We start from the raw sequence: 60,948 nt of genomic DNA on the forward strand, positions 1-60,948 counted from the left end.
TTTTCACTAGTCCTGCGGCACTGAGCCCATAACCTGTTGAAATTTGAACTTAAAGGAAATATCTTAGGAAAAACACGTTTATCAAAACGTAACTTTTTTAATTAACTAACTGTCAATCTGACATTCTTACACCTACTTAGTATATTTAATATATCAAACAAATTAGGGAAAATGTAAACGTGAATCATTGATTTCAACAATTTGCATGACTAATAAACTTTAGTTGAAAGGTTTTTTTACATATCCGAATTGTTCATTTCACATTACCCTTCAATTATACAGTCCCAACAAAATATTACAAATGCTAATGTATTGAATATTTTTAGGAATACTACAGAAAGTCGCATATCCATTTTTATTTATTTATTAAGAGATAACTCAATTTACATAAAATGTTTCTAAAAATAAATTTGAATAACTAGGTTACTTGAAACTACTCATATCGATACCTATTTATCGAATTAAATTATTGCTTGACTAATGAATCATCAAAAAATAATGAGAATTCAATTGGAAATATTTCACTTATGAAATTTATTCATTTTGAAAATATATTCGGCAAATTATACGACTATTTTAAAATAATTAAAATGTGATAGAGAAGTATCATCAGTGTGCCCTGAAAAAAAATATATAGAATTTCAGAATACATGTCCAAATATTTCTGAGGAATTTTTCCAATATTGTGTAAAGGTACCTTAGATTTGAAGACAATGTATCTTTGGCACAATTCTTGTGAAATGCCAAATAAAACAGATAATGTCACATATGAAAGATCACATTTCAATTTTGTTAAATCAAAACAATACACTGCTTGATTGTTAAACGATCTGATCTTTGATCACTGTAAATAGATTGTACTGCTTCTACTATTGTATCTTATAGTTTCATATTATTGAGACCAGTAAAACTGTTCAAAGCACTATCTGTTATCAGATCACACAAAGAAGATACTTCAGGAGTATTCACTTGCACTTCGGAATCCTTGAAAGTTTTAGGCCCATTATAATCAGGCTGACCCTGAAGAAGCTGTAATAGACCTTGTGCAGCTTCGATTTCATCTTGGGAAGTAGATTGTAGAGCAGGTTCGATTTCTTCACAAGAGCATTCTTCAGCAATAAGTTTTTCTTTGTTGATATTTCTTTGATTCAATCTTTCAGATCTAATACTAGAACATTTAGGTTCTTCCTTTGTGGTAGTGAATCCAACAGGAAGATTTCTGGAAGGCACAGCAGTCTTTTTCAAACATTCTTTCTGTATAGAACTGGAATCTGTAAACGATTATGTATTATTATTCTTATGATCCCCATAAATATAATCTAAAATTTCATGTGCTATCAGTGCTTACCTCGATAATAATAATCATCATCGATAAAATTCAGGGAACATACTTTCATATTTCATGTCACTGGTTTATCGATTTTGAATTTCAGTTGCCAAGCTTTTTGTCGATCCATCAGCCTTTTACTCCCCAATTTCCCCTCCATCCAAACAACCAGTTTGAGGGAAAGCATGGAACTTGATATTTGACCTTTTTTTTTCCAGGAAGAACACTGAGGAACTGAACAATAGCGATTCGAACGACTCATAACTATTGAAATGATTCAAAAAATATATAAATATTTGTAGAATATCACACAAAAACAAAGCAGAATGCTAGAACCTCAGAGGAATGACTACCTCTGAGGCAAACCATGTCAACATTTCTAGTTACTCTGATTGTCACCAGGTAGCGTAGCGCTTATCTTGATTCGCCTATAGGTGTTGTGAAGGATGGAAGTAGAAAGGCAGAAAATGCGAATTTACTAAGGGAATGGAGCGTTTTAAATTTTTTTTGGAGAAATTGATGAGTTTTTCGCATTAGTTGATTATTGAAATAGCTAAATTGCTATGGGAATAAAGCGTTTTTAATTTTTTAATGAGAAATATTAAGTAAGGCCGCACCTACATTAGGTCCGCATTTCTCCCGATCCGATCCGATCCGACGTTGTCCGATGGTCGGACGACGTCGGAAGAAAAACAAACACCTTTATCTTAATGTTAGTGCCTACAATTGACCATATTCACCGTCGCCATATTGTTGTGCGACAATACCAACTACCCAGTGTTCCCAACGGAGAAATATTGAGTTCGCTAGAAAAATACCACTAATATCAAAAATACTATCAGCCATAGAGATTATTCTTTCACTGACTATTTCCAAAAATGGAGCGAAGCCTTCATTTATAAACTCGGCCACAGTTAATTTGTTCATAAAACCACCTTTCACTAATGTTTTTATTTCCAAAAGGTGAAATTTTTGCGAAATATTGTCCCAAACAAGCCTATCTGGCGTAGCAGCCAGAAAAGGTACAAATAAACTTCACTTATAAAATTCATATTGTGGAATTTTTCTAGTAAACTCAATATTTCTTCGTTGGGAACACTGAGTAGTTGGTATTGTCGCACAACAATATGGCGACGGTGAATATGGTCAATTGAAACGAAGCTTCCGAATTCTCGATTCCCGACGACTCACGACACTATCCGATTTGACGGCCGATCAATCCAGTCCGACGTTTCTAATCCGACCCGTAGTTAGTAAAGTACTAAAGTTAAAACTTGCTGTTAAATATTAATCAAATTTTTAAAAAATGACGGGAAAAATTGATAAGGAGTTGTTAATACAGCTAGCTCCTCTCGATCGATCTAAATGGAATTCATGGACCCATGTCTTTGTACTACGTTTCTTTAGTAGGGCGTTGTTTTCCAGAAAAAACCAGCACAAAAAATCATCATCAGAATCACTCATTTTGTTATCACGTGTTTACTGCAATAGCTTCTAATACAAACTGCAGTAGAACCACAGACTAACTGTAATCTGTGGTAGAACGGTAGGCAGTATACAGCACAGAATACTAAATATATAAGAAGTGCTAACGCCGTGTTAAATCAAGGCAACAATATGGCCGATATTTTGTCCGCCATCATGTAGTGTAATATGGCGGGAAAATTTGAATATGAAGGTATGACAATTCATTGAAATTGTTGGAATATTATTAGTATTTATTTTAGGTTATGTTGTTATAATTTCGAATTAAAACAGAAAAATATCATCGAAAAGTTTTATTTATCAAAGGAAATTTACATATTTGCTTAAAATAATAATTATTTATAAAAATCAATACATGATATACATTATATTGGGAGATTTACACTATACCTGACTGAAAAAAAATACCTATTTATACCTACTTTATGAAATTATATCTGATGAACAACTGAATTGATACATTTCTGAAGCAATATTCAAATTTCTACACATACATGAAAGATAAAAATCTTCAGTTGGTTTATTCTATCTTCCTGCGTTACAGTGCTCATTTCGTAATTCACTTTAATTATCACAGGTCCTCTTTGTTACTTCATTTTCAGCTCATTTGGAGGTTGTAGGTGGATATGAAAAAAAAAAGATTATAAATAGCGATCAATTAGTAGGCAATTCATTTGAATTTGATATGATAATTCTGGATCACGTAGATGGTTATTGTTAGAATCATTAATATTTTCCATACAAGAAACATTTGGGGAAGTTCTACAATCATAGGGCTGATGATTATAAATTTGATACTTCAGTAAATGCCGAGGAACAGAATTTAACTTTAATATAGTTGATTCTGAAGGATTATTATAATCACAAGTAAGGATCTCCGATATATTAGAGCATTGAAATACAATATGAGGAAAAACCCGGTCTTATTTTGTTCTAAATTTATTTTCTCATGGATTAACTGACCTTACCTCACCTGAAACCTAAAACAGAACTTGTAATAAATAAGTGACAATACTTGTAATAAACTTGTAATAAATAAGTGAAATAAAACCACTTTATCTGTTCATTCAAGAATTACAAATACAAACACAATTTATTGTTGGTTATAAAATCATATTGAAAAACTCGAACGCTGATTGGCTTATTATGAGAATAAAATTTTTACATCGTGATATGTATACCGTGTAATTTGAGTGTATGTGACGTCACATCTGTTGCCAATGCTAGCACTAGCGGTTTCACCAGTTAAACCATAGACTTATTATCCTATTTGATACGTCTATGAGTTAAACGGATTACGTCGGGACTAGTGTAGGCAATCATGTCATCGGATACCGATGGACGGATAACTTCGGATCGGGAGAAATGCGGATCTAATGTAGGTCCACCCTTATTCGGGTGGAAATAGAATTGAAATAGCTTGATAATGACCATATTCACCGTCGCCATATTGTTATGCGACAATACCAACTACCCAGTGTTCCCAACGGAGAAATATTGAGTTTACTACAAAATACCGCTAATATCAAAAATACTATCAGCCATAAAGACTATTCTACCACTGACTATTTCCAAAAATGGAGCGAAGCATTCATTTATACACTCGGCCACAATTAATTTGTTCAGAAAACCACCTTTCACTAATCTTTTTATTTCCAAAAGGTGAAATTTTTGCACAATGTTGTCCCAAACAAGCCTATCTGGCGTAGCAGCCAGAAAAGGTGCACATAAACTTCACTTATAAACTTTATATTGTGGAATTTTTCTAGTAAACTCAATATTTCTTCGTTGGGAACACTGGGTAGTTGGTATTGTCGCATATCAATATGGCGACGGTGAATATGGTCAATTGCTATGAGAATAACGCGCTTTTAATTTTTTTTTAGGAAAAGTATTGAGATATTCGGATGAGAATAGTATTGAAATAGCTAAATGAATCACATTTAGGAATTGTATGGTACAGATTTTCATGTTATCTAAATTTTTTTTCAGAAAAAGATGAATTTTATTGAGTGCTACCTGAAAGAAAATATTTTTTAATTTATATTCCAGAGTTTTTAGATAGTTCAGTATATCAATAATATTATATATAATTAAATTTATATTCGATCTAATGTAGCTACAAGTGTAACTGAGCTTTATGAAATTCAAAACACAAAAGAAAATTTATGAAATTTTATATCTTTTATCTTCAGAAAAAATAGCCGAAATATTTTTAGGAATAGACTGAGGAAATGAAATAGTGAGTGTTATTGGGAATAAAAGTGCCATATTTTTCCTATCAAAGGACAAATTCAGCCTTACGTTCCAAAAGTATACATCTTCCTCTATACTCTAACGGTTTGAAAAAGTACTGCAAATGTTATGCATGGGTTTATTATATTAACTTTTATCATCAAATAGGCAAGCACATATGGAAAAAAAACATATGATAAATATCAATATAAAAAAATTATGATTAACATCCGACGAAGAGATTCGAATCAGGGCTTTGAAACTGGAATAACATGGTCAAAAATTCATAACTCCGTATTTATGAATGGCAAGAATTTGCTGTATAGTATTCATTATCACTTTAGTAACACATGCAGTGGCGTACCCAAGGGGGGAATAAGGGGGATATATCCCCCCCAGAAGGAATATCCATTATATGTAACAACCTTATATATCACAATCTTATTATGAGTAAGCAAAATTCTTTGGAAAATTTCTTCAAAAAAAGGAAAAATTGAATTTTTTTTTCTTTATCCCCCCCCAAGGCTTATGTCTGGGTGCGCAACTGATGAACACATGTTCTCAATATCATAATTGTATGGCTCTTTCCTTCAAAACTTTGGTTCCATATTGGGAATGACATAATAGTCCTCTGTTTTGAAGTGATTACTACATATTACGGTTATGGCAGAAGGTTTTTTTGTCTTTACTCCATATTTCCATTGCCCATTTAATTCAATTTCTCAGAAACCTGTGAAAATATTCAATAAAATAAACGATAAATCCCTTCTTGTTTTTTTAGCTATGAAATGTCACGTCCAACCCTTTTTTGGATATAACAACACAATTATAAGCTACACTCGAAGCAGAGATACTTAAAATTGTTTGTTAGTACTAAAATAGCCATCAGAACACCAACAAACACTCAGTAAATTGTTTAAAAATCAGTTCTCACCACAAAAAAACACATACAATCAGTTCAGAAAACCAATGTTTTGCCCGAGGTTCTGCCTTTAAACTTCCATCCTTGTCACAATACACTGATATCAATGATCTCTCTCTAACCCCCAGTCCATGTTTATTATAGGTCTATGGTATTACCTACCTCCACTCTAATCAATGTTTAATAATAATTATAATTTTCCCGTGCCTGACTTCAAGTTCCCCAAACTTTCTCTAAAACATAAAAATCATTATTTGCAATTTCATGTCTTTCATTTCTGCTTTTATGGGTACAATAATATTCTCAGCAAATATATATATACTATATGTAGACTGACAATCCCTGCAACAAATCTTGTAGATAACATTACTCAACAATTCTTTTTGAGTTGTACTCTTCAACCTTAAGAAAAGCTTTCTGTTAGTTTTATCAGATCGAAGAGCTATGTCGACACCAAGCGATGAAATAGTTCTTCTGATCTACTCAGATAAACCCTCAACGTAAGTCAGGGCATAAATTTTTTTGTTTTCGATTATTTCGTCTTGAATCCGTTCTAGATTTCTTCTGTGAATAATTTCTTCTATAATCTTGTTGGGATAGTCATTTTTCTGTAAAATAGATTTCATTTGGTTTGAATTATCTTGGTGAAATTCGGGAGATGACAGTTTCAGAGCTCTATTTTTCAAATTGTTGTTTGTTCCAACAACCTGACCTTCAACCCTGTCAAGAAAATAGTTCATCATTAAAAAAGGTCTCAAACCAATAACTTATACGATTCTCAACAAAACATCATATTTAATTTGATCCTACTAAAAGAATTAAAAATAATACTGATAAATCCTGAATTTTATTAGAAATAAGAATTTACTTATATGTATAATGTAGTATTGTTACAGAATGCTACTGCATACTGAATATTATTTTTTTATATTGAATATAAGTAATTTATTCTGTAATATGGATACACCAATGGGATTGTTTTGAAAGAAAAATAATAAACTTGTTACCTAAGTACTTTTTCATATATTGGATCAACATAGCATAAAAAAAGCAAATCACAATGCAGAACCTAATTAATTATCAATAATGTTATTATAAAATTATACGTCAAGTAGGGTAAATGCACTGGTTCTCGACCAGTTAACAGAAACATCGATTTCGAGCACGATTTTTTCACACATAAACTTATCAAATTTTAATGGTGTTGGTGTTCATCGATTCTTTGGCGAGTTTTAAATGATTTGTCATCTAATTTTAAGCGTTCTTTCCGCATTTAACCTTTGAAATGTGAAAACTTATAGAAAATCTCAATAACCTCGGTTCTCGACCACGCCGCAGAGTTCTCGACCATTTTTGTGTTAGTTTTCGACCACTAAGGATAGTGGCCGCTCCACTTAAAAATTTTATAAAAAACTTTAGAGCGAGATGAGTGATTAGTTCTTACTTTCGTACCGTACCATCGACATCACTACCTATCACTCAGATGGGTTTCAGATGAGGTAATCAAGTAAAAAACACTCAGAACGTGAAAAAAAAATTATTTTGCAAAAGTTTCCACTTTCTATAAATATTTCAAAATAACAACTCATACAACATTATTTGGTTATTTTGCTCCTAATATCTATTTAGAAACTAATGAGTAAATAAAATATAAAACACCGACCACCAGTGGTCGAGAATTAAGTACAATCAAATTGGTTCTCGACCGCGAATAAATAAAGGGTAGAAATAAGTGTTTCAACGTTAATTCGGTGGTCGCAAACTAATATTCACAAAGTAGATATATGAATGAATCAAGGTATCGAAAAAAAACGAAAATGATCCAACAGAAATATATCAGTTGAAATGAACAATTATTGAAGTAACATATTGGTTCTCGACCACTTATTTTCCAATACCAGTTCGCGACCGCCGAATATTAAACAAAAAAATATACATTTATTTGCTTTTTGATTGAAATACACTCGAAAATATATCTTATAGTTGATATGGAACAAAATATACACACATAATTCATTTGAAATGAGAAATAATTACTATTTTCTGGTCATATATCACAAAGCACTTTTCTAAGAGAGGACGAGAAAGAACCCTTTTCTATGATAGACGATTATAAACTAATTTTTAGCGCGAAAACTCTGACCTATACCACTACTATGCAAAGTATCTTGGAAGGGTAGAATGGTCGAGAACACATACCGCGAAAATATTTTGCACTACATGATATATTTTTATTATTATTTCATCTCAAATCACGGAATGGTCGAGAACCAGTGCCGGTCGGCTAACCAGTGCATTTACCCTACACTTTTTTAAAAATTATTGTAGGAAAAGATACAAAAATACATAACATAATTCTGTTAAACAAAGTAATCTTCCAATACTGGTGGTTTTACATAAAAAGAAATACTTGATTGACTTCCATTCAAACAGGTACATAAAGTAGACTGATATTTTACATAGTAATGATACTTTGTCAACAAGTTTCTCTAATAGTTCCATCGATAAAACCCCAGTAGTTTGGTATAGCTCCACCCATATTACGAATTGGTAGACTAAAAACGAATCAAGATAATATAATATAATATATAATTTAACTTAAATTCAGCCAATAGCTTACCTATAACTAGAGATGATAACTATTTCTATACAGCCACTTAGGTATGTGCATTCAAATTATCTTAGAAGTATCCATGATTTTCCACAATGAAGTTTGCAGTTATAAAAATAAACTTCGACAATGATTGCGAGACTTGTAGTAAAAATTTTCCAAGTCAACTAGTCGATTTGTTTCAATTGGTTTCGATACATTTTCTACACCCAACTAATATTAAAAATCAATTCCTCAATAATGGTCCCAGCTAAAATTTCTAACGCTATTTGTTCTTTCATTTTCGATTTTGAACTTTTACCAAATGAACTATTTTATTTATCAGAATACAAAATAAAGTACACAAATGGACTGTATCATTGTTTTGATACTTGCAGCGACATCTGTTGTCAAATAGAATAGTTAATGCTTTTGAAGCGCTGCACATAGAATATTCATATATGTCAAATATCTAGAATAAACTGACTGTTTCTAGTTCTATTCCCGATTCAAGGGTAGGCAGCGCCCTCTTCAGCATGCTTTTTCGGCTAAAGGTAAGATATTGTAAACAAAAATATATTGAGTGTTATTTGTGAAGAAAGAAATATGATGGACAAAGAAAATAGTGTATTCCTCAGTTTAACTGAATATTTCCGGTATTTGGAAGCAACTCCAAATAATAGGAATGTGATAGAAGGTGAATTCATTCTAATTTAAGAATAATCGTCCATTATCTAAAAAACAAACATTTTAGGAGAAGCGGTCTTGAATGCCGGTCATGTATTATGTGTGGGAATATAGGTAAAAGTATTAGTATTATGCTTAGAATTGTTCGCCTTAACATCTTGAAAATAATATTAAAAAAAAATATCTTTATATTTCAGCAAAGCAAGCCTCTGACTTGGGGAATTGTAAATATATTATAAAAGAGAATAATAATTATGAACTGAAAAAAAAACATAAATACTTTGCACAGGTGCAGGTGGGAATTGCAATCCTAAATTTAGACATTTTCCACTTTATTATTTATTTTTCAAGCAATAATTCATTCATTGAAATTAAGGTGCCCTTTGATGAAGAATACACATATAATATGTTAACTTCTTTGAAAAAAAAATATATTGAGAAAATGTTACACCATATTTGTAATGAATAATTGAAAAATTAATATATTTTTTGAAATAAAATTCCAGTTATTCTATTTCCACTTATTATTTAAATAACAACTAACCCATACACCGAAAGGTAACAAATGGGATACAGATTATATATATATAAATAACAATTGTTTCGCTACACAGAAGCTTTAGATTTAACATCTATATTGCTACTCGAAATAAAGGCAAAATACAAAAATATTCAGAAATTATCTTCAGAAAAAATGGGGCTGGACAGGTTTACAATCGCACAACATATAATCATTATTTCTTCTATTTTAGGAACCAGGTTCCACGGTAAAACATTACTCAATAGGTGGAAGATAGATCGTAGGTTTCAATACTGCCATTAACACAGTGAGCATGTCATAAAAAATTTCTTTTATACTTTGGGAACTGATGTTTCCAAAGAGTAAAGACAATACAACATAGCTCGTGTCATTCTTTAGTTTTGTATTTACAAAACTAAAGATTTTTTCCCTAATATTGAGGGATGAAACAAAATTTTCTCTTTTTCTTCTTAATACTAAAATTTCAATAGTTTTCAGTATTTCTAAAGAATTCAACCCTGTCAAGCTGTTAAGCTTTTGATTTGTAGTGATATTGTCACAAATTATCCTTATTGATAAAAGCACATAGAGCTTCAGCAGCCAAAAATTCATCAGGCCTGTGAATCATTTCCTGAAATTTCAATATCATCATTTGATTCAACTAGAATATCTCAATACTTTACCTGAGCATGAAGTTCATTTTCATCTTGATTTTGGATCATTACTTCACAGTCAGATTTCAACTGAAAATTTTGTAAATATTAGATTTATTTTCATTTAAAAGGATCATTATATAATTACAATTGGTTGTTGTACAGGATCATATCTAGTTGAATTCCGTCTTTCTTTCTTCTTTATGTTCTTATGAGTACCTGTAGGAAGGTTTATTGTTGGGACTGCATTTCTTTTCAAATTTCGGCGTCTCAAGTTAGTTTTTCTCGGTCTCAAACACAAATCTGCGTGTCTCAGCTCCTTACCTGAATATTGAAAAATATTACTACACATGGAGCTCGATTGATACTGATATTTTTACAACTTACTTTGTATATGAAAATCAGACTCTTCAAAATGCTTTGAACAAACTTTCATGGAAGGTGTTATTTTCTTTCCGCACTTCAAATTTTTCTCCCAAATTTTTCGTACATCAACTTTCTCGACAATACCACTTTTGCTAATTATTTCCAGTTTACAACTGTTATTCTTGGGAAAGCTATGGAATGAAACGGGTTCTCTGTTTGCTCTACTGTTGCATCCATAAACACAACAAAACACTTTTGATTTCGTTATTTTAGGGCAGTAATTACTATCCATAATGTTGAAATAAATATTAGATAAATGATGAAACTCTAAAACACAACTCTTATAACTCCTCGAACACTAAAATATAAAAATTTAACTTGCAGAAATGCACGCCGTCAAAGCTTTCACTCCTACCGTACCTTAAGCCGATATTACAGTTTCTTCCGATAGGAGGCTTGGAGATGAACTTGAATCGCTAATTCTATGAAAGCAGTGTAGTCGCCATTTTTTATGCTTATCAGCGTTGCCAACCGTACGGTAATTACCGTATTTGTACGGTAAATTGATGCCAAATACGGTATACGGTCCGAAGGGGCTACCGTACGCCAAAATACGGTAATTTCGTAATTTCAATTGCGATTTTTTTTTTTGAGCTCATTGTAATAGTGGCTTTTGAAATTGTAATGTATCGATAAAAAGAAGTTTTATTTCTGTGTAATAGCACAACATTCTATGTTCATGTAAAATAACAACCTGTAAAAATCATCTCAATTATAATTTACCGAAAATATCAAATTTGAATCAAAATTTTCAGTCAGATAAGGTAGTACTGCCGTATTTGCATAAAATGATGGAGGAAGCTTATAGAAATTTTCTATTATGCTACATGGAAAGACAATACGTAACAAAAACTGCAATATCTGAAATAGATCCGTCTAACAAAACTTGGTTTTTACCAAAGAAAAATGTTTATGTTGGCATAGATGTAATGAATGAAATTTCTAAGCCCATTATTTCAGAAATGCCTCAGTTATTAGAAATGTTTTTTGAAAGATGCCAGCTTTTCTACTCATGTCTCTGTGTAGAAATTAGAAAACGGTATGATTTCGACAATTTTATTTTGCCAAAATTGCAGATATTTGTGCCTAAAAATGCAGTTTCTTCAGATATACACCAGCAGTTCCCATCATTAGCTCATTTGCTCCAAAATATGACACGTTTTTATGACAGTAGTGAAGGTCAACTAATCGATGAACAGTGGAGGTTGCTGCCAGATTACCGTTTTACTGCTGATGAAGAAAAAAAAATAGACATCAACGAGGACATTGACATATTCTGGGGAAAACTCCAAAAATATACAAATGAAATGGGTGTATTTGAATTCCAGAAATTGTCACAGTTCGTACTGAATATATTATCCCTTCCACACTCAAATGCTGAATGCGAAAGAGTCTTCAGTAAAATAAACTTGGTTAAAACAAAATCAAGAAATAAGTTAATAACTAATACAATCAATGGTTGTTTATTAACGTCTCAGTGTGTGAAAAAAGATGGTAACTGCGTAGATTTTACACCTACTCAGAATATGTATGCAAGAATGAACAAAATTGATATGTATTCTAATTCTTCTAGTTCTAGTATCGAAGTTGATGAAGATGAATTTGTCATAGACGGTTGAAATATAAATTTTTGAAAAGAGGACACATGAATGCAAATCATATTTGTAAGTCTAGTTACTTGAAGTTGTTGAATGAAATTATCAATTCAAATTAGTGTTAAATGCAATAAGATGAAATTGTTTTTCTTTTTTCTAGATGTTACAATGGAATCAGAAGGTTTTACAGAAGCAAGTAGCAGTTCGGCCACCCCCAAACGTAGTGGTAGTAAGCTGAGCCCCTTAACCAACCAGAGAATTGAAAGAATGAAGGCTAAAATCAATTCTTTGAAGTGCAAAATATTTAGGCGTAAAGTTCCCCACTGTTTTTGCAAAGGAAGACCCATCGAGGCTACCAATAGAACAAATATCTCAAGATTGATATGTGAATCAAAACGATACCTTTCCAAAGATGCTCATATTATTTTTGCTAATGAGTTGAAAGCAAACTTAGTTAATAAATTCAACAGAAGATATGATGATGACTTGAAAGAAATGTGCTTGTTAAGCTTGTTAAGTGAATACAAAAAATCAAAAACTAAGAAATCTATGCAATGAATAATGATTCACATTTAAGATTACTTATATATTACTTATTTTTATGTATATATTCTTCTGTACATTTTATTATGTTTATTCAATTGAATTAAAAATTCCACTAATTTGACAAAGCATTTTTTCTTTCTCTCCCTAATCTTTGATTTAGGGCTTAGTTAAATTTTGACAAGTTTAAATTACAATTTGTAGGTTAGGTATGGCCATAGAATAGAAAGAATTGTTTATCTCTTTCTCTATGTACTTCTGTGGTTCTGTGTACGGTAAAAGTGTCCCAAATACGGTAATTTCTCGTCCCTGATACGGTAATCTCAAGATTTTGGGTTGGCAACGCTGATGCTTATTGAATAAAGTTTTCGAACGTTGAATAAACACTTTTACTGAAAGACGATTTCCACTGATTTATATCAAAAACTCCAACAATTTCCTTATGCTATTTCAACGACAGTTCAGATGAATAATTATCCATTTTATTTACTCACATAAAAATATCTTTATTTATTGCATCAAAAAGCAAAAACAAAATTTTTTGAAAAGTATGTTTTTTATTGTTTTATGTAAACAATTTCCTTGAACAATCTTCGAATACAATAATATTTGTTCGGGAAATATTTGTAAATAACATTTAATATTAAATAACATACATCATTATTGATAATTAATTGATTAATGAACAATTCTGTTTATAATAATTAGCGCGTTCGGCAATAGCATCCGAGAGCGGACAGATTTTTTAGTCACGTGACCACAGATTTTACAAATAATCAAGAATTATCTGAAATAAACAAACGGTACAGAGCATCAGCTGTTATGTCAGTTCTTTGATATTTGCATGTGGCGCCTTTCGTGGCGAAATTAAATGAAATCATTGGTAAAACATAATAAATAATCATAATATACGCTTTTACTGTCTTGCCTGCTGAAAAGGTGTTAGAAATTTAAGTTTTTTTAACTATACTAAGAAGTTCTGAGTTGATTTTGTCTTCAATATTGAAAAGGAATTTTGAAGGTATGGACTTTATTATTATTAATTATTTACTGCAAGAAATTCACAAATTCATTGCTATGTAGTTGGTTGACACAATTGATATTATAATAAGAAAAAGTAGCTTTTTTTAACATTTCTGGTTCTTACGAAAGGAGATATCCTGTAATGTTCAGAGAAAATCGTGAGAACCAAGGGACAGAAGTGGATTATTAGTATGAGTTTGGTAAGAATATTTGAGAAATGTTAGCAGATGTCTTTCATCTAAAACTTATTATAGTGCTAATCATTCTTTGAGAGAAATGGCAACCTGAAGTATTCCATAAATATGCAGTGCTCATTTTGTATGAAACGTGAGGAATAATGACCCTGAAAGAACTTTTTTTAACCCAAAGATTTGTACAGGTTGGTTCAATTTAAATTATGTTACTATTCTCATTCTACTTATTTCAGAAGTATAAAAAAATGGATAATTCCACTACAAGAATGAAAAAATAAAAAAGAAAAATAGCCTGATCTAGTAGAAAGTATATACCCAAGGATTAATCACTTCTTCAATCTCCATTTGTAATATGGAGACAAAAATGTTTCAATGGAAGTTTAAGAAGGAAAAAAGGAATTCTCATGTCAAACTGATCCAAGTGATCTGGAAGATGATATCATTTTATTTTCATCAGTAATTTCATAGACCATGGTGCCGAGGGAATGTGTGATTTTAAAATTACTGCCATAGGATATAAATAAGTGATATGTAAAATCAATGCAGTATTTAATAATAATATAATAATGATAATTTATTTTCACACAAGAAATTCATAAAAACATAAATATTCGCCATAAAAATTTTACATGTCTTGTAAAATCAAAAAATCTTGAACTATAAATGAATAATATTAATAGTCATTGTAATAAAAACATAAATATGTATGTTCGTACGAATTATCAAATAATATTGAGAAATACATATGTACAAAAATGATTCCTAAATAAATTTCCTGATTCAAGAAATCGCTCAACCTGTACATTGTATGATCCAATAGCAAATCCTTCACTCTCTTACTGAAAACAACTGGACTCAAATCTAAGCAATAATCTGGAAGTTCAGAGACTCAGAGAAGTTTGGAGTCACAATTTTTCAAATTCATAATTGCCATACTTAATCGGAGTCTAGCATAATGTTTATTTATTCTTTCAAATTAGCTCTCCTTTTTCTCTTCTCAAATATTGGCAATGGTGCTCAGTATTTACAGCAGAAATAGTTTGACCTGAAATTATAAACAATTATAAAAATTATGTCTATCACTTACTAGAAACTTACCAAGCCTGTAAGAATTAACGAACTTAATAGCAATTCAAGGGTAGTTTCCGACATCTGTAACCAAATTTGATTAGCTGCTTTGAATGTAAATATAGAGAAATTCACCAATTAAACCAAAAAAAAATGCTTAGTCGTTTCTACGTTTTTATTAATCACTCTTACCACACACTTAAATTTAAATGGCGCATTGCCCTATACTTACAGGAAGAACAGGGGGCCTTGCCCATTTATGAGTTTGGTTACAGATGTCGTCATGTGCGCTTAAATCGTCAATGGATGACATCAGTTCTCTATGATCTATTTCCTACTCTGTGATTGATATATCTCATTTCCACCATTTTAGAGAAGTATTCCTTTTGCAAGTGAGTGTTGTGAGATCAGGTATGGTTATTTTCTTGTTATTGCCTTCTTCCACAATTTTAGACTTGATTGTGTCGCATTTTGTCTAAGTAAATTATGATACTATTTTTTCATTCATTATTAGATCTATCAATTTTGTAAACCGTTCTCAACCTAATTCGCACACGTGTTCTGTTTTAGCAAAAATGACCAACTCAAAAGGTTATCGTAGAGGAACTAGAGATTTATTCTCCAGGAAATTCAGGAGACATGGAGTTATCCCTCTGTCCACCTATATGAAGGTATACAAAGTTGGCGATATCGTTGACATAAAAGGCAATGGTGCAGTACAAAAAGGTATGCCTCATAAGGCATATCATGGAAGAACAGGACGTGTGTACAACGTAACTCCTCATGCTCTAGGGGTTATAGTCAATAAACGTGTAAGGGGAAGAATAATTCCTAAGAGAATTAACCTTAGGGTTGAACATGTATCGCATTCAAAATGCAGAGTTGATTTCTTGAACAGAGTCAAGACTAATGAGAAGCTAAGGAAAGAAGCTAAAGAGAAGAATGTGAACATCAGTCTGAAAAGGCACCCTCAAAAACCTAGACCAAGCCATATTGTTAGCGGCGAAATTAAACCAGTATGTCTGGCGCCAATACCTTATGAATTCATTGCCTAAACTGAACTTTTAGTGATTAAAAGATAAAAGATTCTCAGTGTTTTTGTGTTCAAACCTTTTTCTTCTCCATTTTTCATGAACTTTTAATAGGATGAAAAATATTAAAATGATCTTATCAGGTAACCATTGATAAATTGTAGGAATCTTTGAATTTTTTGAATGTTAAATTCAAGATAAGTTCACAAAAAATATTTATTTCATTATAAATACCTTCGAAAGTGTCAAAATTTATTTCGGGAACAATCTCGCAGGAATCATGTATCAATTTGATTTTACCATTATATGAAGTTGTAATATTTATGAGAGTTCATTAAGTGTAGTGCTGTTAAGAAAAATGGTATCTCATATGCGCTGATTTCAACACTAGCACACGATATTTGGTACATGAATAGATTATTTTGCTGAATGGAACATAAACTTTAGGTCAGGGTAATAATCAATTGTATCCCTGAAGTATTGAATTAGTTCTAATAGCATTACAAATTCTAAGCTTAGAAGAATCCGAAGGTATTCATGGTTAATATTTAACATCTACTAGATTTGTATCTATTGCTTCTCTAATAAAATGACATCTTATATCAATATGCTTTGATTTGAATTAGTAAATTTTTAAACTTTGATTTTGTTGTATAATATTATATAAATATAATTTCCTTCCAACTCGTATCATAAGATATGTATATTCCCCATTTTTGATCCTTCAATTTCAAACCATTGAAATGAACATAAAAATAGATAGGATAAAGAGATAATCGAAAAAAAAAATATTTATTTGTTGCCAATGTCCTTTGAATTAACAGACATTTCTTGAGATTGATTTTCACCTTTCTAAGTGTTGGCTTAAAAGCTCTGAACCACTCCTGAAGTAAACTTCAGGATTTCGTTTTCACACAAAAGTTTATCTTAAATTTGGTAGTTAGAGCATGTATGTAAATAATGGTTATGCCAACGACAGTTGGATCCCTTTGTTATAACCGTTGGTTGATGAATTCGTTGATTCAATTTTAGCACATTGAATTATTGAAGCATTGCGACTTAAATAATGGATATTTCTCCTGGGGGGATACATCCCTTCCTTGGGTGGGCCACTGGTCCTCGCTATGCTTCTTAAAACAATGCTCTTTGATCATTAAAATATGCTTACTGTTTTTTAGCTTTAATATGATATTGTAGAATTGTTTGTAATCTACTTCTGAAACTTTACATACATTTCTCTTACATAAGCCTAGAGCATTGTTACACCCTGGATCGTCTATGGAGAATCAGAATAATTGTTGGAGCTAAAAGAAATTCATTGTCTAAAAGGAGCTCATTATTCTGAACTGGAGTTTTCACATTGTAGTCAAGATTTCAATAGTCTTTCATAGATGTATTAAATCATTGTTGAAAAAAAAAACAGTAAATGTAACAAGAATTAAAATAATTTATTATTAAAAATCAATAATATATTTACATATATGCAAGGAAAACTACAAATATAATATTTACATCTTCAGTGTCAGATCAATGATCCTCCACTCTCAATATAAAGGCAACATCATTAGTAATTTCTAAGTCGTCAAGTTGAACATATATTTCACCATTCTTTCATTCAAGATTAGTTTCCCCACATTCATTCTGACAACTCATATTTCTTATACAAACTAATCTAGCTGGGTTAGATTAGATAAGTAGAAGTATTCTCAGATCACTTTGATTCTTTCGAAAGAATGGTATTTTCACAAATCTCATAGATTAGTGCGTTTTTTCTCATTTTTTTTCAATAGGATGGTATAAAAATTAAATGCAATTTGTGAATGAAATTCACATCTCAGACAATACTATTTCTTCATTTTTTTCTTCATTAAAGCTTTTCTTCGTTTATGTTCTTGTTCTAATCTTTCTTGTTCAATATCCTCCAATTCACCTATATGACTACTGAATTCTTCTTCTCTCATTTGTTGACAAAATGAAGATTCCATTAAATCCACATCATCATCCATATTAGCGTATTTTGATTTATTGTAACCAAATATCTCTTGAATATATTTTGAGTAATTTTCTTCTTCTTCTGGACCATCATCAATGAAATCGTCCATTTCAGAGTCATATTCATCATCATCATCATCCAATATTCGCCCTGAAAAAAAATTAATTAATTCCATATTTTCATTAATTCTGAAAATGAGGAAATATTTTTCTACGACAGTCTGAAATTAATAAATACTGGCAATACACTCTTGGAAGAAAAAATCAGAGCATTTTTATTTTGCATACATTTCCAACACATTCAGCACCTTACTGAGAGCATACATAGGAGTATTGAAACTCTTCGCAGGTATAGGGAGATTATACTTGATACCCTTATTGCTTTAAAAGTTAATATACAGGGTGGGCAAATTTCGATGTTTTAGCACTACAACTTTTAAACCAGAGGTGATAGACAAAATCTGATACCCACTTCTCAGTCTCTTTTTCTGAGGAACTATCAAGGGTTGTATTCATTTTTGGCCACCTTCTTTTGTTTTCGAGTTATAAGCGAAAATTGGAAAAATGGCGATATCGAAAAACATTTATATCTCCGTTGATATTGATAATAGAGCTCTGAAATTAAAACATTGTTTAGGCCCCTTTTTATTGTAGAATCCAGTGGCGTGCTCATCTTTTAAAACGGGTTTTTTATTACGAAGCTATGACCCTAAGTTATGTTTTTTTAAATGGGAACACTAGATTTCTGTGCTATTTTTTGAAAGCTTAATTTTTCCTGATTTCAAAAATATATAACATCGTATGGTTTGTATCAATATAAATAATGGAAAATGGTCAAAAACTTTTCTCACCTAAGTGTCTCAATATTTATATGGTTTCAAATGTTGATGAGAACAGAAAAATTTAGCATCGTATCATTGCCACAGTCTCCTTCTATTAGTTTCTTCATTTCTATGCTTTTTACTCAATTTCTCACAGAATAATGGACTGCTGTCATAGAGATTCGAGCTTTGACTGCCAAATCATCAATTTATATCATTTGAAATCAAATCAGCGCAACGAGTATCATTGTTCCGAAATCTTGTATATTTTTCTATTTCAAAATGAATTATGGAAGTAACGAAAAGTTCAATATGCTCGAATGTTACATTAGGTGCAATTATAATGAGGATGCAGCATCACAAGAATATTTGAATAGTTTTCCAGAAAGAAGTCGACCGCACAAGTCAATATTTGGACGACTCAAAAACAATTTGATTGAACATGGAAGTTTCACAAAAAAAAAAAAAAAAAATATAATATACATGATGAGGAAAATAGTGTATTAAGTGTAATCGGTACTGTATCCGGAAACCCTAATATTTCGAGTCGTCAAATAGAAGAAGAAACTGGTATAGCTAGAAAGCGAGCTCTGAATATTTGAAAAAAAAATAAATTTCGACCCTATACCTATAGGAAACAACCTCCTCTACTGCCTAGGGATCCTGCCTGCCGATTAGAATATTGCCATTGGTATTTGGAAAAACTAAAAGACGCGTCGTTTTATGAAAAAGTTATATGGTCGGATGAAGTGCACATAAGTAGCGCTGGGATATTCAACAGACACAATGAACATTACTGGTCAGACATTAATTCGCACATTACTTGTTCCTCATCAGGGTAGATTGGGGTTTAATGTTTGGTGTGCTACTTCAAAAAATCGTGTTGACCTATTGCATTTATGATGGAAATTTAAATAGTCAACACTATGAAGAAATAATTGATCAGCACATTGTTGATGGATATTTGGACAATTTACCTCTTATCGAAAGAGGAAATATTTTTTTTCAACAAGATGGTGCCCCGCCTCACAACAGTAGAAATAAAGGTGAATTATTAACAAACAACTTCGGAAATAAATGGATAGGAAACAGAGGGCTCATAAGATGGCCGACTCGTTCACCTGATTTCTCACCAATAGATTTTTTTCCTGGGGACATATCAAGGACAAACTTTATAAAAATAGATATGAAAACATAGATGAACTCAGAGAAAATTTCCTAGTATGCTTGAACACAGTTTCAAATATTCATCTATTGAATTTGGTGCGAAGTATCGAGAAGAGGTGTCGACTGTGCATTGCTGCGGATGGTCAACGATTTGAGCATCTTCTCTAAAAACTTTATACTCGTTCAAAGTTATTACTGCTCAATTGTTATCACTATTAGGTTAAATATTATTTCTTGTTTGTTTCTTTCCTAATTAAATTGTTGATTTTAATCATATATGCGTTTATGTCATATGCTATTTGAAATTGATTGTGCGTATTCATTCTAGAGACCTATAGAAATAATTTTTCAATGCTATTTCAATTCTATCTCGATTGAAACAGTCGATCATGTGGATCTTCTCGTTATTTCCGAAACAATTTTGGAATAAAAAATTTATAAAATATATCTAGATCCGAATTTTGTCGAAATTAATAAAAATCATATAAATAATCAGATTGACGGAAGGATACTGCTCTTGTTATAAGAAACTCTATCTTTCTGTGCTCATCAACATTTGTAACCATAGAAATATTGAGAATCCTAGATGGAAAAAAGTTTTTATCATTTTTTATTGATACAAACCCTACGTTGTTATATATTTTTGAAATCCCGAAAAATTAAGCTTTCAAAAAAAGCACAGAAATCTAGTGTTCCTATTTAAAAAAACATAACTTTGGGTCATAGCTTCGTAATTAAAAACCCTTTTGGAAATACGAGCACGCCACTGGATTCTACGTAAAAAAGTGCCTGTATAATGTTTTAATTTCAGAGCTCTATCATCAATATCAACGGAGATATAAATGTTTTTCGATATCGCCATTTTTCCAATTTTCGCTTATAACTCGAAAACAAAAGAAGGTTACCAAAAATGAATACAACCCTTGATAGTTTCTCAGAAAAAGAGACCGAGAAGTGGGTATCAGATTTCGTCTATCACCTCTGGTTTAAAAGTTGTAGTGCTAAAACATCGAAATTTGCCCACCCTGTACAGGTAAATGAGTGTTATTAAAAATATTCTTTTTTTGTTACTCTTTTTCCAATTATTACTTTTTGTTCTAAAAAAACGTATTTTATTATCAATATTTGCTATCTTCCCATTCAAAGGCACTTAACACCTACAACATTTTTAAGAATATGAAAATGTAAATGTTTGTTTTTTTTTTCCCAGGAGTGTAGTTGAAAAAAATCAACTTACTTTTTTTAATTTGAATTTTATTGGAAGAAGGCCTCCTTATATCTGTTGGTGGAAATTGTTTAGGTCTCAGATCATTAGGTGGAAATTGTTTAGGTCTCAGATCATTAGGTGGAATTTGTTTAGGTCTCAGATCATTAGGTGGGAACTGTTTTGCCTTAAGCATTTCCTTTCGAAGTATTTCTTGATTCCTATTTCCATCTAATGCTTTTTTTTCGTTTGTTATTTTATTGCTTAAGCTGCTATTTTTATTATCCCTTTTAAGATCGTTATTAGATTTACCATTTCTGATACATCCATTTGTATTGCTTTTAGCTACTTTTCCTAACAAACTTTGTGCATTGTTTGATGCTAGTTTTCCTGAATCTTTGGTACTAGAAGCAATACTCTTCGTATCCACTGAAGAGCTTTTTGACAATCCATTTATTTTTCCAGCAGATGGATGTTTAAGACCCCAATCAATCTTTTTTCTAACTTCAGGTTCTGGATTCTTTGGTGAATTCTTATCTGATTTACTAGAACCTTTAGTTAGTGCTGCTGCCAATTTTGACTGAGTAGGTATTTTTTCTGATTTAGGTTTACTTGAATCTTCTTTATGCCCTTTTTCTTTATCATGGCTTGATCCTGAAATTTTATTTTCTTTTTTCCTACTTTGCCATTCCTTCATTTTTTCCATTTCTCTTTGCTGTTTTTTGGTTAAGGGGTTTTCCACTTCTTTTGCTTTTTTTTCAAAAACAACTGGTTCAAATTGTTTTTTTTCAGCTAATTTGAGGAGATCTGAAATTGAGAGATATGATTATATGGGATATAATTTATTTTCTAGGAGAATATCTAAATCTTAATAAACATTAAATAGGAAGTGTCGACACCCTATGCATCTTGGAAATATCAATTAAAAACACTCACCATTGAAATTCATTGGAGGAGGCATTTTGGGCCTAACTTTATCAGTCTTTAATTTTTTAGCCTCAGGTTTCTCCTCAACTATTTTAGAGGAAAGACTATCATCTGGAGAAGAATTCTCTTCCTTATGTTTCCTCTTTCTTTTGTGTGGCATAAGAGCTTCTTCTTTTTCTTTTTCTAAAGCAGCTCGTACTCTATCTTTAGTTGAGTTTAGATTAGTATTGACCTTTTTCTTGTCTGGCAAGAACTTGGATGGTTCTTCTGGCATTTTATTGTATTTGTCCATCATTTTGCTGTAAAATGCAGCCGCTTCTTGAGAAACATATCCGTAATCATCTTCATCTGGTTGTGCAGGCCCTACTAAAGTGATGGCAGTATTGTCAGAGTCTACAGCATCTTGAATAACAGATTGATTTGCTGATTTGGTCCGTTTCAACATCACATTAACACGTTTAACAGCTTTTTTATCCTGAAAAAGTATAATATATAACTTGACAACCAAATAAATGTTCAATTTTGTTATCCCAACTCCTGACAATAAATTTCTGAAGAAAGCTAAATAATAGATAACTTTAGAGAACTAGAACATATCATGGTGCTATACTTGTGCATATACAATAGTACAATACCAAACGAATGGCACAATGCTATTGCAATACTACTCCACAATAAAGGTAGAAAATAACAGACCGATAAGCTTTCTGAGCCACCTCTATAAACTGTTTACAAAAATAACAACAATGAGACTTGAAAAAAACTTGAATCCCTCCTGTTCAACATACTAAATTTGGAACAAACCACCATTCTCAAAGCATAAAAACATTTATTGAAAAGAGCATCGAATACAATAGGCCACTAGTCCTTTCTTTTGTAGACTTTCAGAAGGCATTTGATATGGTGGAGCTGAATGCGGTCCTCAGGAATGCCGGGTTGTTTACTCAAAGCTGATTTACAATACCTACAAAAATGGTGAAACTTCTTGAAAGTACCAAATGTATGAACGAATTAATGTTTGAAAAGGAGGGTGTTTGATCAATTAATGTTGCTGGTCATGACCTACAGAGCTGAAACCTTAACACTAACTGCAGCAAGTGCTAAGAAACTTATGGTAACACAGAGCAAGATGGAAAGGTCCATGCTCGGGGTGTCATTCCAGGATCGTAGAGGTAATGAGAACTTACAATGAAGAATGGATGTCACAGTGTAGTTGTGCAAATAACAAACTCAAGTGGAAGTTGGCTGAACATGTGGCACGAATAACCGATGGGTGATGGACGAAAAGGCTGCTCGAGTGGAAACCGCACTTGGAAAAAAGAAGTAGGGGAAGATCCCCTACACGTTGGACAGATGATCCAAAGAGGTGTGGAGGCAACTAGAATAGGATATAAAGAGCTCAAGACAGAAAGTAATGTGCAGAAATGGGGAGGCTTATGTGCAGTGGACAGAGCTGAATGATGATGATAAATTAACTTTGGAAAGGTAAAAAACAATGAGTATCCAGAATACCAGCAGAGCAATCAGTACTAGACAACTAACAGAGCCAATGGAATGACTACGAAAAATAGAAGTAAAGGCATCAGATATCTCACAATGAAAACCAATATGTACAAATATAAACACTTACCTTTGATCTTAATGCTAATAATTCCTCTTTCTTTCTTTGAGCTTCAATCCGTTTTTGCTTCTCTTCCTCCTCTTTCTTTTCTAGAAATTTTTTTACATTAACAGATATACGAGCTTTATCTCTTTGTTCCTTCTTTGGAGGAGCAAATTTTGTGCTATAATATTTGATTGGCTGAAAATTGAAAAATAATTAAACATATGCAGAAAGCAAGGAAATTTCATTAAACACAAATTGAATATTAGTGGAAATAAGATAAACATAATGTTGAATTCCTCTCATTTTTATGGAGTTCCCATAAAATAAATCTAAATACGATATCAGTTTCAATTATACATACCTCTTTTCGAATATCTTTATTTTTCTGGGCATTGTATAATACTTTCCCAAAATCCATCGTTTTCTAAATCACTAAACTTTCGCAAATGAATGAAATGAGAACACTAGATTCCAACAACCTCAGAAATAAATTCATCAATGAATTTTCTCGACCCAAATAGTGACACTACTAATACTAACACAAGTGACGTTCAACCATAGACCTAATATATAAGGTCTATGCGTTCAACCCTAAAATAATTCAATTGTCAAATGTCAAACTCAAACTAATGGTGGGTTTATGGTGGATTTATGCACCAGTCCTAAGAACTAAGACTAAACCTAAAAACTAAGAATTGAACACTAACAAATCAATGAGGGGGTTTTTGCACGTTTCCTAAGAACTAACACTAGCAGGCCAACTGTTATATTTCTGTGTTGTTAACTAAGGGCTCAGGTAAAATATAAAAGTGCGCGTGCGCCGTATAGAATTTCAATATTAACGAGTATATAAAAAAAGCAGGGCAATTCTTGCCATAGAGTAAGTATATACATACTTGTTCTATGATTCTTGCAGCGGAATGCGGACCACACAGAAATATGTATCTAATAGGGATGTGTGGTTCGTTCAATTTCGACGACCCGGGTCGAACCAGATCAATAGCTCTGACGACCCGGTTCAAAAGACCCGTTCAATTGACCCGTTCAATTGACCCAATGGTTCTTTTCAGCTCACTAGCTCAGATCGAACCATGCACGATTTGCGCATGATTCAAAGATCCGTAGATCTGGTTCTTTCGTTCCTTCTTTTCTTTACCTGGTCAAGTTAAGGTTAAGAATGTTTTTGTTAAGTTAAGATCACCTTTGTATTTGTGGATCGGTATGTTTTCAATAGGATCGAGAATTCGTGATAATGATATATTCGAGACATGATAATAAACATAAAGGAGATAATCCATTATCAAGAAGTTATAAGTTACCGAATTGGCCGAATATAATGAATTGAGTTAATTGAGTTGAGATCTGATCCATGTAATGATTATGAAAAAATTTCATAAACCAATTTATGTCTCGTTCAAATTGAATGATTGCGGACTATTCGAGGTTTTAGCTACTAATAAATCATGAATGTATAGTTTTAACTAAACCTACATTCATGTTTCTGAAAAATTTTTATCGAAAAATAATAAACAATATACATTAACACATTTTCAAGATATCATAATTGGTAATAATCATGAGAGGGAGCCATTACAGACAGTTACTATCTATCATTTTTGTTCAAAACCGGGTGCCCACTGCCGAGCCGATGATTCATCTGCGAAATTGATGTATTTTATTACTACCAGATGTTTCTTTGCGGTCAACCCATCCGAAATAGTCTACCTAGACTAGAATAACGAACCATTCCATGGATCTTTCGATCTTTGGGACCTAAAAGATCCACAGATTGAATGAACTGAACGTGAAAGTTTGACTCATCCGGTATGGATCGGTTCGAACGAACGAATCATTTTCAGCGAGACGACCCGATCGAACCATTCGTTTTGAAGACCCGGGTCTTTTGATCCGTTCGTTCGTGAACGACACATCCCTAGTATCTAACTGCTAAGTACACTTCATACGCCTGCAGCTGATTATGACAATGACAATACAATAAGATAATCGCCAAAGATTATAATCGCAATTGCCATTCGCCCGATTCTCCAGTCCAGAGTCTAGGTTGTAGAAGGAAGTCAAACCAGCTACTAATTTATTATTTTTTTTAAGTCTATCATTCAAGAAGGGGTTATGTAAAAAACTAAGATTTTCCTATGGCTTCACTTAATATGAAAGGTATCGAAGCCGAAGCGAGGGAGTCAGCGAAGAAACATGTTTCAACTATTATAAAGAAACATGGCAAACTTGAGAAGGTAGATCAAATTAGAAGAAAAATTATTCGTCAGAAGGGATCTGTAGAAGCGCAATTAAAATCAACTATTCAGCAACAACTTGATGGAGTTCACGTTGGACTGGAAAAATTGAAGGATGCTCAAGTAGAAGTAGCTGAAATTGATAGAGATTTGTGCAAAATGTCCGAACTCTTCAATAAAATTCCTAAACTGTACCCAAAATTAAGTATGGTTAGGGATGAAAATATGAAACACTCGCAATATGCAACTGCTAGAGAAAATTTAAAGCATATTTTCACTGTACCTGAGAGTGTAGAAAAAACTAAACAGTGGATAAATGAAGGAAAATTATTGCATACTCACCAGTGTTTGAGAGATCTTGAGAATTCTCGTGATGATTTACTTTTTGAGCTGCATAAACTGCCTAATCAATCTCCTCATGATAAATCGATGCTGAAAGCTTATTTTTCCGAAGTTGAGGAGTTATCAATGTTACTTGAAAAACAGTTACGTCTTGTATTATCAAGAACATTAAATACTGTACGTAAAGAACCAACAATTATAGTAACCGCATTGAGAATAATTGAAAGAGAAGAAAAGGCAGATGAAGAAGCATTGAAACAAGAGAAACAATCAGGATTTATAGCTCCTGGTCGCCCTAAGAGATTGAAGAAAATGGCTTTTGAAGTATTAGAACATTCCATTGAAACAAGAATTGAAGGTACTCAAGTTGATGAAAGATCAGATAATAAAAATTGGTTAATTACTCATTTGGAATTGATTCGACAACTTATTCTTGAAGATCTGAGGGTGGTAAAAACTCTTTGTGTTCCATGTTTTCCTCCTAGGTATAATATAATTCAAGAATACATCAGAATGTATCATCATTGTTTATCTGCACATTTACAAGAAATCATTCAAAATGGTCTTGAAGGAAATGAATATGTTACTGTTCTTTCTTGGGTACATAAAACATACTTTTCTGATGAGCTTCTTAGTCATCCAGATTTAATACAGTTCACATCAAAACTTGAGAAAGAAAGTCCTTTGCTTCCAGAAGAAGTTCTAAATCAACTTCAAAATGAATATCTGGCCAATATGGAGAAGAATTATGCTGAATGGATGAAAAATACTTTGAACTCGGAAAAACATGAATGGTTTTCATCTATAGAACCACAAGTATCTCATACGTGTGGAACTGGGCCCATTATAATTTTCCAAATGATTGATCAAAACCTACAAGTGACGAAAACTGTGAGTGATCAACTTACCTTTGAAGCATTAAAATGTGGTATCGATCATGTTGTACATTATGGAGGTTCTTATAAAGATGAAGTACTTGAATTCAAAAATATATACTTCAATGATAGAAAACAAGTACCGTTCTTCACACATCACATGGTCACTATTGTTAATAATTGTCTTCAACTTGCTGATTTGAGTACTCAATTAGAGATGCAATATCTTAAAAGCTTAACACAGATTGAAGAAGAATGTAAGGATATTGCACGAGAAAAATTCAAAAAATTGAGAACAGTGTTTTTAGAACTACGAAATTTGTCAGGCATATATTTATTGGAAGAATTATTTTTTGATTTGGAAAAATATTTCTCTGATTTATTCACTTCAAACTGGCTTGGGTCATCAGTATCTGTAGATACAATTTGTATAACAACAGAAGACTATTTTCAAGATTATAATGGTCTTGCACAGAAAAATTTTGATTATGTTGTTTATCAAGTGAGGAGAAGATATGTTGAAAAATACTTGACTTCCTTCTTGAGTAAAAGAATATCCTTCAAAACTTATCAGGAATGTAATACTGCTGCTCGTCAAGTTTCAAAAGAAGTTGACAGATTAAAGAACTTATTAAATAGTTTATGTACAGATATAAGCGGTACTGACCCATTTGAAGCTATTGCAGTATTGGTTGAAGTTTTGAAAAGTGATGATGACATGTTATCCTTTGAACTCCATAGAGTCGTAGAAAAATATCCTGATATCAGTGATGACCAATTGTTGAGATTGATGCATTTGAGGGGGGATTTAAATTGGTCTGATGTCAAAGATAAAGTGGCACACTTAATTAGGCCTAAGAACTATTTACCTCCAAGCGTATTTAAAGGCTTAGTTTTTTCAAAGGGTGTGAATTTATTTAACAATTGATTCTATAATTTGAATGCACTCAACATTCTTAAGGATAATGTAACATTGTAGGAATGTATAGTATGAGTATCGCAACTTCAACAGTATTTGAAATTTTTCTGTAAATACTACTACTTTCTGAGTACTACAGTCAATAAAAGTTTGAAGGGAAGAATAACCCTAATTGTAATTAACTGAAGTTTTTTGAAATCTTTGAAAATTCGATTAATACCAGATATATTAATTGAACCAAGATGAATATTATAATATTAATTATATTTTTATTGAATAAAAATGTATTCTATTTCTTTTGACTGAATTGTTTTCACTTTCTCATAATTGTTTATTTGAAACTTGAAATGGTAAATGGACCTCTAATCAAAAAGTTGCCGGAGCTTGGTAAAATTTTTATCATTATATTTATTACTGTTTCCACAACATTTGGAGGTGGCAGGGTTTTTCTGTTGATGAAAACTCGTTATTCTCCATCAGTATTATTGCTCTCAAAAATTTTGATGGTGGCAGGATTCATAGAAAAATTTTGATGAATTCATCAACCATGAAATTTTTTGTCTTTTATTACCTATATTCCCTCAGGATTGCTCTCACAAAATTTGGTGATGGAGAACAGAATACATTAATTCTCACCGATCCTTGGCCAATCGAAAGCGATGTGTAACCGAGTATGATCGTGCACAGTCGTGAAACGGTCGGCTCGTTTCTGGCGCGATTTCGACTAGGGTACCGATTCATAAAGATCCCTAGGGAGCTAGGGGAAGGAGCCAAATTTTAGGCTCCGCCCTAATTAAAGTAGGAAGAAGGGGGGATCGACGTTGCCAAATTGAAGGGCGAACTTTGAACTATTTTTCTGTGACATTAACAGAAAAATAAATAATTTCTATTTTTTATGTCTATCTCAATCTAAAATAAATCTAGCACCTATAAATATGGAAAAAACAAATGGATAACAATAACTAAAGCTTTAAATTATATTTTGATAGTAATTCGAGGTCACTTTTACTGTCATACAATAATTCCACCATTGCCAAATGTACATATTACATTGGATCTATTTTTCAATTCAATACATTTATTTCGATTTTCCATAATAAACCATGAGTGATATATATAAACTTACTGTATTTAACATAAGCAGTAAAATGAGCTAATTATAAATTATAATAACACCAATAATCGAATTTTGAAGAGACACCCCACGTGTGCATCTTTGACATTTGTCACAGAGAATGTCGTTTATGTCACAGCGTTGCCAAGTTTGTATCGCAATGAAAACCGCTGGGTCCAAGGCAGCGGATTTGAAGTCAATTTTTTTCGTCTAAGAACCGACAACGTTGTAGGTTGTATCAAAAGTTGCCTATCATAAAATGGTTTTTAATTTATTAGAATATGACGATTGAATCAAAATTTATGTTTAAAATGAAAAATACATCTAAATATCAACAATTGAACAAATTATGGTAATTTTGCATCTATATCGGGGGCTTGAGCAGAGTGGGCGTGGCTCCTTCTCCCTAGCTCCCTAGGGATCTTTATGAATCGGTACCTAGGATAGAAATGATAGAATCCGTCGAGATAAAATATAGGAGTCGACATCACGTGACTTAAAGCGGTACCAGTACGCCATTTTGAATATAGATCTCAGTTAACTTTTGGTTAACGGTTGTTATTCGTCATTTTTCGAAGTCTTCCATCCTTGCATAACTTTCAATATCACTAGACTGAACTGAAACTGTTAGAGTTCACCCTGTGTACTCTTTTTTAAACATGCCTACAACAAATCGATCAGTCCATCTAGCGGCAGCTGGATGAACTAGATTATAGAGGACAATTGGTTCATCTAGCGGTGAATAGACGAACTAGCGTATGAAGGACGATGAGTCCTTCTAGCGGCCTATAGAGGACAATTAGTCCATCTGGTGGTCAAGGAAGGTAAAGGGACGGTTGACGGCCGTTACGTGTTTTTCCATACTAGAGTCGATGACTGAAAGTGGTGGATGTAACTCACGTGTTTTTCGATAAATCTGGTTAAAAAGAAAGTATAGTTAATGGTGTTGAATACGAGATATCTAAGTGAAACAAATGATGATACCTACCGCCTTTACCTAAAATGAAAATATTATATAAACAGTAACACATTTGTTCACTATAGAAGTCTGAAAAGTTTTTATATTTATTGTAAAATCAAATTTGAATAGAGCAAATACACAAACAACTAATACAACAAAACACTCCAATGTCAACATTTATAGTTCTACGTCTGCTCACCTTGGCGCTGCATTCTTTTTTTCAGATACCTATACACCAGGTTTTTTTTTTTAGACATCTTACACTTAGTATTCTGTGTCTTACACGCTCCGCACCGGCATAGAACAAGTATGTAGAATGGAAACCTTTTAGCACCTCAGTTTCTTCTCTATTATACTTACTCTATGCGCACCGGTGTGGATTTTCCGAACGCAAACTAGCGGATTTTTTTTTTGAGATGGCGCGGATTTTTCAGTGAAGTAGCATTGGTAACACTGGACCTAATATCAAATTTGATATTAGTTAATTTCAAATGATTCTTCTAGGTAGGGGAGTGTCCCATCTATGTTATCCGTAATCTGTGCCCCTCTTAGAATATAGATATTATTAATGTTCTAAGGTGCCCCTACCTAAAGTAGAATCATTTGAAATTAACTCCCCCTGGCGTCCGGGACAACAACAAACTCGACAAACGCGGGAAATTTGAAGTGAGTGGTTTTCACTTGTTTTGAATTTATTAACGAAATATTAAGCAATTCAAATGGAGTTTGGTGCTATGATGACCAAAAACCATTTGAATTTTTTTATAAATAACTGGCATTAATATGTTAGGGAAATGATTTCTTGTACTTGTCTCATCGGTACATCCTTGTTCACAACATTTCTTTAGTCTAGGCATTCTGATAAAATAATATATGCATTATTTATTTAATTGAAACTTGTTAGATTGAAGCACTTACCTCGAAATTTGGAAGTATATTTTTTTCTTCAAATGAATTTCTACGCCGTACGAGAATTGTACTTAGTTGAACAACTTCAATGACAAACGTCCATTTTCAGCTTCTAGGTTAGAATAATATTGCAAGTAGGGATGTGTCGTTCACGAACGAACGGATCAAAAGACCCGGGTCTTCAAAACGAATGGTTCGATCGGGTCGTCTCGCTGAAAATGATTCGTTCGTTCGAACCGATCCATACCGGATGAGTCAAACTTTCACGTTCAGTTCATTCAATCTGTGGATCTTTTAGGTCCCAAAGATCGAAAGATCCATGGAATGGTTCGTTATTCTAGTCTAGGTAGACTATTTCGGATGGGTTGACCGCAAAGAAACATCTGGTAGTAATAAAATACATCAATTTCGCAGATGAATCATCGGCTCGGCAGTGGGCACCCGGTTTTGAACAAAAATGATAGATAGTAACTGTCTGTAATGGCTCCCTCTCATGATTATTACCAATTATGATATCTTGAAAATGTGTTAATGTATATTGTTTATTATTTTTCGATAAAAATTTTTCAGAAACATGAATGTAGGTTTAGTTAAAACTATACATTCATGATTTATTAGTAGCTAAAACCTCGAATAGTCCGCAATCATTCAATTTGAACGAGACATAAATTGGTTTATGAAATTTTTTCATAATCATTACATGGATCAGATCTCAACTCAATTAACTCAATTCATTATATTCGGCCAATTCGGTAACTTATAACTTCTTGATAATGGATTATCTCCTTTATGTTTATTATCATGTCTCGAATATATCATTATCACGAATTCTCGATCCTATTGAAAACATACCGATCCACAAATACAAAGGTGATCTTAACTTAACAAAAACATTCTTAACCTTAACTTGACCAGGTAAAGAAAAGAAGGAACGAAAGAACCAGATCTACGGATCTTTGAATCATGCGCAAATCGTGCATGGTTCGATCTGAGCTAGTGAGCTGAAAAGAACCATTGGGTCAATTGAACGGGTCTTTTGAACCGGGTCGTCAGAGCTATTGATCTGGTTCGACCCGGGTCGTCGAAATTGAACGAACCACACATCCCTAATTGCAAGAGCCATAGACCTAATATCCTAACAAAGGTCTATGTATCCTAATGGATATTAGGTCTATGGCAAGAGCAAACCAAACGTAAACAAATGACTAGCAGCGGTTCCAAGCATCCGGGACAAGAACTAAAACTTAATTTCGGGTGGGGGAAGGCGAGTGTTCTATCTATGTTATCCGTAATCTGTGGGCTTAGTACTTAGGTTGTCTATGGTTAGAATATAATAATAAAAAACATAAAATATAATTATTTCCTAAATTTTGCTAAATCGCCCTAAAAATGCCTTTATATGATACTGACAAATCTGCTGTTATTTTAGATATAGGAACAGCCTACACAAAGTATAATTATAAAAGCAATCCATAATTAATAACTGAAATTTATTATTGTTTTTAGATTTGGTCTAACAGGAGAACCCGTTCCAAGAGCAATATTCAGAACTGAAGTGAAATTTAAAGGCAAATTGAGAAATCTTTTTGACTACCAAAACGAAAAAGAATTGTATGATATGTTGGTGGAATTCTTCCAAGAAATTTATTTCAAATATGCTGTAAATAGTCCTAAGGATCGACCAATTGTTATAGTTGAATCACTTTTATGCCCTATTTTATTTAGAGACAATATTGCTAAGGTGTTATTCAGACATTATGGTGTTTCATCTCTACTTCCCTTATCTTCACATTTAGTCAGTGTTTGTACCTTAGCTATTGATACAGCCTTGGTATTAGATGTGGGATATAAAGAAGCCAGTTGTGTACCTATTTGTTTTGGAGTACCTTTGATAAATGCTTGGCAAACATTAGATATTGGGTCTAGTTCAATACATAGGTAAGTATAGCTTACTATCACAAAAAAATCAAACTCAATAATTATGATTCAATCTTATTGCTCTATTTTCAGACATTTGCATACATTAATTACTGAAAAAGATGCTGGAACATCGCTTTTATCCGAATCAGTATTGGAAAATATAAAAGGTGATTTTCACTAATTTCTTTGAATATACAGGGTGAGTCTTTGACTTGTACATATATTTCCTTTACTATTTTTTGGATTTGATTTTTTATTCTCACTTAGTATGGCAGGCATTCTGGTGTGGACCAGACTTTGATGGAATTCTATGTTTGGAAAAGATTCATCACATCAATTAAACATTATATTCAGAAAATCATTTCCTTTTACTCCATTCCATTCGCGGAATTCAACTGAAAATTAAATTTTTTTATGGATTTTCAACAGCCCGTATCTTCTCATCCAAGCCGAATTGGAGGAAATGGTAAAGGAAAAGAGTGTTTCCTTCAACTTCAGCAATCTTCGATTGAAATTACAATATGTACAAGTCAAAGACTAACCCTGTATAGCCTTTCTAGGCTTTCTTTATATCTTTAAAATCCCATGAGATATCTTCTAGTAATCAAATGTTTCCACGGCTCTCCCATGGTTAATGTATTATTAATATTCATTTGATAGGAGTCAACTCACAATTAAGAGGGAATGATACCACGTGTGTTTGTCTGCATTTGTCAAAGTTTACCTATTCAGCTCCCACCAGCCCTTCTGAGAAACCCTCACTTTTCAGGATGAGTAAAACAGTCTCAATCATTCTTCTGATTTTCCATCCTTTCCTACCACATGCAAAAATTCAGATACGTTTAACATCATTTGATTCTTACACATGAGCCAATCAAAACGCACTAAACTGAGGAAAGGTTGTTAGAACATTTGGCAATGCTGCTCTTTCCGAACTCAAGCTCTTGTAGGAATCGACCAGATGTTGTGAAATAAATAACTCGCTTTTTACGACCATAGGCAATAAAACCTATTTTAGGGAGGAATGCGAAATTGTGAGATATATCAGTTAGGATTGACTATTATCAGATTGGTTCGGGTAAAATGAATATGCTAAATTTATTCAGATTCCTTCATTCTTAGGAAAATTTACTTGATTCTAAATCTTATTCAGTGGAATAATTTAAAAAAATCGAAACAGACGTACCGGAACTTTTCACATAAGGCAAAATATTGATTTTGCTCATTTTGGTTATCAAAATGAATCATCAATATGATGGTTATCGAAATATAATATCGGATAAATGATGGAACAAGAGCATGGGAAAGTTATTCGATTTTTTTATTTTCTTATTTTTCCCTAACAAAAATTCTACAGATCAGATTGGGAAAGTTATACATATAATTTATGACCAATTTTCATTTCATTTGAAATGAGAAAATGAAAAAAAAGTTCATGGGTCAATTTTTAGCACCTACTCGAAAAATAGAAATTATTAGGTTCAACTTTATTATTTTTCAATAAACTTTTGAAATAGCTCAAGGAAAGATAAAATTTGAGAATTTTCGTTTTGGAATGTATAGAATTCTAATATCGAATAATAGGTAGAAACCGTTCGTCTGAAGCTTTTCTCGGAAACTATGAGAGCTAGTTGCATGAAATTTGCTACAAAAATCAGTTGATCCTTCATACCAGAATTACGATCCATTTTTTTTGAAGGCTAAAAAAAGGAAAATTCTCAAAAATTTCCATTTTCAGAAATTGACTACGTACAAAAATCAGTTATTATACAGGGTGTTTCAAATTAAGTCGGCACCATTGCTAACTCCGTTATTATTGCTGCTACGATGTCGGTTAAATGGGCAAACTAGTAGCATTTTTAGTGGACTTCTTGATGCCGAAAACAAAAAAAAATTGACAGTCGCGTTTTATTTCATAAAATGATATGTTTTCAATGGAACACCCTATATTTTTTCATGCATTCTCAACAACAAAACTCATTTGACTTTTTTCGTAAAGGTGAAAATAAGACAGTTGTATTAATTATTATTTGTATTAAACGGATTTGATAAAGCGCTATAAAATATCGAGTAAATGGTCAAAAACACCACCTTCTTGTTGAACATATATTTGAGCCCTTCTATTGACACTATTGATTCACAAAATGAATGCGGCTAGCGGAATGGCTTTTAGATGGAAATTATCGTTTTGTCTATTAATATCAAATAGCTTAGTGGTGTCGATTGAGTGGTGCTACATGATGATCACGGGTTTCACGAGTTCACATCCCAGCGCACTTTTTTCTTTTTACTGTCTTATTTTGCTATTATTAACAAAATATTGTCATTTGTATAAGTACAAAAAATGGTTGTTTGGACAATCATGAGGTTTATCCGCCAAAACAAATAAATTTTTTGTACCAGTAAAAGAAATAAATATTTCAAAATAAGTCGCTCATTTTCCACTTTAGGAAGAAAGGTGATTTGAGCTTTGTTGTTGATAATGTTATTACGAATCGAAATGCATAAAAAAATATAGGGTGTTCCATTGAAAAAATATCATTTTATGAAATATTTTGACAACGCGACTGTCAATTTTTTGTTTGTTTTCGGCATCGAGAAGACCACTAAAAATGCTACTAGTTTGCCCATTTAACCGACATCGTAGCATCAATAATAACGCAGTTAGCAATGGTGCCGACTTAATTTGAAACACCCTGTATAACAATATCGCATTGGTTCTCCATGCTCAGGATTACAATCCATTCATTTTGGAGGTCACAAAAGGTCTCAAATTTTTCAAAAATTCACATTTTTAGAAATTGACTACATACAAACATCAGGAGTTATATCGCATTGATTCTCCATACTCAGCATTACGATCCATTAATTTTGAAGGCAAAAAAAAAACTGGAATTTCAAAAATTTCTCATTTTCAGAAATTGACTACATGCAAATATCAGTTGTTATATAGCAATATTGCATTGAATTTTCTTGCTCAGGATTACGATCCATCAGTTTTGAAGGCAAAAAAAGAACTGGAATTTCAAAAAATTCTCATTTTCAGAAATTGACTACATGCAAAAATCAGTTATAAGATCGCAATATCGCATTGATTCTCAATGCTCAGGATTAATATCCATCAATTTTTAAGGCAAAAAAAGTACTCAAATTTCAAAAAATCATCATTTTCAGAAATTGACTATGCAGAATCAATAAAATTAAAAAAAATAATAACATCCTAGTACGAAACTTCAACATTCCTCTATAATTATCTGCAGATTTTTTTGATAATACGCAGTAATGTGATTTTTAGGTGCTAACAAAAATTTTCCTCTGGTATAACAGTCTTTGATATCATTAAGAGAAAAAATATTAGACCCGTAATTTTCTACAACGATTTAGTGTAAATTTGTGGGGTGGGATTTTCAATGAAAAATTATTACCTCTGTATGTACTTGAAGAACGTTTGAATTCAAATACTTACAGACTTTTTATAAACAACATTCATGACTTTCTTGATGATGAACCTTTGAACTTTTCATTTTAGGCACAACATGTCAACAAAAAATGAAGACTACTCAATAGGGTTCTTGACAGGCAAAAAAAATCAGGGCATGCTATGTGAAATCAGAATTTCATGGAGATTATAAGTATGATATAAAAATTAGGTATTTTCATTTAAAAAGTGGTATCGTGCACCACTTTCAGGCCAGCCTGTAGAGTCTATAATTGAAGCTTTTGTGCTGACTACTCTTGATTACGTCAAAATTTGAATAATTCTTCTAGCCAAAAATTTCCAAGAGTTATTGACTGATTGAACACTTTTGTTTCTCCTTGTATATATATAGATGAGTATTTGGATATTTATATTTGTATTATTTGTTTTTAGTCCTTTGCTGCTTCGTAACTAAGAAATCCCGGGCTATCCAGTTGGCACTTCCAAAACCTGACATTAAACTATGCCCCAATGTTAATTATCCCATAGAAGGTTCTGCTACAATTACTATTGAAGGATCTATTCGGGAGAAAGCCTATGAAGTAATGTTCACAGAAGATAATGATCATTTGTGTTTACCAACTATGATTCTTGATGCTCTTATGAATGTTGACCTGCATCTTAGAAGTAAATTGGCTGAGAATATTTTGCTAATTGGTGGTACAACTATGGCTATAGGCTTCAAATCAAGACTCAGAGAAGAATTAGTTGATCGTCTTATGGATGAGAGATATAAAAAACTCAATGTTAAATGTTTCAAATTCCATATGAGTCCTTCAAAAGAGAATTTCACAGCTTGGCTTGGAGGTAATTGAAAGAAATTTAATTGCGAGTACAATAGAACCTAATGGTCAACTTATACTTTTATATTTTAGGATCCATATATGGCTCGACAGACTGGTTGGTAACAAAAGCTTTGTCAAGAGATGATTACCTTGAAAGTAATAAACTTCCCGATTGGTCTGATTTAAGTTACAATTCGAGAAGTTATTGAATTTTTTTTATTTTGTAACCACAGGCAGATAATCAATCATCAGATAATCAATATCTTGTTTTATGATTCATTTGCTCCATTGAAAAATATTCAGACCATTTCAATTTCTGTAAAACTAAAACCAAATTCGTTGTTTTATAATGATATAATATTGTATTGGATATCAGAACAGGATATAATAAATCGGTGAATATTTTTGGGTGGCGACTTCCAACAAAATCAGCAGTAAAACATTGGAGGGACAGGTTATTTTTTGTGTAATTTTTTAATGTTTTGTGCAGTTTAATAAAAAGAAAGTTTAAATATTACAATTAGAAATATCATTTTCCAAGCCTTGATTATGCTGTAATAAAAGGGGCCGTCTAAAATAAATTAAAATATTGTACTTATATATTATTTATTTATCATATGGCATTGAGTTGTCACATCCAGTGGCGATGCCAGCTTTGGAAAACAGGGGTGGCCTTATTTTTTTTAGGGGGACCAAAGTAAAGCAAAATTATAGCTCTGCTAATCTTGTAATTATTTTATCCTTAGTATGTCAAATTTTAGGGGAAGCTCTTATGATAATAATAATAATAATTTTATTTAATCCTTTAAGACACTACATGGTGTATAGGACAGGTCACAATAAGAAAACTAAACAACTAAGGAGTCACATAAATACTCATTTACAGAATAGAAACCTTTTTTTAAGAGGAGGTTCTTGATTTCTTTTTTGAACAATTTTAAATTCAAAGACTTCACAGATGGTGGCAAATGATTGTATAACTTAATACTTCGGTACAATGGAGAGCATTCAAATTTATGGGTCCTACGTTTAGGTAATAGAAAAATTTGCGTATTTCTAGTTACATAATTATGATGACTTGATAATTTCATCCATTTGTCTTCATTTTCCTTTGCGTATAGTAAGCATTTGAAAATGTATATCGAGGGTAGGGTTAAGATTCCATTCCCAATAAAGACTGGCTTACAAGACGCTAACATATTGAGGTTGAATATTGTACGTAATACTCGTTTCTGAGCTACAAAAACTCTGGAGAAGTCAGGGCTACTTCCCCAGAGCAAAATGTTATAAGACAGATGGCTATATACCAGGCTGTAGTATACACTCATTACAGAGGACCTAGGTAAAACATTCCTAATTCTAGCGATTGCAAACACTGAACTGTTTAATTTTTTACATAACACGTCAATATGAGTAGTCCATCTTAAATTTCTGTCCACATGGATTCCAAGAAATTTAGTTGTTTCTGATGTTGTGATAGTGTTATCCCCACATTTCAAACTAAAGGTACTAACTTCATTATTTTTTATAGAGAAGTAAACGCATACAGTTTTATCAACGTTCACCATCAAATTGTTTGAGCGGCACCAGTTTACAAATTCCCACATAATAAATTCACAGGTACTCCGAAGTTCCTCAGGATTCCCGCCAGAAACCACCACAGACGCATCATCAGCAAATAGCGTTATTAAGAAAGAAGCTCATTTTATAGGCAAATCATTTATAAATAATATAAATAAAAGGGGTCCTAGCACGGATCCCTGAGGAACTCCAAGACCAATATCGTGATTTTCAGAATAAGTAGATCCTACTTTAACAGACATAGTTCTCTCATTTAGGTAACTATGCAACCAGTCCAGGAATACGCCCCTAAAGCCCAAATTATAGCACTTTTCGAGTATGAACTCGAAAGAAAGTGTATCAAAAGCCGAAGATAAGTCAAAAAATAGACCTGCCACGGACAGGTTCCTATCCAAACACTCGTAAACGGATTCGAAAAAATTTACAGCAGCTGATTGGGTTGAATGACCGCTCGTCATTTCATTTCATTCTTGTGTAATTATCCATTTTCTTATACTCCTGAAATAAGTAGAATGAGATTGAATAAACGTGGACAATTTAAACTAACCTGTGAAAAAACTTTGAGTTAAATGAAGGGCTCTCAGGATCGTTACTTTTCACGTTTCTCACAAAATGAGCAATTTATATTTTATGGAATTCTATAGGTTGCCATTCTCTTGAAGTATGATCATCATTACAATAATAGTGCATTTGACTGAATAGCTCTTGTTCGGTGCTGGAGCGTTTTAGCACTGCTGTGATTCGACAAAAATTCGAATTAATTCGCACTGGTGCAGCCAGTCGAATACGCTATTAGTTTTAGATGAATAGTACTTGTTAACATTTCTCTAATTCAAATATTGTTATCATACCCTTCTCACACGTTGTATTATTACAATACAAATAGTTCTATAAAATAATAATAAAATTTTACTATTTTTCAAAAAAATGTTTCAAGAAAGAAAGGTAAGATATAAAATCCATATCTTTTATAGAATTATTTGTATTGTAATAAAATTACTTGTGACAACCAACAACAACAGACCTAAATTCGTGAATTTTGGGCAGTAAATGGTAATAATTCATAATTAATTTTCAATATTGTAAATCAGAGGGTAGGGTAAGGTAGTAAAAGCGTTATATTTTACTAACGATTTTATTTCATTTCTCCACGGAGAGCGCCACATACGATACAAATATGTATTAATCTTATTTATATTCAAAGGCGAAATGCAGGTAGCAAACTTCAAGCAGGTTAACTGATATTGGATATTATCAGGATTCGTGATATTATCTCTGGATATTATCATCTTATATCATCAAGCTCCAGAAATAAGTTCCAACATACTATCAAACAATCAAACTAACCACAAAACAAAAAGAATTTTTTGAACTGTCAGTGTCAATTTTGAATGCTTTCGTTGATTTCTACAGAAAACAGAATATCTTTTTATCCATGAATTTCTGATTAAGATATCCCAATCCCATAATCGATTGTTGTTATTCATTTCCCTTAGTTACCTCCTACTTTGGGCGAAATACTGTGTCTTCATTACATCAAAAGGGTATGCTTGAATTGAGAAATGGATATAAGGACGCAAAAATTGGAACAACAGGTAAGTTTCGAGATATTATTTTTTTAATTATTGGTACATTGTGAATCATGTGTTCAGCGCCAGATTATGGAGCAAAAAATGAAGCAAAAAAGAATGACATCAGGCATGATTCAAGCCTCAGATGTTCGACTTCCTTCTGCCAAGTTGAGGACAGCTAGTAGTACTAGGAGAGATCTACACGGTGAGAATTCCGTTTCGAAATTGAAAAGTACTTAGCACTAAGTACCAAGTTATCTACTTCTTATTTCTAGGTTATGATGGACCTCTTCAATACACTATGGTGAAGGAAAATGGGAATCCAGATCAAGTTATGTCAATTATGCATGATATTAATGGTAAAAATATTTCAATGTACCATATATTTTTCTTCATATCATTCATTTTTTAGAAACGCTAGTACAAGATCTACAAAATAAAAATACTAGCGACTTACTAGATATTGAAGATGAGGAATCGTCACCAATTTCAGCGACTGCTCCTTTAAGTAATGGTAATAATTTGTCTGATCCTAGAAGAGATCTAGATCCATTTATAGAAGGACATATTAATATGGTAAGGATGACTTGAGTTAGTGGGCATTGTTCAGAGTAGTCGTATGTAGCTTCTGGTAGCTAAAATAATTTTGGGTATATTTCTCTTTTCTCATTTTCATTTGATTTCTGAATAAGTGTTGAATTTGTGCGAAATAAAATATGGACAAAGAATCTACTCTAGATTCAGGAGAGTGATCACAATCCACCCTTCAAAAAATTTGTCTCAAAATCAGATAATAAGGTAAACAGTGAAACTACAACCTCAAAATCTGTATAAAAACGAGACACAAAATTATAATAGTGTTTGAAAATAATCAACCTAAGAGTAAGATCTTTAATTTGCAATAACCTAATGCTTACTTGAAGTATTTTGGACATATTTTGCATAACCCTTTCGAGACGAACGAACATGATCATGCACTTTATTTCAAACAATTCCTGACACCATCACAAACATACACTAAAGTTATTGAAACCTGAACGTCACGATCGTGCTGGTACCCCTCACGCGAAATGGTTGGAGGGGGATTCTTCAAATTAATTTTTTGGGGAGTGCCTCATTAAGTAATGGAAGACCTTCAGAATTAAAAAATCTTTAAAAAAATTTCAAATCAAGCCTGGGACCGTATGCTTGACAAGTGATCTTTTTGATGTACATGTTTCAGGAACGAAGGGTACACTTGCGAGCGGTTTTCCAAAATGCTATTCTTGACAACCGTTCCTTTCACTAAACATACACATTCAAAAACGTGTACTTCCAAAAGCCGGCATCATTGTAAAATTTCACAGATGAGATGAAATGTCATCAATTTATTTTTATTTTATTTTTATTTATTTACTTTTTTATTCTTGACCTCTAATACAGTACAAGTACTGGTGACAAGGCCTATTTAACAATATACAAAAAATAATTGTAAAATACTGTAACATATTCAAAACAACAACATTAAACTAAACAAAATAAATCTTTCAGGTACAACTTAGGCTTAATATTAAAGTGTTTTTTAGTTCTTATATACTTTATTTCTGGTGGTATCTGGTTAAATGCTTCTATTGCTCGATTATGTTCCGTCAATTCAAATTGAAAAAAAAATTTCGAAGAGAACTTGTTCACTATATATATATATATTCTTTTGAGAAAGAGCAATACAAAATATTAGTTTCAAACAATCAAGCATATGTGTCGATGAATCTCAGTATTAGCAGAGGAAATGTAACGGGGCATCATACATTTCAACGTATGATACAAGAGAACAGATAAAAACCTCAGCAAAAACTCTGTTTTCCCGTATCGGTGTAGTGACTGGTTTGTGTAAACGTTTACAGAATAAGCTGACATAATTTATATTGAAGGACTTCCTCTTCAACCAAAACAAAATTTTCTTTATCCTCTCTTTTCGGTTGACGACTATAATTTCCAATTGGATCCTAAAACAAACAAAAAAAGAAGCAGAAAGGAGCACTAATTATTAGTTTTCATTATATCGATTTGAAGTTAACTACCCATTCTAAAAAAGAATCTGAAACTGAATGAATAGCTTGGAAACCATCATGAAATTTATAAATCGGACAATCATTCACCAAGTGGTCAATGGTCTCTTCTACACCACACTCACATAATATATTTAAACATATCCCAGCAAATTAAAAGAAGAATTCAAATAACTGATAGTCAAAAAAAATTGTCTGAGTTTTTAAAAAATAGCGCGGATCTTCAAAAGGGTAAATTCTTTAATCGATTTACCTACAAAGATGAACAAAGTAAATGGGCAGAAGTTGGTAATATACTTAATGGTGTGCCAGATGCATCTAGGGATTGGAAGAAAGAGAAAAAAGAGAACGAATTTTCCAAAATTGAAGCGAATAGATATTTTTGAAAAAGTATCTATTGGGATACATAAAGAGACTCAATTTTCTTTTCTTTATCAAATATTCATATTACCAGCAGAAATGTTCATGTTGTGCATTTGGTTGATTTACTTGTTATCTACAGAAATTTACATAAATTTCTCATAAAAATGTGTTCATGTTAATTGGAACAAACGAAATAGTAATAATTTATTCGGAATTTATCAGTTACATTTTACATCAAATGATTCATAAATCATTAAATTATATATTGATAAATTGTTTAACAAATTTTCAAATTACACGGCTTGACGATTGCGAATAAATTAATGCATCTCAATCTTCAACTTGCTGCCAATTCCAAATTTATCCCTTGTATGTTCACTTCTACTCGATCTCTACTATCGATGAAGAAGTCATATATTCCCAAATCAAACTGTGATGTGTCATCGTCTTCTGGTTCAGGTACCTTGTATTTTCAATGCAAATATTATGAAGCATTGACAATGTTACTTGCTTTCTCCGAAGTACAATGAAGAACCCTATGCTTGAGTAGACAGCTTCAGAACCCCATTACATCTTTCAGGCTTTTAATTTCTCTCTGTTTTTTGTTGTATAAATATATTGGAGTTCCTTCTATTGGTTCATTTTTCAGAGGTGTCATATCCATGTTCTTTGAGGAACCAGAAACATTCAAACAAATTGTTTCCCATTCGAATCATTGAATGGGTCTCCACGCTGCCTATATCTCCGCTGATCTATTTGTTCCACTTCATCCGATAGATCTATTAATAACAATTTTTCGTCTTACATTATCTCAGAAGAATAAATATGACTTATGATTATATATTTATGGCATTCAGATTGTCAAAATATCAAAACAAATGCCAAAAAGCGCTCGCAGTAAGCATTCGCACCGAGAATGTGTACGTTTGAAAGTTCACGAGTCAAGAATACCAAAACGTGTGACATTTGGAAAGTACGTTTTGAAAGATCACTTGTCGAGAATAGGGTCCCAGAAGGGGATAAGAAAATTCACATTCAGTGAATATTGACTGAATTGGACGAAATGGAATCAGAGTTCAACTTGAGACAATAACAAATGTGAAATACTTAAAAAGGAAACTTGAACATGTAGATCTTGAACAACTTGCTGTTTAAGTTAAAGTTTATCAGGGGAATTGACACATTTGACAAGCAATGTCCAACAATTTTATGTCTGCTTTTCTGAATTAAGTCAGGTTAAAAGAAAATCGAAATGAATTCGTGTTAACCCCCCACATGTTATAATTCCTAACTTCTAGATATAGTAAACACTAGCCTGCTGAGTAGAACCATTCATCTATAGAGTGCTGTAAATGTGTAGGTAATCATATAGAACAGGCATATTTCTTTGATACACTCGGATTACGAAACACACCCTATGCCGATGCGCATCTTCTGAAGAGGGATTTTCAATAGTAAGTGAGCACAACAATGTTTTAGACATCTTATACCTGAGCCAAACATCCATACTAATTTTAGTCAACATCAATCAAAGTAAAAAAAATCAGAGGGATGTTCTACTATTAAAAAAGTGTCATTGATCAAATATTTGGGGGTAGTCATAGATCCGCATATACAATGGTCTGATCATATCATGCATATTAACAAACGCCTCAGAACACTTCTGCACAGTTTTTATTCTTTAAGGAATAATGCTCTACAACTCCCTGGCCGAAACAATCTTGTCTTACTGCATCACGGTATGGGTTGGGGCCTTTAACAACTCACTAAATATTGTACAAACAACACAAAATAGAGTACTAAAAATTACACTGAAAAAGAATAAACGGTTTTCCACCAATATATCAGGAAGCAAATGTATTTAATGTCAAACTATTATACTTCCACCGATGTTTGAGAAGAAGAGAAATTTAACTGGAAAAATTTTAGGATAAACAAGTCTATCAAAAACATGAATACAATCTTTTAAAAAAATATTAACACAAGGAATATTCTTTTTCTTCGGTCCAAAATTTTTCAACATCTTTCCAGTTCATTTGAAGCAGATTCCAAAAATGAAGAAATGCAATACGGATACAAAAAGGTATATTATGAATTATCCAGAGAAATTTTATGTGTGTCACATTCCCGGAGGTTAAATTACTCAATATTATAAATCTGAGAATCAGGTGTTCTTGTTGAATAATTTTGTTTTTTTCTCACATGAATGTCCACACAACTTAAAATTTCTTTGATCGAAACATGGCCAACAGCCTGTTGGCATGATTGCCTGTTGGCTACAGGCAATCATGCCTAGGCTATATTGTGGTGGACCTTGAAATTCATTTTTTTTAACCTGATCATGGACGAAATAATATCAAGAACCGACGAGACCTTCAAAACGAAGAGTGCTAAAAACTACAGAGATGAAAATCCTACGCTCGATATAGCGAACAACATTACTCGACCAAAAAAGGATTCTGCTATATTTGTAATTTTAATGGGACTGGTCTGATGATGCTCGGACGTTACCAAATGAACTAGGAAGTAACAGCCCTCTTTTTATTTGAAAAAAAAGCTACTTTTTTGAAACGCCATGATTTTCCCTTCTGGTAGCCATGCTGTGTTTTAACCAGTAGGTTGGATGTAGTAAAAAATCTATTTTGCGGTTACATTACAGATTAAAAAATCTTTGAGAAGGGAGACAACAGACTGATCGGTCTATAGTTTTCTGTTCTTCTCTGATCACCCTTTTTATAAACTGGTCTAATCTTGGCCAACTTCAAACCATCCGGGAAGAGTCCACACTTCAAGGAATTATTCAGAATATATGTTACAATGTCCACTATGCCTTCTATACTCAATTTCATAATGTTGTTGGGACCTGATCACTACCTGTACTCATCTTGTTTTTTAGGCTTTTAACGATCTTCATCACATCCTCCGGAGTTACAGGGTGTACGAATATGAATGTACTGTTCCTCTTGATTTTATTTGTATAGGGATGTGGTTTCATCGTTGATACCAGGTCTCTGATCGAAGTAATTAAGAAATCCCTGTTGGTCAGCCACAGTCTTAAGATCTCCATCAATTGTTTATCTCTCGTATTTACTGTTCCCCTGATATCCTTTACTATATTGCGGTTCTCTGTTTGTTATCTGATTTGACTAATCTTTTTTGCTGCGTTCTTTCAGCTTCCTATTATACTCCTTCTTGGTTTCTCGATAAGCATTCCTATACATTCCATCAACACTACTAACTGTATAGAGAATATCCAGTCTGTTTTTGCATTCAGCCACCACTGGATCCATTCTTCTCCTTTGCCTACTTCCTAGTGGAGAGGGAAACATCAATTGAAACATGCCAGATACAACTTCATAAACCATTCCCATTGTCCATTAACGTCTCTTTAATCTATTTCCATCCATTCTAAACGTCATAAAGCGTTTAGAAAAGTATCGATGTTTTCTTGATTGAAAATTCTCCTCATTACTTTCTTGATCTCTGTCTTGCCAATGGTAACTGTAAGTTTTTGTGCGGTATGTTCAGAAATTTATTATCACCGTTGTATCAGCCTCATTTGTAAAGAGTACTACCAGTTCTTCTAGTCTGCGTAGGAATGTCTCGAAATCTCCACTTGGGGGTTTGTATACTGCTGATACAATGATCTTTGTCTTGTTAATCCTAAATTCGCAACCTGAAATCTCTACTGAGTTCTCTGTTGCTTCTTTTCTTATTTTCCCTAATAAACCATCTTCTGTGACGCATAGGAATGTAAGTACACTTGTTTTGGGCCTGTAGGAACTCGTTCAATTCATCTACATAATTTCCTACATGAATTTCATTTTCATTCTTCTCTGGTTGTCAAGTTATACTAGTTAGGCACTCTCTGCAAAAAAAAACTGATATCTTCTGACGAGGACTGTCTGAGGCCATATTTCTGGTTTCTGTAATTCATTGATCAACGAGATGTGGGTTGAAACTTTGAAAGCGATACTGCCAGCATCCTCTCTTTTGGGCAACATATTAACTGTGAACTCCCTGTTTGGACATTTTTGGACAAGGAAGTTTTTGATGTTATCTTCCGTTGTCTTTAAGCTCACTCTGCCCACATAAAGCCACGCTTTCTTTTCAGCACTGGTGAAAACTGCATCTGGCGATAGATCAACAAAGTCACTATTTCCTTCTATCGCACTCCTCCTTTGGATTCCCAATGTTGTCCAAATATCTTCTTTAAGTCTTCCTCACGTGCTCTTCGTTTTCAGATGAAACAGTCTGTTTTTCATTTATAACTATTCGTGGAGTTGTATATCCCTGTTTGTTGTTCTTGGAAGTCTCACATTTTTTGATCTCATCAGCGTAGTCTTTAGTTGGAGGTGTTTCGTTGTCATCTTTCTGTTTGGGTTGTGTTTTTTCACCATCATCTTTATCTTTGGAGTGTGCATTTTTGTAGTCATCTAGATCCTTTGATTTTGTCTTCTTACCTTCCATTTCAGGTAATAGACTCTCTCGTAACTGTAATAGTAATCTCCCATAAAATATTCTTTCCAATTTCAACAAATTCTCATCCGAAATTCCACCTTCACATATATATTGTCCATGTTCTTCTCGATGGTTTTTATGGATTGAGGCCTTCTCAAAATGTTGTTCTTCTTTCATCAATTGTATCAAATCTTCATTAAGTTTTTCAATCGCCTCAGATTTGGCTTGTACATCTTCTCTATTTCTTTGATTTTCTTCATCAAGATCCTTTATTTTACCGACAAGGGTCTGAATTGTGATTTTTAGTTTGTTCACCTCATCCCTTAACTGCTTTTCAATCTCCCCGCTGGCATTCAAATCCTCCAGTATACTAGCGACCATATTCTCAGGAGCCTGCAATTTCTCGTGAAGTCCTTTCTCACTCTTTATGCCCTCTTTATCAATGCCTTTATCTTCGCCTGATATTCCGATAGAAAAACTTTTTTTTTTCGAAGGTTTCACTATTTCTTCTAAGAGTTCTTATTTGGTTTTCCCGTTCAATACCCAACAGACTCATTTTATCTATCTGGCCTGACAACTCTTTCACCTTTATCCCGCTCTCCTCTTCAATGTGAAAAATATTATCCTTCGAGTTTTTAATTTTCAGAGTATACTCCTTCAGTTTCCTCACTTGTAAAACTTTCTCTTCTTCTTCACGTTTGTAACTTCTCTAGCATTCTATAGAACATAAACAACTTCCTCCCTCTCCTACTTTAGCTGATTTCTTCCTTTCCAGACAGCTCAGATGAAAATGACCAACAGTGTGACTGTTCTCTTTCTTCTTACAGCATTCATAGGTGTAGTTCATACTCTACCAGTACTTGCCTGTTTGAGGGAAAATATATTTCCCAAAATCTCACTAAACCACCTTCCGAGGAAGTTTGAAATGTAAACCTTGTCAGTGTATGGAACTCTTTGCACATTAATGTCTATGCACCATCTGCTTTGTGATAATAAAAGATGACGGAAAAAAAAAACTTAACAGTTCCGAGATATTCTCGCTATTCACCGTCAAATTTTCCCAGAATTTTGATTGATTCGCTTCTAATTCCGTTCCTCATACATCAGAAAAGTTCTTGAATTCACCCAGTGCCGATTTTCAATCCCGAATTTCCAAGCAATCAACATCAACTCGAACTATCCTGCAGAGCTATATACAAAGATGACCGTCCACGATTATATTCACACTACAATAATAAGATACAAGAAGTTAGAACTTTTGTGAAGACGGAAAGGGATTTTTGCGGACCCATTCTGGTGAAAACCGGAAGACATGAGAAGAGGTGAGGAGTATTGCTCACATGCTTAGCTGTGAGAGCTATTCCTCTGGAAATATCCAACACTCTAAACACGGAATCAGCGATCATTGCTATTTGGCAAATGTCTGCTAGAAGAGGCAAACCGGACACAATTCATTGCGATAATGGAACAAATTTCAGAGGAGCGTCCAAAGAGTTACGAAAGAAGATTCAAGATCCAGGATACATCATTCGTCAAAAATTCACTGTCTTCAAGGAACATTCATTTCATTCCTCTCGACTTGGCTCATATGGGCGGAGCTTGGGAGAGGCTCATAGGATCTTTTAAAAGAGTCATTGGTCACGAATTCTATCAGCAACCACTGAAGGAAGAAATTTTACAGACCCTGTTTGCAGAAGCAGAGCTCTTGGTTGATTCTAAACCTCTGACTAAATTATCAAATGATCCCAATGATCTAGAAGCACTCACGCCAAAACATTTTTTTGCTTGGATCCTCGAATGATAAAGGTCCTCAATTTTCTGAGAATCTAGATGAAAATTGTCAAAGAAGAGGATGGAAGTTATCAAGACAACTATTAACTTTTTTTGGAAACGCTGGATCAAGGAATATTTACCGACACTCACCCGAAGAAGCAAATGGACCAAAAAGCAGAAACCGATTCAACTTGGTGATATTGGCATTTTAATTGATAACAACCGGGCAGCTTTACAAATATTTATCTAGGACCTAATCAAAAGATACGAGTCTTTGACATTGGTTATTGGAACTAGAAGAAAAATAAGGTTTCTAGCAGGGGGAGAAATGTTGAATCTTAATGCATTTCAGTGTTCATTGCCCGGTATTATAATTAGAGAGATGTTTTTTTTTTAATGTCAGAAAAAAGTCAAGTGGAAATATAACTTTTGGACTAAAGTAGGATAGTTTGTTTGATGTTTTATTAGATATTTGAGACTGCTCAACACACAAATGAACAAACCCTGAATATTCTGAAATTGTAATATGTATCAGTAATGAAATTCTTCGCTTGAAGAATTTCTTGTCCGCTGCTTCTTCAATCTACCTCGGCTTTTCAAAGGCTTTCGACCGTGTTCCTTAAAAAGGCCTCATCTCCAAGCTCGATCATTTAGGAGTCAGAGGACATTGATTGCATTGGATTGAAGCTTTTCTTTAGGAAAGGAGTTATTCTCCTAGGGTGTCTAACAGTTTACTTCGCCTAGAGTTGTGACCAGCGGTGTGTCTAAGGGGACAGTTCTGAGTCCTCTCCTATTCTTTGTTTACACTTCCCATTTACCTCGAAGTTTGAGGGGTCACCTTGCTCACAATTTGAGGATGACACGAAGCTTTTTAACAGCCCTATCTCTCGTTATGAACTGCTCCAGGCGGACCTCGATATTCTCTCCGACTGGTCCAAGAATTGGTTGCCTTGAGAAGTGCTTAGTTCATTGGCAAGCAGAACCCAAAGCATCACTTCTTTCTAGATGAACATCAGCTAGCTACAAAAGAGTCTGTTGTAAAGAAGGTAACATTCTCGTCTTTATGATCTTGAAGTATTTCCGTGGTTGTTCTTCCACTGTTTGTAGTAAAGTATACAGGGTGATTGACCGCGATGGCCTATTAGACGTTTATAGAAAACTAACCATAATTTTGTTCTGAAAATTTGCATATTGGGTTTTTGAACAATGATCTTTATCCTTAAAATATTATCAGACCTCTACTACTTTCTTATTTCAAATGGCACACCCAGTATATCATTGCATCCATAGATAGCTTATTTGATGACAATTTCAGCAATATGCCATGACTTGGGTATAAACTCAACGGTTCATGAGTTAATGAGACTTATGAAAAAAAGGGTTGCGACGATGACTCAAATTTTTTTAAATATATATATATATATATATATATATATATACACAATACAATAATGTGGATGCAGAAGGCGGTAATACTGGGAACGGTGAACATAATTCGGAGAGTGCTCTACCCTCACTGACAGATGGGGTTGCTTTTGGCGTCCGCGCCCAGGCAACACTAGATAACACCACAATAAGTGTGAAATAAAAAAAAAAATATATATATATATATATATATATATATATATTTATATTTATATATATATATATATATATATATATATATATATATATATATATATATATATATATATATATATATATATATATATATATATAGAAGGCCGTAATTTTGGGAACGGTCAACATAATACGGCAAGTACTTTTCCCTCATTAACAGATGGGATGGCTCTTGGCAGCGATGCCCGGGTCATCTGACTGATCCACATTGCGTGTGAAGGTAAAAAAAAAAAAAAAAAAAAAAAAAAAAAAAAAAAAAAAAAAAATTATATATATATATATATATATATATATATATACACTGCGCAAAAGAATTAACGCACATTATGGAAATCTCAAATTTATTCTACAACTGAAGGTGTTCTCAATGATAATTATTTTTATCAGTATTATGCATACATCTGTTATCCACTTTCAACGTTTTTCTTCAATACAGATATCAGCCTCTTCCCAATGGATATGCTCTCTCGCAAAATCCAAACGCGCCCTTCGATGGGCTGGGGTAAGAGCTGGGCCTCTTGCCGCGACACGAGGCCTTAAATCATATTCTCTGAGGCGATTTCTTATTGTCTGATTGCTAATTTGCACTTCATGAGTTTGCTCAAGCTGATTTTGAAGGAGGCGAGCGGTTGCAAACTGTTGTCTCAACGAAGAAACTCTCAAGTAACGTTCTTGAATGGCAGTTGTTACCCGTTGTCTACCCTGTACTGGTCTTCGGACATTCATACCTGTCTCCCTGAATCGCTGAAACATTCTGGACACACTTGTATGGGAAACTCCAAACCTTTCTGCAATTCTTGTGTATGTCCACCCTTCTTCTCGCAAAACTACCGCTTGGGCACATTCCTCTTGGGTCAAATTGCGTGTTTCGCGTTGCATAGCGATCGAGTGTAGAAAATCAAACGAAAGGAAAACTATTGATCACTAGAATTGATCGAGAACAACTTAAATTGTTTCGATAACTAAATTTGACATTTTCAATGAATTTCAATAATTGTGATTTGTACGCGTAATTGTAAATGTTATTGGCTTATGAATTCTCAATAATCCCAACGAACAATGCTCAGAGTAATAAACATATGTTTATTACTCTATGAATAATTGCAATCTCAAAGTTATATTCATAAAATGTCAAATTTAGTTATCAAAACATTGAATTTTAGTTTCTTTCTATGTTTACGGGAAAACACAGACTCCATTCAGAAATTGTGATTTTTCCTCAGTTCAAGTTTTTCCTCATTAACTCTTTATGTTTTCATTTAAGGTAAAGGGTTGGCTTAAGTAACCCCTCCTCTTTTCACACGCAGAATTGACAGAAAGAATAAAAAATATAGGTTGCAATTTGAAAATCTTGAGTTTTCATGAATATGAGTTGTCCAAGTTCATGATCTTCTCATAAACACTCTCTACATTTTTGTCGTAACAGCAGTCTTATATACTACGTATTGACAGAATCAAAAATGAAAAAAGTTTTTTCGAAAAAAACTTTTTCTGCAGAAATTTAAAAAAAAATGTGAGTCCTCGCCGCAACCTTTTTTTCAATGAGAATATCATTAACTCATGAACCGTTGAGGTTATACCCAAGTCATGGCATATTGCTGAAATTGTCATCAAATAAGCTATCTATTGATGCAATAATATGTGCCATTTGAAATAAGAAAGTATTAGCCTGTTACAAACTACAACTAAAACTTCAACTTCCGGTTTCACCGGAAGTTGTAGAGATCAGAAAATATTTTAGTGAGAAAGATCATTGTCTTAAAACACAATATGCAAATTTTCAAAACAAAATTATGAATAATAGGCCATCGCGTTGTAGGTCCTGCCTGGTGCTCAGTGACAAAAGTCTGCACGATAAAATTTTTTCAACATGGAACGGATTGCCTGTGATTGTGGTCCCAGTGTGAACGCCTTCAAGAACAAATTTAATTGGCATGGATTTCGCCCACTTGTAGCCTGAATTTGTATATATTTTTCACATAATTTTTTTACTTTATTACTTACATACTGTATCTATTTTTTTGTCTCTGAGCTTCAAAGGCATAGCCTCAACTCCGCTACGGAGTGGTCGCCATCTTTGGTAGCGAATTTATTTTATGCTACTTTTTGGTAACATGTTGAGTAAATGACATTAGTGACAGTTAGTTTGGGACGAAATTTAAATTTTGAATATAGCAATAATGGAAACTTATGGCCAGTTGCACCATTTGCCTAAATATTGATTAAAAATTTAAACATTGATTACTTTATGATTTCTCTTGCACCATGTTTTAAATGACGTTTAATGTGGCTTAATTACCGATTACACTAAACAGGAAAATTTGGACGTTTATGTTCCCGATTAGTTTTAAACAGGGTTCTGCGCATAGACCTCATATCAATTTGATATTAGATCTATGGTTCTGCGCAACTCAAAACGTCAAAACATATGACTTATTACATAACCATAACCATTATTTATATTAAAGGGCCTAATGCGCAGAATTAGCATCGTTAGTTCAATACCCTCCTATAAGGGCGCCACAATCACGCTTATTTATTTTACCACTGAGTTGTTACGCTTATTTATTTTACCACTGAGTTGTTACTCTTATTTGTCTATGCTGATACCATAGTATAAGGAAAAGATAGTAAGCCAAGCGCTTACTATACGTTGGATTTCATGACTACCCAAAGTGGAGTAGTAACTCGATAATAGATGGCGCTGAATCATGAGCTATAGATGGCGCAGAAATAATACGATAATTAATTCAGTGGCGTGGTTGAAAAGGGGTCGCATGACATTGCCAACAATTTTTATGTTATTATTAAGTATATATATATATATATATTTTTTTTTGTAGTTACCACTACATTTGAATATTCGAATATTCATTGAATATTTATTCAAAATATAGAAATCTTCTGACCACTCTATTTCAAATATTTTAGTTCTTCAAAATAACACCAATTTTTTCAGAGGGCTTCACTTTACTGACCAATTTTGGACGGTAAAATTCGAGTTAAACGTGAGTACAACTAGATGGCGCTCAACATCAACAAAATCGAAAAAAGCACTACACTGGCTTACTATCCTTTCCTTATACTATGACTATGCTGATACATATCAGTAGCGGAGCTACTTACGCTACCGGTCTTTCTGCTGAAGGCGCCCATTTATTATATAATGAAAGATCTTAGCATTATCACTTTCAAGGTGCATGATTTTAATCGATAGCACTAATGACAGATGGAAAACTAGCTGCTTGCATGAGAGTGCGATAGCACTCTCGCACTTTCAGGATAGTAACTATCAAGTAGTACAAGGTGACAGTTACTGCGATAGTTACTCATACTATCATGATAGTACTATCACCGTGGAAATGAGCCTTTACTTATATGTAAATATTATGGACAAAGGAATGCAAATGAAAAAAAAGTCTTTGAATAACTGTAAAAGCAAAATAAATATTTCAAAATTCCAAATCCTTTCCCAAATTTTGTTTATTGATATTTATTGATTTTGTTTGTATTTTTGCATAATACATAGTGGAAAATTTTTTGTGTTTTACACATTGTTTTGCATTTTTTTATTTATATTTTACAGGGAAATGAACTAGACGGTGATATACATGGGAATATAGAAAAATTTGTTACACAACCAGCTCAACAAAAAGTACTTTACAAATGTAGAATCACGAGAGATAGAAAAGGAATGGATAGAGGATTCTTTCCAACATACTTTTTGCATTTGGAAAAAGATCATGGGAAAAAAGTATTTTTACTTGCTGCTAGGAAAAGGAAAAAAAGTGCAACAAGTAATTATTTAATATCAACAGACCCAACTGATTTATCTAGAAATGCAGAATCTTATGTTGGTAAGTAATGAAATAATATTCATATTAGTAATCTATCAATTATTCGGGAGTTTCTTTTGAATTTAATTTTCACCTTAAAGATGATTATAATTGAAAACAAATTTCAGGAAAACTAAGGTCTAATCTGCTTGGAACTCAATTCACAATTTTTGATAACGGTGTTTCTCCAAGAAAAGCTAACATTAAAGAAGGGATTCTGCCAAGACAAGAACTTGCAGCTGTAGCTTATGATACAAACGTACTAGGTTTTAAAGGTCCCCGTAAAATGACTATAATCATACCAGGAATGACCATAGAACAACAAAGAGTTAATATTTATCCACAGGATGAGAGTGAGGGATTGATTGAATCTTGGAAAGCAAAGAATTTAGATAATTTAATTGAATTGCATAACAAAACTCCAATATGGAACGAGGATACTCAAAGTTATGTTCTTAATTTTCTTGGGAGAGTTACACAAGCTTCTGTAAAAAATTTTCAAGTTGTTCATGATAGCGATGCTGAATATGTTGTTATGCAATTTGGCCGTGTGGCCGAGGATGTTTTCACAATGGATTATAGGTATCCTTTATGTGCTCTTCAAGCATTCGGTATAGCACTCAGTAGTTTTGATAATAAACTTGCTTGTGAATGATTTGGGCCTTATATTAACTCAATGTGCCTAGAATAACTGTGTCTTTCAAAAGAAATTATTGCATTTTCAAGTATTCCGTTCTCTTGTTTGTGGTATAATCACTATATTTGTTAATGACTTAAATTTACAAATGTTAAATCGACGAAATTTGCCTTTTTATAATTATATAAGATTATATATAATCATAATTTTATTGTATTTAAGTTATTTATTTTTTTTTGAAGAAAACATTAGTAAGAATTTTGATATTGATCTGAGTTTTATGAATAATCTATTCAAGTGACCTTACAAGCAGGTACTCGTGCTATATGTACACCATCTAAATTAAGTTTATTCCTCGGTTTGTTTCTTCTAATTAACTCTCTTTTAAGTTGATGTTCCTTAAATTATGACAAATAAAAAAGTGATTTTCAAGAAAATGTACAAATTTTCACAATGATATTTCTTATGAGTATTTGCAATCTAGTCGTTTTATTATTGCATAGTTATTAAATAGCTATATTACTTAAGTGTACTTAATTTATTTCTATATAAGTATTACCCAGTTTAAGAATACTGTTTTGAATAGCTAATAGATCTTCTCAACATTACAAAATAATTTTTCATTATCATAATAATAATTATTATTATTGTTATTTTTCATCTGAAATTTACATGAAAGGTCATCAAAACTAAAGTGAATTGACAAAAAAAATAAATGTTACCAATGAATTGAATTTGTGTATAATATTTACTTATACTTTCAGATCTTTTAAGTCATAATCAGCATTAGGTCATGATCGACTTCCATGAATATTGTTTTACTTGTAGCTCATTGTTTATTTCATGTGTTAGTATATTTAGCTCAAATATATTTGTTAGGTCTGCACCAGCTTAAAAACTGAATTTTATGCCAGATTCAAATCTCAATTTATAGTGTTAATTTGTTACTATACATATAAAATTTGACTTCTTTTTTCAGATTATTTTATTCCCATAATAATAATTCCTTAACTCTTTTTTGAGTTGAACATTGAAAAAAATGAATGTGACGAGTGTTGACCATTGCTTTAAAATAATAATTCAGTACTTAATTTAATATTATTAACGATATAATTTACATGAAACACTCCGAACTAGACAATTTCTTTGAACAATTGAAAAAGTTTCCTCACAGAAATTTGAAAGTACATTGGTGCTGCAGACCTACCTTGCCCATAAATCTGTCTTTTTTGCAATTTTACATTACCCACAAATCTACCTTGCGAACTGATCTATTTAGCCCTTGGATTACTGAGAAGTATCGACAGGATCATTATTTTTATTCATTATAGTTATTCTACAGCGTGCCAAAAAAGTAACGTTACTATTCAATAATTCTTGTACGAATTATTAAGGAAAATCCTCACACCCCGATTTTTAATTTCAAATGCAGTTTATCCTGTACTTCTTTTTGAATTTGATATTTCTCACCCCCTACGCCCCGCACTCTTCTACTTAGTTTTTTCAAATGGGAATATATGGATTGTGATAGCCTCCAGGGATTGGTTGGATCTAGTTTGTAGCCGGCATGATATTGGTTAAACCTAGTCCTAGCCGGAATGATACCAACTAGTCCTAGTTTTACCCCTATAAAATTAGTTGAGCCACTTCCTCAAAAATCAATGAAACCTACTCCAGAATTTGTCGTGAAAGAAATTTTTTTCTAGAGGGTGGCTCTACTAACTTAATATTAGTAAGCATTGCCACCCAGAAATTATGACCTCGAAAAGGCTATGGGAATTTGTCGTAGTCTATCTAAAAATGAAACCATCTCCTTATTATTGAACTCACAATGCAATTATTAATATTTAATATTTGCATTGTGATTTCAGGAGATGGTTTTCTTATGATTTTTTATTTCGGCATTCGATAATGATTTCTGGGTGACACTACCAAGACCAACTTAATAACGTTATTAAGTATATATGTATATTTAAAGCGTGTTCGGTTATTACCTCGGACTGCTCGGACTTGTCTGAACCGTTCGTTTATTACATCCAGATTGAGGGGAATACACATCTGGAGCGTTCGGCAAAGATATCTGAGCAATTAGATGTCAATCTTTTTCGTCGGACGTTTTCGACCTAGCAAAACGATTTTATCCACAGAGTTTACCTTTGTCTATGGATTATTGGATTTTATCTGTCTTTGATGTTTGTTTATTTATAAAAATTAACATTTCGTCGTAGTTTGTATTGAAAAATGTCAATACCTAACTTGTTATAATTCTATAATTGGATTTTAAATAAAATTATGGGTATGGAATGCAGATAACAAATGAATAGGCAGTGTGTATATTTTTGGAATGAAATCTCTGGTGGTGACTTTGGACAATATCATTAGTAAGACTTTGGGGACAGATAATTTTTTCGTGTTATTATATAAAGCGTTGTGCATGTTCAGTTTATTCAGAAGAGCGATGGACATTCAAGCTAGGGATATGAAGAAAAAGGCCAAGCTTTTAAAAAGGCTGACCATGTTTACAATATATGAAGTGGACTGGTTTCATTACTTCTAAATAAATGAGACAGACTTCAGTGAATTTTCCACCTTATTATATCGAAATTATGTAATAGATGAAGCAGAAGAAATTTACTCCTTCAAGGGTATCGACTGGGACGTCAGTGTCCCAGAAGTATTTTATAAATGTCCTGTTCGCCAATAAATATACCCAGCATGGAATCAATTGGGAATATAAAGCCAGATCAGTGTAATCAAGGTACTATATCTATATTTGTGTCAGCTAATAGTTTATTATCATACGAAAGTTTCAGAGAAAAAAATACCATATTCAGGAAAAGGATTTGAAGTTTGTCAGTTGGACCCGAGGCTTGTTTCTTTTCTGAATGGTGTTATTTTCAAGAATGGGGAGTCAGTGAAATTATTGGAAATCAAATGTCTATTCATTGGTAAGTTTCTAGTAAGTTATAGAGATTATTTTTATAATTGTTTATGATTTCAGGTCAAATTATTTCTGCTGAAAATACTGAGCACCATTGCTAATATTTGAGAAGAGGAAAAGCCAGCTAATTTGTAAGAATGAATAAACATTATGCTAGAGTCTGATTAAGTATGGCAATTATGAATTTGAAAAATTGCGACTCTATAGTGTTCTCATCTGGTGATAAGACGTTCAAAACAGTTAGTGAGAACTTGGAATGATTTATTTTAAAAATATGCTTTACAAATTGTGTAGCATGAAAGTTTAAATTTTTCAATTAGAAAGATATTTTTCCAAGCCTTAATTATGCTGTAATAAGACCATCCAGAATAAGAAAAGTTCCGAATCATACATGTCTGAAGTTATACATGTTGTGGGCTGTAGTCCTTATACGGTGACTATCAAGTAGTTCACTGCCAAGGAATTTAGAGAAATAAAAGAACGGGATAAAAAATACGTATTGGATTTATTTCAACCCACTAAAAGAGTTTGAAGAAGATGAGTATTTGTCTAGATTCTTAGGGTCGCTGGACGCTTGGGTCGTTGTGGCTCGGTCGCAGGTAGTTTTTCGCCGGTCGGGAACAGATGTGAAATTCTCCAATCTTCTTGTTGTCGGTGCAAGTGTGGAACATCTGTGGAAGTCGTAGTTTCTTGTAGAATGGTCTGAACTCTATTGAATTATTCTCCCTGAAATGCCGAGTTTTAAGGGCATTCAGGCTGTTTTCTATTCGCCATTCACAACGCCTTCCTACGGATCCCTAAGGGGTGTGGTTTTAATCATTCCAAGTTTTTACACCGAGTTCTTCTGTTTTTAAGATTTTCGTTCTCGGACGGAATATTTTCGAGGGAATCGATAGATTCCCTACACAGTCACCCACCAGTAACGAAGTTACGAAATCATTGTTAGGTACTTCTTTGGGAAATGTACCTTCCTACCGGATCTGTTTTTCCTCGTTTCTGGGAATATAGCTTGATCATTGGCTTCGTTTTCTACTGGATCTTCTGTGTGATCTTCCCCATGCTCTTCATTTTCGAGATTGTCAAATATGTAGGCTGGTTTTAATCGGTCGATTGTCACCGTCGTTTCCTTGTCATTGATCTTGATGATGAAATGTTTTGGGTCTCTCCTCAAAACTTCGTATGGTCCGTCGTAGGGTTTCTGCAAGCCTAATTTTGGGCCCTCATGTCGGACGAAAACGAACGGTGACGTATCCAATTCCTTGAACACGAAGCTGGGTCGTTCTCCGTGGTGGTTGGCGTTGATAGGTCTAATTCTTCTTATTTGTTGCCTCAGATCCACTACGAAGTCGGCTGTGTCCGCACCGTCATCCGTACTTGTAGATAGAAATTCTCCAGGCAATCTTAATGGCTCTCCGTATACCATTTCTGCAGCGGTTGCTTTCATGTCATCCCGCCAGGCTGCTCTCATCCCTAGGAGGACACTGGGAAGCGTTTCGGTCCATCTGTCGTTGTTGTGGCATTTGATTGCTGCCTTAAGCTGTCGATGGATTCTTTCTACCATACCGTTGGCTGCTGGGTGGTAGGCGGTGGTTCGGATGTGGTTCGTGCCAGTCAACTTACATAGCTCGTTGAACAGGCTTGACTCGAATTGTCTCCCTTGATCTGTGGTTATCCGGAGTGGAGTGCCGAACCTCGCTATCCAATTGGTGTAGAACTCCTTAGCGATGGTGGATGCTTCCTGGTTCTGAAGGGGGATTGCTTCTGGCCATCTGGTAAATCGGTCGACACAGGTGAGGCAGTATCGGTAACCTTCGGCGTACGGCATGGTGATAATGTCCATGTATACATGATCCAATCGACGTACCGGTGGCGTAAATGACCCTGGTGGAGTGATGACGTGACGAGTAACTTTGGATCGCTGACACTCTAAGCAGGTGCGGGACCATTTCCTGCAATCTGCGTTAACTGAAGGCCAAACGAAACGTTGCTTCACCATCTTCGTAGTTGCATTGGTGCCAAGGTGTGCCAGTCTGTGGATCGTGTCGAATGCTACTCTCCGGAATGGCTTCGTCAGGAATGGACGTGCTTGGGGGGTCGACGTATCGCAGTACACCAAGATGGTTGATCCATGCGGCTTCATCTTCCGGACCAGCAAACCTGTATCGCCTCGCAGATATCTCCGTAGCTCGTCGTCTTCCTCTTGTGATCTGGCTAATGCTGCATAGTCCAAGGTGGGAGTAATTTCGTCCACTCTTGAAAGGGCATCGGCGACGACGTTCTGATCTTCTGGGACGTAGCGTATGTCTGTGGAGAACTGGGAGATGTAGTCCAGATGTCTGAACTGTCTGGGCGAGCACTTCTCTGGCTTCTGCTTGAAGGCAAATGTTAGGGGTTTGTGATCCGTGAAGATCGTGAAGTTTCGTGCTTCTACCATGTGCCTGAAATGTTTGATAGCTAGGTATATGGCTAACAGTTCTCGGTCGTAGGCTCCATATCGAGTTTCTGGTGGTGACAGCTTCTTCGAAAAGAATGCCAGTGGTTGCCAT

General features: G+C 33.3%; 6 protein-coding genes and 2 long non-coding RNA genes across 11 annotated transcripts; 6 read left to right on the forward strand and 2 right to left on the reverse strand.

Annotated features, from left to right (window-relative positions):
- Nucleotides 1-9,060: 9,060 nt before the first annotated feature.
- Nucleotides 9,061-9,760, forward strand: LOC123684949. Its single transcript, XR_006748214.1, has 2 exons — nucleotides 9,061-9,256; nucleotides 9,314-9,760. It is a non-coding gene; the product is annotated as an uncharacterized LOC123684949 (long non-coding RNA).
- A 1,542-nt stretch (nucleotides 9,761-11,302) lies between these two features.
- LOC123684951 lies at nucleotides 11,303-13,338 on the forward strand. 4 transcript variants are annotated; one of them, XM_045624480.1, is made up of 3 exons: nucleotides 11,303-11,884; nucleotides 11,953-12,339; nucleotides 12,601-13,338. In XM_045624480.1, exons 2-3 carry the CDS (start codon nucleotides 11,997-11,999, stop codon nucleotides 12,996-12,998), a joined length of 741 nt encoding a protein of 246 aa, XP_045480436.1. In that variant the 5' UTR covers nucleotides 11,303-11,884; nucleotides 11,953-11,996; the 3' UTR covers nucleotides 12,999-13,338. The 4 variants fall into 4 exon arrangements, 3 of the variants coding, with proteins under 3 accessions (XP_045480436.1, XP_045480435.1, XP_045480437.1); XR_006748215.1 differs by adding an exon at nucleotides 12,419-12,509 and having other exon boundaries at nucleotides 11,317-12,339; nucleotides 12,601-12,769; XM_045624479.1 differs by having other exon boundaries at nucleotides 11,303-12,339.
- A 2,217-nt stretch (nucleotides 13,339-15,555) lies between these two features.
- LOC123684953 (60S ribosomal protein L21) lies at nucleotides 15,556-16,356 on the forward strand. Its single transcript, XM_045624484.1, has 2 exons — nucleotides 15,556-15,679; nucleotides 15,839-16,356. Exon 2 carries the CDS (start codon nucleotides 15,844-15,846, stop codon nucleotides 16,321-16,323), a length of 480 nt encoding a protein of 159 aa, XP_045480440.1. The 5' UTR covers nucleotides 15,556-15,679; nucleotides 15,839-15,843; the 3' UTR covers nucleotides 16,324-16,356.
- Nucleotides 16,357-17,728: 1,372 nt separating this feature from the next.
- LOC123684952 (protein SPT2 homolog) lies at nucleotides 17,729-24,570 on the reverse strand. Its single transcript, XM_045624483.1, has 5 exons — nucleotides 24,378-24,570; nucleotides 24,041-24,211; nucleotides 22,420-22,885; nucleotides 21,517-22,290; nucleotides 17,729-18,442 (listed from the first exon to the last, which is right to left on the reverse strand). Exons 1-5 carry the CDS (start codon nucleotides 24,432-24,434, stop codon nucleotides 18,144-18,146), a joined length of 1,767 nt encoding a protein of 588 aa, XP_045480439.1. The 5' UTR covers nucleotides 24,435-24,570; the 3' UTR covers nucleotides 17,729-18,143.
- A 1,395-nt stretch (nucleotides 24,571-25,965) lies between these two features.
- LOC123684954 (exocyst complex component 3) lies at nucleotides 25,966-28,706 on the forward strand. The gene has a single exon (XM_045624485.1). The coding sequence runs from the start codon at nucleotides 26,170-26,172 to the stop codon at nucleotides 28,411-28,413; it is 2,244 nt and encodes a 747-aa protein (XP_045480441.1). The 5' UTR covers nucleotides 25,966-26,169; the 3' UTR covers nucleotides 28,414-28,706.
- Nucleotides 28,707-32,674: 3,968 nt separating this feature from the next.
- Nucleotides 32,675-38,088, forward strand: LOC123684956 (actin-related protein 10). The gene is made up of 5 exons (XM_045624487.1): nucleotides 32,675-32,839; nucleotides 32,895-33,326; nucleotides 33,399-33,475; nucleotides 37,180-37,593; nucleotides 37,662-38,088. The coding sequence occupies exons 1-5, from the start codon at nucleotides 32,778-32,780 to the stop codon at nucleotides 37,778-37,780; spliced, it is 1,104 nt and encodes a 367-aa protein (XP_045480443.1). The 5' UTR covers nucleotides 32,675-32,777; the 3' UTR covers nucleotides 37,781-38,088.
- Nucleotides 38,089-38,160: 72 nt separating this feature from the next.
- LOC123684959 lies at nucleotides 38,161-40,256 on the reverse strand. Its single transcript, XR_006748216.1, has 2 exons — nucleotides 39,700-40,256; nucleotides 38,161-39,650 (listed from the first exon to the last, which is right to left on the reverse strand). It is a non-coding gene; the product is annotated as an uncharacterized LOC123684959 (long non-coding RNA).
- A 57-nt stretch (nucleotides 40,257-40,313) lies between these two features.
- Nucleotides 40,314-56,434, forward strand: LOC123684955 (protein king tubby). The gene is made up of 6 exons (XM_045624486.1): nucleotides 40,314-40,747; nucleotides 40,805-40,928; nucleotides 40,999-41,082; nucleotides 41,136-41,299; nucleotides 54,575-54,845; nucleotides 54,953-56,434. Exons 1-6 carry the CDS (start codon nucleotides 40,715-40,717, stop codon nucleotides 55,477-55,479), a joined length of 1,203 nt encoding a protein of 400 aa, XP_045480442.1. The 5' UTR covers nucleotides 40,314-40,714; the 3' UTR covers nucleotides 55,480-56,434.
- Nucleotides 56,435-60,948: the final 4,514 nt, after the last annotated feature.

This window comes from Harmonia axyridis, chromosome 7, assembly GCF_914767665.1.
Source record: "Harmonia axyridis chromosome 7, icHarAxyr1.1, whole genome shotgun sequence".
Taxonomy (NCBI): domain Eukaryota; kingdom Metazoa; phylum Arthropoda; class Insecta; order Coleoptera; family Coccinellidae; genus Harmonia; species Harmonia axyridis.

What these genes read in the sequence shown, in the direction of transcription:
- LOC123684956 (XM_045624487.1), top strand. Translation starts at nt 32,778, where the DNA reads ATGCCTTTATATGATACTGACAAATCTGCTGTTATTTTAGATATAGGA. An exon ending in AGTATTGGAAAATATAAAAG is followed by an intron (nt 33,476 to 37,179) that starts GTGATTTTCACT and finishes ATTTGTTTTTAG; the next exon opens with TCCTTTGCTGCTTCGTAACT. An exon ending in TTTCACAGCTTGGCTTGGAG is followed by an intron (nt 37,594 to 37,661) that starts GTAATTGAAAGA and finishes TTTATATTTTAG; the next exon opens with GATCCATATATGGCTCGACA.
- LOC123684954 (XM_045624485.1), top strand. Translation starts at nt 26,170, where the DNA reads ATGGCTTCACTTAATATGAAAGGTATCGAAGCCGAAGCGAGGGAGTCA.
- LOC123684955 (XM_045624486.1), top strand. Translation starts at nt 40,715, where the DNA reads ATGGATATAAGGACGCAAAAATTGGAACAACAG. An exon ending in CGCAAAAATTGGAACAACAG is followed by an intron (nt 40,748 to 40,804) that starts GTAAGTTTCGAG and finishes TCATGTGTTCAG; the next exon opens with CGCCAGATTATGGAGCAAAA. An exon ending in AATTATGCATGATATTAATG is followed by an intron (nt 41,083 to 41,135) that starts GTAAAAATATTT and finishes TTCATTTTTTAG; the next exon opens with AAACGCTAGTACAAGATCTA.
- LOC123684953 (XM_045624484.1), top strand. Translation starts at nt 15,844, where the DNA reads ATGACCAACTCAAAAGGTTATCGTAGAGGAACTAGAGATTTATTCTCC.
- LOC123684951 (XM_045624479.1), top strand. Translation starts at nt 11,634, where the DNA reads ATGATGGAGGAAGCTTATAGAAATTTTCTATTATGCTACATGGAAAGA. An exon ending in TCAGTGTGTGAAAAAAGATG is followed by an intron (nt 12,340 to 12,600) that starts GTAACTGCGTAG and finishes TCTTTTTTCTAG; the next exon opens with ATGTTACAATGGAATCAGAA.
- LOC123684952 (XM_045624483.1), bottom strand. Translation starts at nt 24,434, where the DNA reads ATGGATTTTGGGAAAGTATTATACAATGCCCAGAAAAATAAAGATATT. An exon ending in TATTAGCATTAAGATCAAAG is followed by an intron (nt 22,886 to 24,040) that starts GTAAGTGTTTAT and finishes ATACTTTTTCAG; the next exon opens with GATAAAAAAGCTGTTAAACG. An exon ending in TAAAATTCAAATTAAAAAAA is followed by an intron (nt 18,443 to 21,516) that starts GTAAGTTGATTT and finishes ATTTTTTTTCAG; the next exon opens with GGCGAATATTGGATGATGAT.